Source organism: Salmo salar, chromosome 02 (genome assembly GCF_965601325.2).
Source record: "Salmo salar chromosome 02, fSalSal1, whole genome shotgun sequence".
Lineage (NCBI taxonomy): Eukaryota > Metazoa > Chordata > Actinopteri > Salmoniformes > Salmonidae > Salmo > Salmo salar.
In genome coordinates, this window is record NC_138292.1 from 26,341,776 (window position 1) to 26,413,864 (window position 72,089).

Genomic DNA, 72,089 nt, shown 5'->3' on the forward strand with positions numbered 1-72,089 from the left:
ATTGCCTTTAAATTGTTTAAAACCTGTTAGGGATAGGGGGCAGTATTTGCACGGCCGGATAAAAAACGTACCCGATTTAATCTGGTTACTACTCCTGTCCAGCAACTAGAATATGCATATAATTGTTTGATTTCGATAGAAAACACCCTAACGTTTCTAAAACTATTTGAATGGTGTCTGTGAGTATAACAGAACTCATATGGCAGTCAAAACCCTGAGACAAATCCTGACAGGAAACTGAAATCTGATGTGTGGATATCACTTCAAACATTTGCCATTGAAACACACAGGGGCTTGTGAATCATTTAGCACTTCCTATGGCTTCCACTAGATGTCCCCAGTCTTTACAAAGTGGTTTGAGTCTTCTATGGTAGTAACTGACCCAAAGAGAGGCTGTTGATATTGGTCACAGGGGATGGGCCATTACCATCGTGACGTCGGCGCCCATGGCTACTCTCCCTTTTCGAAACGTTTTGAAAAACAATGCAACCGTCCCAATGGAATATTATTGAAGCCCTGGTTGAAAAAGCCCCTAAAGATTTATGTTATAAAACGTTTGACATGTTTGAACGAACTTAAATGTATTTTTTTTGCTCATTCCTGACGACAAGTCAGACGCACACGGTACATTTTCACTAGCCTTCGGAGCGCGCTAACACTATTGGGACATAAATTATTAACTGTTTTTAAAAAAACTATATTTGTTATGGACCTGGGATTCCTAGAAGTGCCTTCTGATAAAGATAATCAAAGGTAAGGGATTATTTACAATAGTATTTTTGATGGTTGATCGTTCCAAGATGGCTCCAACATTTATAGCCTAGACTTTTTTTCTGGGCATACCATGTCGTTTATTGCAAAGTGTGATTTCCCAGTAAAGTTATTTTTAAATCTGACAAAGCGATGGCATTCAAGACATGTTAATCTATAAGTCTTTGAATGACACTATTACATTTTAACAATGTTTTCGAATAGTAATTTTGTAAAGTGTAGCGCTAATTCATCGGAAGCATTTGAGGGAAAAGATTTTCTGAACGTCATGCGCCGATGTAAAATGCTGTTTTTATATATAAATATGAACTTTATCGAACAAAAAATGCATGTGTTGTGTAACATGATGTCCTAGGAGTGTCATCTGATGAAGGTTGTCAAAGATTAGTGCTGCATTTAGCTGTGTTTTGGGTATTTGTGATGCATGCTAGTTGCTTTGAAAATGGCTGTGTGATTATTTCTGGCTGGGTACTCTGCTGACATAATCTAATGTTTTGCTTTTGCTGTAAAGCCTTTTTGAAATCGGACAACGTGGTTCGATTCAGGAGAGGTGTATCTATAAAACGGTGTAAAATAGTAATATGTTTGAGAAATTGAAGTTACAGCATTTATGAGGTTTTGTATTTAGCGCAACGCGATTCCACTGTCTGTTGATTAGGGTGGGACGCAAGCGTCCCACTGGCCCAGACAGGTTAACTTGGGTCAAATCTTTCAGGTAGCCTTCCACAAGCATCCCACAATAAGTTGGGTGAATTTTGGGCCATTCCTCCTGACAGAGCTGGTGTAACTGAGTCAGGTTTGTGGGCCTCCTTGCTCGCACACGCTTTTTCAGTTCTGCCCACAAATTTTCTACAGGATTGAGGTCAGGGCTTTGTGATGGCCACTCCAATACCTTGACTTTGTTGTCCTTAAGCCATTTTGCCACAACTTTGGAAGTATGCTTGGGGTCATTGTCCATTTCGAAGACCCATTTGTAACCAAGCTTTAACTTCCTGACTGTTGTCTTGAGATGTTGCTTCAATACATCCACATAATTTTCCTACCTCATGATACCATCTATTTTGTAAAGTAAACCAGTCCCTCCTGCAGCAAAGCACCCCCACAAAATGATGCTGCCACCCCCGTTCTTCACGGTTGGGATGGTGTTCTTCGGCTTGCAAGCCTCCCCCTTTTTCCTCCAAGCATAATGATGGTCATTATGGCCAAACAGATCTATTTTTGTTTCATCAGACCAGAGGACATTTCTCTAAAAAGTACGATCTTTGCCCCATGTGCAGTTGCAAACCGTAGTCTGGCTTTTTTATGGCGGTTTTGGAGCAGTGGCTTCTTCCTTGCTGAGCGGCCTTTCAGGTTATGTCGATATAGGACTCGTTTTACTGTGGATATAGATACTTTCGTACATGTTTCCTCCAGCATCTTCACAAGGTCCTTTGCTGTTGTTCTGGGATTGATTTACACTTTTTGCACCAAAGTACGTTCATCTCTAGGAGACAGAACGCGTCTCCTTCCTGAGGGGTATGACGGCTGCGTGGTCCCATGGTGTGTATACTTGCGTACTATTGTTTGTGCAGATGAACGTGGTACCTTCAGGCATTTGGAAATTGCTCCTAAGGATGAAACAGACTTACTTCTGAGGTCTTGGCTGATTTCTTTTGATTTTCCCATGATTTCAAGCAAAGAGGCACTGAGTTTGAAAGTAGGTCTTGAAATACATCCACAGGTACACCTCCAATTGACTCAAATGATGTCAATTGGCCTGTCAGAAGCTTCTAAAGCCATGACATCATTTTCTGGAATTTTCCAAGCTGTTTAAAGGCACTGTCAACTTAGTGTATGTAAACTTCTGACCCACTGGAATTGTGATACAGTGAATTATAAGTGAAGTAATCTGTCTGTAAACAATTGTTGGAAAAATGACTTGTACATGCACAAAGTAGATGTCCTAACCGACTTGTCAAAACCCTAGTTTGTGAACAAGAAATTTGTAGAGTGGTTGAAAAATGCGTTTTAATGACTCCAACCTAAGTGTACGTAAACTTACAACTTCAACTGTATGTATTGGGTGAAATACCACAGTGCAATCACAGCAGCAAAATGTGTGACCTGTTGCCACAAGAAAAGGGCAACCAGTGAAGAACAAACACTATTGTAAATACAACTCATATTTATGTTTATTTATTTTCCATTTTCTTCTTTAACTATTTGCACACTGTTACAACACTCTATATAATATGACATTTCAAAAGCCTTTATTCTTTTATAAGTTTTGTGACTGTTCATTTTATATTGTTTATTTCACTTTTGTTTATTATCTATTTCACTTGCTTTGGCAATGTAAACATATGTTTCCCATGCCACTAAAGCCCTTTGAATTTAGTTGAGAGAGAGAGAGTTAGCGTTAGAGCTCCTGTGTCATGCTCTGAGACCACTTCACTGTTTGGTGTTGAAATGACTTGAACTCAAACCAGCGGACTGTCTAGTCTACTCTATGTGGCTGTAAGTGATTATGAGTGGTCCCACTAACCAAACACAGAAATGTCACTCTTTCAGATACCGGGCAGAGACAGCGAGAGATGGTGTATGAGGCTGTTCTTTACTGTCTCTTATACAGTAATAGCAAGAGTCCCTCTCCCCCACATCCCACCTCCTAACACCTGCTAGTCCTCTACTGCCAGTTTAACGTTCACTACACTCACCCTGCCCCGCGTCTATGCTGACTCACTGGTATGTGTCACTGGAGTGTGTGTGTGTGTGTCTAGTCTTTATCAACCAAACCAATGTAGGTGGAACGTCTGTATGGTTGCTGACATGGTTGTCCATTCAGGACATCTGTCACTTTGCTACAGATGTTTATTCCAGTTCTCCTAGTACCACGTGGCCTGGATGACAACACTTATATTTCAGTCATCATTCAGACGAGACAAACTCACTGTTCATTCTCCCATCTTTGATCTGAGTCTCTTGACACACATTTGTTTCTGTTAGAAACAGTTTTATATTGTCTCTGAATGAATCAAAGAGTCCATGAATGAAAAGCAGGCGTAGCAGGTGAGATGTTAACAGAAGTGATAAGGTCACCACCACTGAATGTGATGCTACAATGCTGCGTTGTTACAGTACACTACAACACGGTAAACGCCTGAGTCTGAGTACTTCAGAGGAACCACTACCAAGATGACTGTGACTTACACAAAACGCATGAATGGCAAACCGTCACTGTATGGCCACAGACCCTGTTCAGAGTAATCTGTGTATACAGGTCTTACCGTCAGTAGAGAAGAGGCGCCTAAAAGTTGTGGTGTGGTAGAGATGAAGCTGCAGTGAGAAATAAAGGGGACAGGTCTGTGAAATTCTCTCTAATTTGTGGGTGATGGTGGAGATGACAATGAGAGCCTGTACACATTGACTTTCCGGTGGATCATAGCCTGGGAACTGTGTCAGAGACTGCTGAAGGTATTTGGTCTTGTGTCTAATGTATGCTAATGCAACTACTGCAATTACAGTGCATTCGGATAGTATTCAGACTCCTTGACTTTTTCCACATTTTATTACATTACAGCGTTAATCTAAAATCTATTAAATCATTTTTTCCCCTCATCAGTCTACACATAATACTCCATAATGACAGAGCACATTTTTTGGTGCAAATGTATTACAAATATAAAACATACATTATTTACTTAAGTATTCAGACCTTTTGCTATGAGACTCAAAATTGAGCTCAGGTGCATCCTATTTCCATTGATCATCCTTGAGATGTTTTTACAACTTGATTGGAGTCCACCTGTGGTAAATTCAATTGATTGGAAATGATTTGGAAAGGCACACACCTGTCTATATAAAAGGTCCCACAGTTGTCAGAGCAAAAACCAAGCCATCAGGTCAAAGAAATTGCCTGTAGAGCTCGGAGACAAGACTGTGTTGAGGCACAGATCTGGGGAAGGGTACCAAAACAACTCTGCAGCATTGAAGGTCCCCAAGAACAGTAGCCTCCATCATTCTTGAATAGAAGAAGTTTGGAACCACCTAAACTGTTCCTAGAGCTGGCCGCCCAGCCAAACTGAGCAATCGGGGGAGAAGTGCCTTGGTCAGGGAGGTGACCAAGAACCCGATGGTGACTGACAGAGCTCCAGAGTCCCTTTGTGGAGATGGGAGAACATTCCAGAAGGACAACCATCTCTGCAGCACTCCACCAATCAGGTAGGATAGAGTTGAGTGGTCAGACAGAAGCCACTCCTCAGTTAAAGGCACATGACAGCCCGCTTCGAGTTTGCCAAAAGGCACCTAAAGGACGGTCAGACCATGAGAAACAAGATTCTCTTGTCTGATGAAACAATGATTTAACTCTTTGGCCTGAATGCCAAGCGTCACGTCTGGAGGACACCTGGCACCATCCCTACAGTGAAGCATGGTGGTGGCAGCATCAGGTTGTGAGAATGTTTTTCAGCAGCAGGGACTGTGAGACAAGTCAGGATCGAGGGAAAGATGAATGGAGAAAAGTACAGAGAAATCCTTGATGAAAACCTGCACCAGAGCGCTCACGACCTCAGACTGGGTCGAAGGTTCATCTTCCAACAGGACAACGACCCTAAGCACACAGCCAAGACAACGCAGGAGTGGCTTCGGGACAAGTCTTTGAATGTCCTTGAGTGGCCCAGCCAGAATCCAGACTTGAACCGATCGAACATCTCTAGAGATCTGCAAATAGGTGTGCAGCGACGCTCCCCATCCAACCTGAAGAGCTTGAGAGGATCTGCAGAGAAGAATGGGAGAAATTCCCCAAATACAGGTCTGCCAAGCTACCCAAGAAGCCTTGAAGCTGTAATCGCTGCCAAAGGTGCTTCAACAAAGTATTGAGTAAAGGGTCTGAATACTTACGTAAATGTAATATTTCTGTTTTTTATTTTAAATAAAAAATAAACCTGTTTTTGCTTTGTCATTATGGGGTATTGTGTGTAGATTGATGAAGAAAATACTAACAATTTAATCGATTTTAGAATAAGGTCTGAATACTTTCTGAATGCACTGTAGATGTATGAAAAAATGTAATTTTGTAACTGTAGTGTTGATCATTGGGCAGGGAAAGGTGGTACAGTGATTTGATGTGCCAATGTCATTGATTGACCCATTTGCACAGGATCATTTGTATAGGGACCATACCTTGTATAGCCCTGGTCAATAAGCTCCTGCCAATAATAGCACTGGTTCAACTAAAATAAAATGTTATTTGTCAAATGCTTCGTAAACAACAGGTGTGGACTAACCGTGAAGTGCTTACTTATGGGCCCTTCCCAACAATGCAGAGAGAAAGACAATAGAGAAATAGAAGTAAAACACGTAATAATAAAAGATAGACAATGAGTAACGATATATACCATAGGTACCATTACCGAGTCGATGTGCAGGGATACGAGGTAGGTGAGGTAGATATTTACATATAACTAAGAATAAAGTGACAGATGGTAAACAGTAGCAGCAATGTGATGAGTCAAAAAAGTTAGTGCAAAAAGGGTCAATGCATTACATTTACATTTACATTTAAGTCATTTAGCAGACGCTCTTATCCAGAGCGACTTACAAATTGGTGCATTCACCTTATAATATCCAGTGGAACAACCACTTTACAATAGTGCATCTAAGTCTTTTAAGGGGGGGTTAGAAGGATTACTTTATCCTATCCCAGGTATTCCTTAAAGAGGTGGGGTTTCAGGTGTCTCCGGAAGGTGGTGATTGACTCCGCTGTCCTGGCGTCGTGAGGGAGCTTGTTCCACCATTGGGGTGCCAGAGCAGCGAACAGTTTTGACTGGGCTGAGTGGGAACTGTGCTTCCTCAGAGGTAGGGAGGCGAGCAGGCCAGAGGTGGATGAACGCAGTGCCCTTGTTTGGGTGTAGGGCCTGATCAGAGCCTGAAGGTACGGAGGTGCCGTTCCCCTCACAGCTCCATAGGCAAGCACCATGGTCTTGTAGCGGATGCGAGCTTCGACTGGAAGCCAGTGGAGAGAGCGGAGGAGCGGGGTGACGTGAGAGAACTTGGGATGCAGATAGTCCGGGTAGCTATTTGGTTAATTATTTAACTAGTTAGCAGTCTTATGGCTTGGATGTAGAAGCTGTTCAGGGTCCTGTTGGTTCCAGACTTGGTCCATCGGTACCACTTGCCGTGCGGTAGCAGAGAGAACAGTCTATGACTTGGGTGGCTGGAGTCTTCTAAAATTTTTGCAAACTAGACCCTGTCTTGGTCCAGCAGACACATAAAGCCAGTGCTTCAGGTAGTCTAGTGGTTAAAAGCATTGGGCCAGTAACCGTAAGGTCACTGGTTTGAATCCCAATGCCGACTAGGTGAAAAATATGCTAATGTAGCCTTGAGCAAGGCACTTAACCCCAATTGCTCCTTAAGTCTGGATAAGCATGTCTGCTTAATGAGAATCTCAACCAAGACAGACTGGGTGGAAGTACTGCAAGTCTGGGTGTAACTAACACCACATTAGGTTTGGGTTCAGACAGGGACAATAGCATCATGTGCAAAGGTTTCAATGGAACCAAGAGGTGGTGTGGTTCCTGACAAGGAGGTAGAGAACATTTCACCATGTAGCTGGCTAATGTGCATGTACCAAAACCACAAGCCTGAATACAGCAAACACATTTTCCATGACACCTATTTTTTTTCAGTCTAGCTGTCTGAACCCAATAGGCCAAAGATCCCCAGCCTTTGGTCAAATTTGGTGTTCAGTGAAAATCTTTACAGTGGAACCCTAGCTTGTTTCTGTAGTCAATGTTTGAGTAAGTGTGGAATCCTTGAGATAACAGGCAGCCAGTCTGAGTTAGTAGTCCTTATGGTACAAGAGAACTGATGATAATATCTACTTTCAGCTAAACTCGTCTGCTTACAGTCTTAAAGTGATTGTTCAAGATTTTAGCATGGTACTAGCATTCTAGGCTTCTATTTTTGCATTTATTTTTTACTTCAGTTTATTTACTAAATACTTTCTTAACACTTATGTTTCTTAAAAAACTGCATTGTTAGTTAAGGGCTTGTAAGGTCTACTAAGCTATGTGTAATTGTTTTAAGAAGGTCATACCAAGGATCATTTTGCTATTTGATTTGGAATTTTAAGACCCCCTTAAGTAAAAATATATATATATTTTAGGAAAAATTATTTTGGCCCTTACTGCTATTAGCCCATAGAAACACATTGAATAAGAGATTGACTACATGGAACAACAGATAGAACAACAAATAAAAAAAATGTAAAGGAAGTTTGTTCTTAAGTGTCCTATATCTGAGTGATATATCTTCTCAAGTATCTTCTCTGGTGATACTCTGCCAGGCCTGTACTGCAGCCATCTTCAGTTGTTGTTTGTTTTGATGTCTTTTTCTGTTAAGTCTCATCTTCAATAAATGAAATGCAGTTGAGAACTTTCCACTTTTTGGCCCTGAAAAACTCCCTAGTTGCTATGGCAGTATGTTGGGGTCTTGCTGTATGAAGAAGCGCCATCCAATGAGTTTGGAGGCATTTGCTTGTACTTTAGCACAGGGGTTCCCAAACGTTTTTGCCTGACCCACCAATTGGGGGGTCACGACCCACCATAAGGGTTGAGCGGTAAAAAAAAACATACACAGACCAAATATATTATCTTGGCTGCGGACAGAACATTTTGCAGTTTCAAAGCTAATCTCCTGCAATTCCACATATCCTGCCATTGAGCTGAAAGAACATTTTGCAATTTTCAATTCCATTTCCTGCAATTCTATTCATTTTACCATGGAGTTGAGATAATTGTTTTAAGTTTTTAAGCTAATGTCCTACAATTCTATGCATTTTGACATGGCTGGTGTCTAGCTTTTATTTTGTTGATTGTACATTCTGAAAGATTATAGGCTATTATTGAAAAATGTATTGGTTCATTATCTTTTCTACGTACTTTCTATTTGGTTTTAGTCATTTAAGTTTACACTGAAAATGTTTTTCTATGTCATGCCGCGACCCACAAGTGGGTCCCGACCCACAGTTTGGGAACCACTGCTTTAGCAGACAAGATGTTTCTGTACACTTCAGAATTCATTCTGCTGCTGCCGTCAGCAGTTATATCATCAATGAAGACAAGTGAGCCAGTTCCAGTGGCAGCCATACAGTACATGCCCAAGCCATAACACCCTCTCTGCCATATTTCACAGATGAGGTGGTATGCTGTGGATCTTGGGAAGTTCCTTTTTTTCTCCACTCTTTCCTCTTGCTATCACTCTGGTACATGTTGATCTTTGTCTCATCTGTCCATAAGACCCTTTTCCAGGTCATCCACTTTTGGGTCTTCCATGGCCTACCAGGCTGCTTGCGATTGCTGAGCTCACCAGTGCTTTCTTCCTTTTTAATGATGTTCCAAACTGTTGTTTTTAGTAAGCCTAAAGTTTTGGTTATGTTTCTGATATATTTTTTCAGCTGGATTTTTCAGCTTCATAATGGCTTCCCTGACTTTCATTGACACCTCTTTTGTCAGACACCAATAGCAGACTTCAAAGGCAAACTCAAAGCCTAGAATCAAGACTACACATTGACAGCTTTCTTATGCCTGCACAAATCATGTGACGGAACACTCCTGACTAACCAGAAACACCTGTCAAGCCAATTGTCCCAATACTTTTGGTGCTGTGAAATAGTATATGTATAAAAAGTATTGTCATTTCTAAATGGTACAACCTGTATGTACACAAATACCCTCAAATAAAAGCTGATAATCTATACTTTAACCTCATAGTAATTGTTTGATTTGAAATCCAAACTTTTGGAGTGTAGAGCCAAAAGAACTGTCCCAATAATTATGGAGTGCACTGTAGATAAACGGCTTCATTTCCAAAATCTCGAGCTATCCAGAGCTATCCATTTAAAGCCATATCTCCCCTGGAAGATCATACAGTATGACATAGCCTGATTCACTCAAAAAAATCTGGATTCAAATGAATGAAGCCTTAAATGTGTGTGTTTGTTGGTTGTGTGCACATGTACATTACTATTTTTCTGTATAAACTCTTGTGTAAGTTTCTATTTCCTAAGAAAAGCAATTTTTCCAACTTGAATGTGCACTGGTTTGAGTCAGAGGGCCTTCCCCCTACCCAACATGAACCATTCAATGACAACTTATACACTACACAGGTAGCACAATAACAGCTCCAATTACTTACCCCTTCTATATATAGCCTACAGATGCTTATCATGTATTGCAACATCTCTGCCATGATTAACTTTCCAAGGAAGGAAGGGAACATTCAAGATTCAAGACTTTATTGCCGTACCAACCGAAGCTGTTAGGAAATTGATTTAGTTCAGATTATTACAGCGTCAAAGGTACACATGAATATACATCTTTATACTTGCATAACCTATACATACAGTAGATACAGTGCACATAATTCATGGTATAAAAGTAAAAAACAAAGGGAATATAAAACTTTTGGCTAGTCCTGAGTAGTTCTGGGTAATTTCTAAGTTAGTGTTTCTGTTTAGTTCAAGGTTCTTGGGCTCGATTCAATCCGTAGTACTGGAGATCAGGTAATGGGGCTCCCGAGTGGCGCAGTGGTCTAAGACACTGCATCTCAGTGCAAGAGGTGTCACTGCACTACCTGGTTTGAATCCAGGCTGCACCACTTTTGGCCGTGATTGGGAGTCCCATAGGGCGGTGCGCAATTGGCCCAGCGTCGCCCGGGTTTGGCCGGGGTAGGCAGTCATTGTAAATAAGAATTTGTTCTTAACTGACTTGCCTGGTTACATTTTTAAACGTTTTTTTTTTTTTTTATGTCCAATTGAGCTAACATATGCAGTGTTTAGTCTCCACAAACGCGGGAACATTGCTTTTAAATGTATATTGCGATGTAGCAAAGGTCTTCAGCTCTATGGATTGAATCGAGCACTTAGCTACTGAGCCAGTAGCTCACTGCTATGCACTATACAGTAGTATCTTAAGATATACCATATGAAAGGGTGTGTGATTCAACCTGTACCATGCTGTGTAGGGATAGAGAACAGCGTATGGTGTAGAGTGTGGGAGGGGGGTCTTCCCCAATGTTAGAGGGGGAACCCACTCTATGTACATCAAATCAGGTCCTTCATACAGGGTGTTCCCTCTCAGTTCCCCTTTCACACTGTATTACACAGAACCATTCAACTTTCAGTGAAGTCAAATTCATATAATTCAATTATAAAGATGAGTGCAAATGTAGTGTTCATGCAATTTAATGATACTTAGATACTGGAATATTTATTAGACGTATCGGAACTGAAGACACATTTGACAAGATGCACATTCCATCAAAATAAGTAAACACAATACAATAAAATATATATATTTAAAAGCCAATAAAAGTAGGCCTTAGGGAGATGAAGGGTGGGATATTGATCATGCAAAAGAAAAACAATTGATAAGGCACTATTTTCAAACAAACATTGAGTAGGCCTACAATAGAGTACGATGGAGTGTGTGACTTTATTCTTCATTGATATTCATATCAATCAAAAGTGTAATATTTTGCCATAAAATCTATGTTGACATGCCTGATATCTACCTTAACCCCTGTCTCTGTCTCTCTCTATCGCTCTTTCTAAAGCAAGACACTGCCCTCTTGTGCCAAAAATATGGATATACTGTAAGTATATCAACAAAGCTCATTTAGGCAGAATTCAATCATTGTGGATAATGCATCATGGACAAGTCCACAAAATAGCAAACAATTCATATTGGCAACTACAGTTAGTATTCACCCAAGGAAAGTTAGGACCGGAGTGGCTTCATACTATATCAATATCCAATGACAATGTCAATAAAATGTCATTATTTGAGTCCACAGGGTTGTGATACAGCATAAACAACCAGAGAGAAGTAGCAGAAAATCTGCAATGATTGAATCCCAGCCTTATTCACATGGTTTAGTGTCTGTTAATCTCCCTGAGCATCATGGCACATGAGGTCATGTTACATCATGAACATAGTCACAGTTTAAGGGTGTTGCTACTGTAGGTATATGGCAAAATCAGGAGCCTGCACCAATATAATTCCATATACATATTAGACTATAGCTTTTTTCCCCCACAGTTTTCACATAATCGATCAAGGCTGTTATCTTAATTTAATTTTGGACATACCTGCTGTACAAGTTTATTCATCAGATAATATGTAAAACATGACTCGGGTGGAACATTCTAACATCAAGTCACCAATCTACTCCCCATGACTCAACCTTACTGTTCACTGCTGAGGTTTAAACTGGATATAGCTGTTTTAATGTTTGCAACACTACTAACTACACCTTAGAGTATTTTGATTTCCTCCTAACTTCAATCACAATTATTTTTTCAAGATAAACAAATATTATTGTATTTTGTTTTTAAGACATGATTAGCTACTCAATTTATAGGAGAGAAAATTAGTCTTTATTGTCCATGTCACGGGAATGGTAGAATGACCTTTCTATTGTCCATAAAGTGTAGTTACTGTTTTGCCTTACCATCCTCTATCTATGACTTATGGTTTACTACTGTTAAATACTAATTGTGGTTACAGGGAAAGGGAAAGGTTGTGCACTTACTCATGATTTGCTTTTCTTTTTTTCTTTTTTTATACCTCTATAGTATTTTGACTTCCTACTAACTTAAATCACAATCATTGAAAAAAAAATATATATATATAATATTTTGTTCTTAAGACATAATTAGCTACTCAATTTATAGGAGAGAAAAGGAGTCTCTATTGTCCATGTCACTAGAATGGTAGACTGATCTTTCTATTATCCATACAGTTTAGTTACTGGTCAGCATTTGCGAAACGTGGAAATTTCACATGTGAAATCATGTGATTTTCCAGATTTGAAATCATGTGTTTTTTCCCATATAGGGCAATAATGACTGACATACATTAATCCTGACTAGCCAATGTACATTCTACTGACAGCAGTATTCACACTCTATAGTTGTGGGGTGATGATGGCAGTGCTGCCAACTCTCTTCGATTGGGGGCCCATGTTCATGCACCATTGGTTTAACACATGCTACATTACTACTAGCACATTAGGAGTCATCAATTACTATTAGGGCTTTCCTCACAATTACTTTCTGTTACTACTTCCCCTAATCCTGTATACCATTCAATCATTGGCCCATTGTCTTCGTATAGGTAGCATCATTAAATGCATTATTATTTTTTTTATTTATTAAATAAAATGTATTAAGAATAGAGTGAGACGTTAAAAATAATTTGGTAATTGGACGGTAGTAAACTAAATCAGAAGGATCTAGTCCTTTATGTAGTGGGAGGGCAATTGTCAAGTAAAAAATACAGGTCAGTGGTTCTGCAATAAGTGGGTCAGAGAGCTGCAGTAAGAAAGGATCATGTGAATCAGCCCCTAGGTTTTTTTTTACATCAATCTTTCTTTTTTAACCCCCTTTTTATCCCCAATTTCGTGGTATCCAATTGGTAGAAGTTACAGTCTTGTCTCATCACTGCGACTCCCGTACGGACTCGGGAGAGGCGAAGGTTGAGAGCCGTGCGTCCTCCGAAACACAACCCAACCAAGCCGCACTGCTTCTTGACACAATGCCCATCCAACCCGGAAGCCAGCCGCACCAATGTGTCAGAGGAAACACCATACACCTAGCGACCATGTCAGCGTGCACTGCGCCCGGCCCGCCACAGGAGTCACTAGTACGCGATGAGACAAGGATATCCCTGCCGGCCACACCCTCCCCTAACCTGGACGACGCTAGGCCAATTGTGCGCCGCCCCATGGGTCTCCCGGTCGCGGCCGGCTGCTTTTACATCAATCTTTAGCAAACACTTAGTACATCACCGACATCAAAGGGTTGAAATGAAAATGAGTCTGTTAGTGCATCATTTTCTCCAATCTTTTCTGAGGTGACTAAATGACTCTCTCTGTTGTATGATATGAACTTTCAGAGATTATCCTTTCAAACAGGTAGCTAGCTGAAGCAAAATTTTTATTAAAATCATCACTAATTTCCATTTGGTCTAGAATTGGACCAGAGGCTGTCAAAACCTGCTGGGGCAATGAGGGGGTGGAGTTTTGTTTCAAATATTTGACCACTTTCCAGAAATTGGCTGGATTACCACCACTCTCTGATACACAATTCAAGAAATGTGTTGATTTTGCTTTTTTAACCAGGGAAAGACATCTATTCGTCAAATATCTGAAGGACTGCCAATTTCTGTATTTCTCAAACAATTCATTTTTTTACTAGGCAAGTCAGTTAATAACCTGTTAGGGCTAGGGGGCAGTATTGACACGGCTGGATAAAAAACATACCCGATTTAATCTGGTTACCACTCCTACCCAGTAACTAGAATATGCATATACTTATTACATATGGATAGAAAACACCCTAAAGTTTCTAAAACTGTTTGAATGGTGTCTGTGAGTATAACAGAACTCAAATGGCAGGTCAAAACCTGAGAGATTCCTTTACAGGAAGTGGCCTGTCTGACCATTTCTTGAACTTCTTTTCCATCTCTATCTTTTACTAAGGATCTCTGCTCTAACGTGACACTTCCCACGTCTTCCATAGGCTCTCAGAGCCCGGGAAAAAACAGAATGTCGTCATTCCAGCCCCAGGCTGAAACACATTATCGCCTTTCTCAAGTGGCCGATCAAGGGACTCTGGGCTTATGCGCGTGACCCGACCGCCCCCGCCTTTGCGATTTTTTCCTCTGTTTGCCGAAAAGGAGATTCCCTGTCGGAATATTATCGCTTTTCTACGAGAAAAATGGCGTAAAAATTGATTTTAAACAGCGGTTGACATGCTTCGAAGTACGGTAATGGAATATTTAGAATTTTATTGTCACGAATTGCGCCATGCGCGCGACACTTCTTTACCATTTCGGATAGTGTCTGGAACGCACGAACAAAACGCCGCTATTCGGATATAACGATGGATTATTTTGGACCAAACCAACATTTGTTATTGAAGTAGCAGTCCTGGGAGTGCATTCTGACGAAGACAACAAAAGGTAATCAAACTTTTATAATAGTAAATATGATTATGGTGAGTGCTAAACTTGCCGGGTGTCTAAATAGCGAGCCCGTGATGCCTGGGCTATGTACTTAGAATATTGCAAAATGTGCTTTCACCAAAAAGCTATTTTAAAATCGGACATATCGAGTGCATAGAGGAGGTCTGTATCTATAATTCTTAAAATAATTGTTATGCTTTTTGTGAACGTTTATCGTGAGTAATTTAGTAAAATGTTAGCGAATTCCCCGGAAGTTTGCGGGGGGTATGCTAGTTCTGAACGTCACATGCTAATGTAAAAAGCTGGTTTTTGATATAAATATGAACTTGATTGAACAAAACATGCATGTATTGTATAACATAATGTCCTAGGGTTGTCATCTGATGAAGATCATCAAAGGTGAGTGCTGCATTTAGCTGTCTTCTGGGTTTTGGTGACATATGCTGGCTTGAAAAATGGGTGTCTGATTATTTCTGGCTTGGTACTCTGCTGACATAATCTAATGTTTTGCTTTCGTTGTAAAGCCTTTTTGAAATCGGACAGTGTGGTTAGATTAACGAGAGTCTTGTCTTTAAATAGCTGTAAAATAGTCATATGTTTGAGAAATTGAAGTAATAGGATTTTTAAGGTTTTGAAAATCGCGCCACAGGCTTAAAGTGGCTGGGACGCAAGCGTCCCACCTAGCCCATAGAGGTTTTAAGAACAAATTCTTATTTTCAATGACAGCCTAGGAAGAGTGGGTTAACTGCCTTGTTCATGGGCAGAACGACAGATTTTCATCTTGTCAGCTCGGGGATTCGATCTTGCAACCTTTCATTTACTAGTCCAACGCTCTAACCACTAGGCTACCCGCCACCCCATGAATATACCAATGATAACGTCGGGCTTTTACTCTTACTTTTTTGTATGCAAATGTTTTATCTGCAACAGAGTTAAACAGGGAAAGAAAACAATTAATGGCCTGATCAGAGTTAGTGAAAGTTGACTCAACCATCCCAATCACTCAACCCCAGCTCAGACAAAAATAATGCACCCAAAATACAAAATAAATAAACAAAACAAATAGACTCTGTTAAACTCAGTTACAGTTGGCTTGTCTGCGTGCTGGATGTTACATAAGACTTTAGATTAGGCCCACTTCTACAGGTACTGCAATGTACCTTTTACCACGGCGACACCACCCTTTTCGCTCCTATAAAATATAGACAATTGAATAAGATACAGCACATCACACATATGATTTTTCAACTTCCAGTTCTATTGTTTTCATATATTTACAGCTGAAGTCAGAAGTTTACATACACTTAGGTTGGAGTCAGTAAAACTCATTTTTCAACCACTCCTCAAATGTCTTGTTAACAAACTATAGTTTTGGCAAGTCGGTAAGGAAATCTACTTTGTGCATAACACAAGTCATTTTTCCAACAATTGTTTACAGAGAGATCATTTCACTTAGAATTCACTGTATCACAATTCCAGTGGGTCAGACGTTTACATACACTAAGTTGACTGTGCCTTTAAACAGCTTGGAAAATTCCAGAAAATGACGTCATGGCTTTAGAAGCTAATTGACATCATTTTTGTCAATTGGAGGTGTACCTGTGGATGTATTTCAAGGCCTATCTTCAAATTCAGCACCGCATTGCTTGACATCATAGGAATATCAAAATAAATCAGCCAAGACCTAAAAAAAAAAAATTGTAGACCTCCGCAAGTCAGGTTCATCCTTTGGAGCAATTTCCAAACGCCTGAAGGTACCACGTTCATCTGTACAAACAATAGTACGCAAGTATAACCATGGGACCACGCAGCCGTCATACCGCTCAGGAAGGAGACGCGTTCTGTCTCCTAGAGATGAAAGTACATTTGTGCGAAAAGTGAAAATAAATTCCAGAACAGCAAAGGACCTTGTGAAGATGCTGGAGGAAACAGGTACAAAAGTATCTATATCCACAGTAAAACGAGTCCTATATCGACATAACCTGAAAGGCTGCTCAGCAAGGAAGAAGCCATTGCTCCAAAACCGCCATAAAAAAGCCAGACCACGGTTTGCAACTGCACATGGGGACAAAGATCGTACTTTCTGGAGAAATGTCCTCTGGTCTGATGAAACAAAATGTAACTGTTTGGCCATAATGACCATCGTTATGTTTGGAGGAAAAAGGGGGAGGCTTGCAAGCCGAAAAACACCATTCCAACCGTGAGGCACGGGAGTGGCAGCATCATGTTGTGGGGATGCTTTGCTGCAGGAGGGACTGGTGCACTTCACAAAATAGATAACGTCATGAGGGGGGAAAATTATGTGGATATATTGAAGCAACATCTCAAGACATCAGTCAGGAAGTTAAAGCTTGGTCGCAAATGGGTCTTCCAAATGGACAATGACCCCAAGCATACTTCCAAAGTTGTGGCAAAATGGCTTAAGGACAACAAAGTCAAGGTATTGGAGTGGCCATCACAAAGCCCTGACCTCAAACCTATAGAAAATCTGTGGGCAGAACTGAAAAAGCGTGCGCGAGCAAGGAGGCCTACAAACCTTACTCAGTTACACTAGCTCTGTCAAGAGGAATGGACCAAAATTCACCCAATTTATTGTGGGAAGCTTGTGGAAGGCCACCCAAAACATTTCACCCAAGTTAAACAATTTAAAGGCAATGCTACCAAATACTAATTGAGTGTATGTAAACTTCTGACCCACTGGGAATGTGATGAAAGAAATAAAAGCTGAAATAAACAATTCCCTCTACTATTATTCTGACACTTCACATTATTAAAATAAAGTGGTGATCCTAACTGACCTAAAACGGGGAATTCTTACTGGGATTAAATGTCAGAAATTGTGAAAAACTGAGTTTAAATGTATTTGGCTAAGGTGTATGTAAACTTCTGACTTCAACTGTACATTCACAGAAATGTTGAGAATCCTGAAAATATACTGTATCTCTGACAAAGTACAAAGAACACATACCAGACAAGTACAATCAATACAAAATCCAATGTAAAATCCAATGAAAAATCCAATGATAATAATGGCAATGCAAATGCAAGGGAAAATCCACGACCAGTTGGAAATTGCGTCGTTTCCAGATGTTTCTGTGCATGAAAAATATATTAAATCAATAGAACATGCCAAATCCTCATACAATAGTAAAAGGAACACATACAAATATTGACAATTAACGGGAAAAAAGAGCTTTGGAACTAGGCTATATGTGTTCAGTACAGAGGACGCCATGTTTTTTAAATGTATAGCTGTATATGCATCCATCTTAACACTACCCTAAAGCTTCCATCTCTTATACTTTATGATGTATTGAGTTTATAATTACCATTTCTGGGTTCATCCACTTTCACTGCTGACACATTTGATTGTACTGTGCGCTGTGTCGACACTGCTGAAAATATGGCAAAAAAAAACAATTTAAAAATATCTAAAGGGACAGCATTAAAACATGCACATTGACTTAAACCTGCAATAATGTATTTCAGGACATAAATCAGTTTTGTTGAAAATATATAAATGTTACTATAACTAAATTAATAGTGACACAGGTACACCCCAAATGCTACCCCATAATTGTAATTTTAATAACTATAGTACCAAAGTTAAAACAGAGCATTACATAGTATAAAATGTGTGTATGAGTGACCTTGTTTAATCTTTATGGTGCATTTTAAAGCACTGTTATTAATAGCAGAGGCCCTGAATCCACATTCGAGGTTGTTTTTGCAAAAATTATCCATGAGTTTTTCATATGATTCTTGCTTCGAAGGTTCCGTTACGTCATGCATGCATTGGAACTCACCTAGAAGAATATCACATTCTATTAGGCAACACACATAAAGACTACATCTAGAATGCCTTATGAATTACACACTTATACCCATACAGAAAAATAATATATTGGAATATATTTAAATCAATTGGAAATATATTACAATATATTGGGAAAATGTATTTATCAAATATATAAATAAATAAAATATGTCAAATACACACTCACACCTCACAACCTTCTCTACACCGATGATAATATTGAGTCTTTATTGACCTCTGGTACCTTAGCATTAGGTTCCCAAAGAGGTGTTTTGCATGCAAAAGTTGGATCATTGAGTTGTTGTTGAAAAAAATTCTGCAGCTATTGAGGTAAAGCCTACTGCCACTTATGAAACAGTAAAAATAAATGAGGTGTTTATTTCGAAAAGACACTTGAACGTAGAACATACCTGTAAATATATATTCAAATATATTTTTCCAGAGTTGTCAATCACAATTTTAAATGTTGCAGAGCACCGCCTCAAACTGACAGAGCAGCCTTCACAATTTAGTAATGTATTCCGAAGGAGAAGAGCAGCTGTCACTACCAAAAAGCTTTCTCGTGGATAATGGCAATTTATTTTATTATAGATTAATAACATTGAATTAAAATATGTTTTTAACCTGGTGGGTGACAGAGGAAGAAGATCATTTCTTCAACTGCAAGCAAGAATTTTCAGCAAGCTTGTTAACACAGCTAGCTGGCTAGCTAGATCCTGCTTTAGCTTGCCACCAACATGCAGTGTGACTGGCCAAGGTAAGAATTGTTTTGAAAATGAAAGTTGAGTAGAGTTCAGTACAGTACAGTTAATGTCATGCATGGATTAGCCTACCTGGTCATGCATCTATTAGCCTACCTGGTGTGTGAACTGCTGACTGCTAATAACTTGCAGATAGTTGTTGACACATCAACCAGGATTAAGGGGTAATTTGTGACTTGTTTTGGTAATCAGTGGCTGTATTGGAAGGGGAATGGTTTCCCAGGCAATCAGCAATTAGTGTAAGTACTTGAGTCTCCCTTGGTTTCTCAGCGGTAGCTGTAAGCGGCATTCGTGTCAGTGGCAGTCTCGTCACCCAAAAAAAAGACGGTTCTGAGAGGAAGGCTCCACACCACTGTTACGTTCCCCAGTTTTTGTGTTGTGGTTTTGTTTGTATGTGTGTTTCAGGATGGATTCCTGAAATTTCCCCCAAGCAGCTGATTGGTCCGCCACATCCATGATTGGAGATCTGACCCCGCCCTCTCATCAGGGGATACAGCTGTATCCCATTACAGACTCCTTCTCCAGCTATATAAACCAGTGTTCTGTTGCTCAGAAGAAGAGATGATTAGTGTGTCCTGTGTTGGTTGTTTCTTCGATAGAGCTAATGGTTATGTTCTGTATTGGTTGTTGCTCAGAGAGAGCTTCTTTGGTGTCTTGTGTTGGTTGTTGCTCAAATAGTTTGTGTATAGTATTTTTGTAGCCGGTCCTGCAAAGTTGTATATGTCAAAAGGACTGTGTTCGTGATTAGTAATTATTCTGTCTTTTGTTCCCAGGGGGGAAGGGAAAGGCACCTAGAGTGTTTCGGCAAGAGGCCTGCGGGCATACATATACCCGTAGTCTGTACTATGTCTATACACACTAGGTAAGACCTGGGTGGACCATCCCCTGTATTTTGGTTGGCGCACCAGGTGGCACTAAGTTAGGTAAGTAGTAGATGGGTAGAAGGGGCTTTGAAATGTACTTTTTTGCTTTGGTTCCATCCAGCCCCTTTTGCCCATATTACTGTGTGAAGGAATAAATTGTCTGCTTTTGTCATCCTTACTCGCACCTACAAACCCTCTCACCCTCTCAGGGCTGGGTGTCTCTTTCGCTCCACAGGGAGTTGCATTGTAGAAGGGTGTTGCGTTCCCTCTTCCTAGAGGTGTACATAACAGCCACTCTCCCACTTAATATCTTACTGAGTTATTTTCTCATTTTTGCCAACTGTTTTCTACTGTCTCTGTAGGCCTAACAGAAGCTCCCCACCCCTTGGCTGCAACTCTTCTAATTTAGTGCACCATGCACAACCAACCCATGTGGAATTCAGGGTCTCTGGCAGCATTTGGAACTGCCAATCTGCGGTCAAGAAGAGCGAGTTCATCTCAGGTATGCTGCCCTTCAGTCCCTCAAATTTATAGCCCTGACGGAGACATGGATCAGCCCAGAGAACACTGCTACTCCAGCTGATCTCTCTTGATCTGACTACATTTTTCTCTCATAGTCCAAGAGCATCTAGTTGTTGCAATGATTGCACAGGGCTACTAGTTTCTCCTAAGTGGAGATTTTCTTTTCTCCCTCTCACCTGTCCATATCCTCATTTGAATTCCATGCTGTTACTGTCACTTGTCCACTCTAGCTTAACATTGATCTATCACCCACCAGGTGCCCTTGGAGAGCTCCTCAACAATTTTCTCTCTCGCTCTTATTACTCTCTCCTATCCAATAACCTCTCCCTTCTGCCAACCCCCCTTTCTTCCCGGCCGGTGCGGCCCTCCCCTCCTACTCCATGGCTTATTGACATTTTTACATTTACATTTTAGTCATTTAGCAGACGCTCTTATCCAGAGCAACTTACAGTAGTGAATGCATACATTTCATACTTTCTTTTTTTGTACTGGCCCCCTGTGGGAATCAAACCCACAACCCTGGCCTTGCACACACCATGCTGGCGTTGCAAACACCATGCTCTACCAACTGAGCTACAGGGAAGCTCACTCATTGTGAGCTTACAGAACAGGGCTGTGGGCAGCTGAGAGAAGGAAAACCAACACTCAACTCCTGTGATGTCAACCTGTATCCCTTTTTTCTTTCCAAAACAATTTTGCGTGCAGTATCTGATCAACACTTGTTATTTCTCAGAACGATCTTCTTGACCCTAACCAGTCAGTCTTCAAGATGGGTCACTCAACTGAGACTGCTCTTCTGTGTCACATAGGCTTTCCGCACTGCCAAAGCTGACTCTCTCTCTCCTCTGTTCTCATTCTCCTAGATCTATCTGCTGCCTTCAACACCATGAACCATCAAATCCTCTTCTCCACCCTCTCAGGGCTGGGTGTCTCAGGCTCTACACACTCTTGGATTGCAGCCTACCTGGCAGGCCGCTCCTACCAGGTGACATGGAGACGTTCTGTGTCTGCACTACATACACTCACTACACATGTCCCCCAGGGCTCGGTTCTAGGCTCTCTATACACCAAGTCACTTGGCTCCATCATATCCTCACAGGTCTCGCCTATCAGGTGACAGATGTCTCAGCTCTGTCGGCCCACCACCTCAAGATCTATCTCAACAAGATGGAGCTGCTCTTCCTCCCGGGGAAGGCCTACCCGCTCAAAGACCTCTCTATCACGGTTAACAACTCCAGTGACTTGCTTCTGCAGGTTCATGCTCTATAACCTCCGTAGTGTACTACCCTTCTTCACACAGGAAGCGGCGCAGGTCCTAATCCATGAACTCGCCTGGACTAGTGCAACTTGCTGTTGGCTGGGCTCCCCGCTTGTGCCATAAAACCCCTGCAACTTATCCAGAATGCTGTAGCCTGCCTTGTTTTCAACCTTCCAAGTTCTCCCATGTCACCCTGCTCCTCTACACAATTCACTGGCTCCCAGTTGAGGCTTGCATCCACTACAAGACCATGGTGCTTGCCTACTGAACAGGAAATGCCCATCCCTACCTTCAGGCTATGCTCAAACCCTACACCCAACCTGAGTTCTCTGTTCTGACACCTATGATCTCTTGGACCACCCACCCCTATGGGAGGGCAGCTCCCACACAGCCCAGTCCAAGCACTTTTCTGTTCTGGCACCGCAATGTTGGAACCAGCTTCCCCCTGAAGCTAGGATGGCAGAGGCCCTGCCCATCTTGTGAAAGCATCTGAAACCCTAACTTTTCAAAGAATATCTTAAATAATCCCTGTTCTAAAATAAAACTTGCACTTGATTCTTCCCCCCCCCCCCTTCTAGCTCTGACTATGCTGATAACTACTTTATTAAGGGAAAATGGACTTACTATGTTTGTGATATGTGGTTGTCCCACCTAGCTACTGTAAGATGAGTGCACTAAATGTGAGTCGCTCTGGATAAGAGCGTTTGCTAAAAAAACAAGTCAAATATTTTTTTTACTTGTAGTCCGCAATGGACACTGGAGGTGACATAATCTGCATTGTAAGTAACAATTTGATGTTCAAATGTTAAGTGCAAAGAGGTAATTTGAACATTTATTTTTGTGTGTAAGATGGGACGTTCCATTGACTACCATGACACAATATTATTGGCGAGATATTTTGGAAGTATTGTCATGAGTCATTCAAAGTATACCACAGAATGCTATTGTGATTTAGTGCAGATTATTTTATGTAGCCCAGTAAGGTAAACATTTACCCATCAAAATATATGGCAACATAGATTTATGAAATATATTTTACTAGCTACAACAGCATGCTGTCAAAATGAATTTCCACACCATAAATTTAAACAAATACAGTTGAAATCGGAAGTTTACATGCACTTAGGTTGGAGTCATTAACTTTTTATTTATTTTTTTCAGCCACTCCACACATTTCTTGTTAACCAACTTGCCAAAACTATAGTTCGTTATCTACTTTGTGCATGACTGATAAGATAATTATCTAATAAAGGTAAATTAATCAATAAACCATGATGAATTATTAGTCATACAGCATGGTTAATGAATAATCAATGTAGTGATCGAATGGTCTGATTAGTTCCAGAAAGTCCAGGAACCACTGGAGAGGGAAAGAAATGTGTGTATGCAATTAGTATTAGAGAGCATTGGACAGATGGTAAAGGGAGTAAAACTTCAAAGGGTTCCTAACCTTGAGGGAAAGGAACAGGCTGAGCTAGAATGTGATAAACAGCGTGAGAAGTCAAGGGGGGTTGCAGGTCACCAACAGTTTGTGTGTAAATGCATGTGCATAAGTAAGCAAGAACTATAAAATGACTGTTTTGTTATCCTGACGCCAGAACGTTCTCATGAATAAAGCTACAGAAACCTTTTGCAGAAAGCTGAGTCCTTGCCTAATTATTTAACCCATTGTCTTACAAACCTTGGGCATTAGTCAAGGCGAATTGATTATTGATTATCATCGAGATATAAAATTCCTTTAACAATGACACAAGTCATTTTTCCAACAATTGTTTAGACAGATTATTTCACTTATAATTCACTGTATCATAATTCCCGTGGGTCAGATTACATACACTGAGTTGACTGTGCCTTTAACCTGTTGTGGTATAGGGGGCAGCATTTTCACGGCCGGATGAAAAAACGTACCCGATTTTAAACTGGTTACTACTCTTGCCCAGAAATGAAAATATGCATATGGCAGGCAAAAACCTGAGAAAATTCCAAGCAGGAAGTGGCCTGTCTGAGAACTGTAGTTCTACTTTTGAATCCCTAGAGAAACTACAAATACTTATGAGTCACGTTGCACTTCCTAAGGCTTCCATTGGCTGTCTAAAGCCTTCAGAACGTGGATTGAGCCGTCTCTGGGCAGAGTATAGTGGCTCAGTTTCTCAGTGGTCTGCCTGGGGACAAAGAGATTGGATATGCACGTTCACGTGAGCATGCTGTATTTTCTATTCCTCTTTGAATGAATACACTATTGTCTGGTTGGAATATTATCGCTATTTTATGTGAAAAATACCATAAAATTTGATTTTAAACAGCATTTGACATGCTTCTAAGTACGGTAATGGAACATTTAGAATTTTTTTGTCTCAATGCGCTCGCGCGTTACCCTTTGGATAGTGACCTGAACGCACGAACAAAACGGAGGTATTTGGACATAACTATGGATTATTTCGAACAAAAACATTTGTTGTGGAAGTAGCAGTCCTGGGAGTGCATTCTGACGAAGATCAGCAAAGGTAATACAATATTTCTAATATTAATTCTGAGTTTAGGTGATCCCGAAGTTGGCGGGTGTCTGAATAGCTAGCCGTGATGTCTGAGCTATGTACTCAGAATATTGAAAAATGTGCTTTCTCCGTAAAGCTATTTTAAAATCTGACACCGCGGTTGCGTAAAGAAGTTCTGTATCTATAATTCTTAAAATAATTGTTATGTATTTTGTCAAGGTTTATGATGAGTATTTTTGTAAATTCACCGGTGGAAAATACATTTTCTCAACAACCTACGCCAATGTAAAATGCTGTTTTTGGATATAAATATGAACTTTATCGAACAAAACATACATATAATGTGTAACACAATGTCCTAGGAGTGTCATCTGATGAAGATCGTCAAAGGTTAGTGCATAATTTAGCTGTGTTTTCGGTTTCTGTGACATATTTCCCTGCTTGGAAAATGGCTGTGTGATTATTTGTCTATGTATTCTCCTAACATAATCTAATGTTTTGCTTTTGCTGTAAAGCCTTTTTGAAATCGGACAATGTGGTTAGATTAACGAGAGTCTTATCTTTAAAATGGTGTAAAATAGTTGAATGTTTGAGAAAATTGAATTATGGTATTTTAGTAGTTTTTGTATTTCGCACCATGCAATCCCATTGGCTGTTGGCTAGGGGTCCCGTCTAGATGAAAGAAGTTAAACAGCTTGGAAAATTCCAGAAAATTATGTCATGGCTTTAGAAGCTTCTGATAGGCTAATTGACATCATTTTAGTCAATTGGAGGTGTACCTGTGGATGTATTTCAAGGCCTACCTTCAAACTCAGTGCCTCTTTGCTTGACATCTTGGGAAAATCAAAAGAAATCAGCCAAGACCTCAGGAAAAAAAAAATTGTAGACCTCCAGAAATCTGGTTCATCCTTGGGAGCAATTTCAAAACGCCTGAAGGTATCACGTTCATCTATACAAACAATAGCACGCAAGTATAAATATTATGGGACCACGCAGCCGTCATATTGTTCAGGAAGGAGACGCATTCTGTCTCCTAGAGATTAACGTACTTTGGTGTGAAAAGTGTAAATCAATCCCAGAACAACAGCAAAGGACCTTGTGAAGATGCTGGAGGAAACAGGTACAAAAGTATCTATATCCACAGTAAAGCGAGTCCTATATCGACATAACCTGAAAAGCCGCTCAGCAAGGAAGAAGCCACTGCTCCAAAACTGCCATAAAAAAGCCAGACTACGGTTTGCAACTGCACATGGGGACAAAGATCGTACTTTTTGGAGAAATGTCCTCTGGTCTGATGAAACAAAAATAGAACTGTTTGGCCATAATGACATTATGTTTGGAGGAAAAAGGGGGAGGCTTGTAAGCCAAAGAACACCATCCCAACCGTGAAGCACATGGGTGGCAGCATCATGTTGTGGGGGTGGTTTGCTGCAGGAGGGACTGGTGCACTTCGCAAAATAGATGGCATCATGAGGAGGGGAATTTATGTGGATATATTGAAGCAACATCTCAAGACATCATTTTTTTTTTACATTTTAGTCATTTAGCAGACGCTCTTATCCAGAGCGACTTACAGTAGTGAATGCATACATTTCATACAATTTCATACATTTTTTTTTCTGTGCTGGCCCACCATGGGAATCGAACCCACAACCCTGGCGTTGCAAACACCATGCTCTACCAACTGAGCTACAGGGAAGTTAAAGCTTGGTTGCAAATGGGGTGGCATTTCTTTGGGGTGCCGCACAGCCCTCCATGTGCTCGCCAGAGGTAGCCTGACTGCCATTAAGTACCGAGATGAGATCCTCAGACCCCTTGTGAGACCATCTGCTGGTGCGGTTGGCCCTGGGTTCCTCCTAATGCAAGACAATGCTAGACCTCATGTGGCTGGAGTGTGTCAGCAGTTCCTGCAAGAGGAAGGCATTGATGCTATGGACTGGCCCGCCCGTTCCCCAGACCTGAATCCAATTGAGCACATCTTGGACATCATGTCTCGCTCCATCCACCAACGCCACGTTGCACCACAGACTGTCCAGGAGTTGGCGGATGCTTTAGTCCAGGTCTGGGAGGAGATCCCTCAGGAGACCATCCGCCACCTCATCAGGAGCATGCCCAGGCGTTGTAGGGAGGTCATACAGGCACGTGGAGGCCACACACACTACTGAGCCTCATTTTGACTTGTTTTAAGGACATTACATCAAAGTTGGATCAGCCTGTAGTGTGGTGTTCCACTTTAATTTATTTTTGTGTGATTTTGTTGTCAGCACATTCAACTATGTAAAGAAAAAAGTATTTAATAAGATTATTTCATTAATTCAGATCTAGGATGTGTTATTTTAGTGTTCCCTTTATTTTTTTGAGCAGTGTATATTTGGCCTTTGTTGTTGTGCTGAAAGGTGAATTTGTCTCCCAGTGTCTGTTGGAAAGCAGACTGAACAAGGTTTTCCTTGAGGATTTTTCCTGTGCTTAGCACTATTCTGTTTATTTTTATCCTAAAAAACTCTGTAGTCCTTGCCGATGACAAGCATATCCATAACATGATACAGCCACCACCATGCTTGAAAATATGAAGAGTGGTGTTGTGTTCGATTTGCCCCAAACATAACGCTGTGTATTCAGGACATAAATTTAATTTCTTTGCCACATTTTTTGCATTTTTACTTTAGTGCCTTGTTGCAAACAGGATGCATGTTTTGGAATATTATTATTCTGTACAGGCCTTCTTTTCACTCCGTCATTTAGGTTAACATGATCTTTGAATGAATACCTCATCTCTGTACCCCACACATATATGTCACGTCCTGGCCAGTATATAAGGTTAATTGTTTTGTAGTTTGGTCAGGGCGTGGCAGGGGGTATTTGTTTTCTGTGGTTCGGGGTGGTGTGTTTTGTGTAAAGGGTGTTTGATTTAGTAATTCCGGGTTTTGGTTTATGTTTAGTAATTCTATGGTTAGTCTAGGTTGTGTGTTTCTATGTTTGGTTGATTGGGGTTGGGACTCTCAGTTGAAGGCAGGTGTTGTCTATCTGCCTTTGATTGAGAGTTCCATATATTAGGGTGTGTTTGTATGTGTGATTTGTGGGTGATTGTTCTGTGTTTCGCCTTGTGCCTTACCAGACTGTTTTTGTTGATCGTTCGTGTTTTTGTTATTTTGTATGTTCGTTTTGAAAGATAATTAAAAATCAAGATGAGCATTCACGTACCTGCTGCGTTTTGGTCCTCATTCACCGACAACAGCCGTGACAGAATCACCCACCACCAAAGGACCAAGCAGCAGAGGATGGAGCAGACGGAGTTCGAGTTGGACTGGCGGGAGAAGTGGACTTGGGAGGAAGTTCTGGACGGGGCCGGACCTTGGCACCAGGCTGGGGATTATCGACGCCCGCAGTGGGAGATTGAGGCAGCCAAGGCAGAGAGGCGGTGGTACGAGGCCAAGTACGCGCTGAAGGAGAAGCACGAGAGGCACCCCCAAGAAAATTTTGGGGGGGGGCACACGGGTAGTTTGGCTAGGCGTAAGAAGAGCCGGAAGCCAGCTACTCGTGGTTATATGGAGGAGCGTATGGGGTGGAGAGCGCTATGTTTCGCTGAGGAGCGCACTATCTCACCCATACGCACGCACAGTCCGGTGCGCGTTATTCCAGCCCCTCGCAGGTGCCGTGCTAGAGCGGGCATCCAGCCTGGTAGGAGGATGCCTGCGCAGCGCATCTGGTCGCCGGTACGCCTCCGAGGACCAGGCTACCCAACTCCCGCTCTACGCACGGCTACCATCAGGCCCCTGCACAGCCCAGTCTGCCCTGTACGAGCACTCCGCTCGTACAGGGCTACTAGTTCCATCCAGCCAAGGCGGGTTGTGCAGGAGGTAAGATCTAGACCGGCTGTGCGCCTCCATAGCCCTGGGTTTCCAGCTCCTGTCTCTCGTGCGGACCCGGAAGTGCGTCAACCCAGTCCGACTCGTCCTGTTCCCGCTCCCCGCACTAGCCTGGAGGTGCGTGTACATAATCTGGTAATCCCAGTACCAGCACCACGCACCAGGCTACAAGTGCGTCAACCCAGCCTCGCCAGTCAACAGTCTTCATCAGAGCTGCCCGCCAGTCAACAGTCATCATCAGAGCTGCCCGCCAGTCAACAGTCATCATCAGAGCTGCCCGCCAGTCAACAGTCATCGTCAGAGCTGCCCGCCAGTCAACAGTCATCATCAGAGCTGCCCGCCAGTCAACAGTCATCGTCAGAGCTGCCCGCCAGTCAACAGTCATCGTCAGAGCTGCCCGCCAGTCAACAGTCATCGTCAGAGCTGCCCGCCAGTCAACAGTCATCGTCAGAGCTGCCCGCCAGTCAACAGTCATCGTCAGAGCTGCCCGCCAGTCAACAGTCATCGTCAGAGCTGCCCGCCAGTCAACAGTCATCGTCAGAGCTGCCCGCCAGTCAACAGTCGTCAGAGCTGCCCGCCAGTCAACAGTCGCCAGAGAGGTCAGACTGCGCTGAACTGCCGGAGTGGCCAGACTGCGCTGAACTGCCGGAGTGGCCAGACTGCGCTGAACTGCCGGAGTGGCCAGACTGCGCTGAACTGCCGGAGTGGCCAGACTGCGCTGAACTGCCGGAGTGGCCAGACTGCGCTGAACTGCCGGAGTGGCCAGACTGCGCTGAACTGCCGGAGTGGCCAGACTGCCCTGAACTGCCGGAGTGGCCAGACTGCCCTGAACTGCCGGAGTGGCCAGACTGCCCTGAACTGCCGGAGTGGCCAGACTGCCCTGAACTGCCGGAGTGGCCAGACTGCCCTGAACTGCCGGAGTGGCCAGACTGCCCTGAACTGCCGGAGTGGCCAGACTGCCCAGACTGTCCCGAATTGCCAGACTGCCCAGACTGTCCCGAATTGCCAGACTGCCCAGACTGTCCCGAATTGCCAGACTGCCCAGACTGTCCCGAATTGCCAGACTGCCCAGACTGTCCCGAATTGCCAGACTGCCCAGACTGTCCCGAATTGCCAGACTGTCCCGAATTGCCAGACTGTCCCGAATTGCCAGACTGCCCAGACTGTCCCGAATTGCCAGACTGCCCAGACTGTCCCGAATTGCCAGACTGCCCAGACTCTCCCGAATTGCCAGACTGCCCCGACTGCCCCCCGGCGAAGCCAGAGTGGCCCGACAGCCTGGAACGGCCGGAGCCAGAGCCACCTCCAGAAATAGGTGGGTTGGGGAGGGGGGGTGTAGCACAGTGCCGTCGTTGACGGCAGCCACCCTCCCTTCCCTCCCTTTAGAAAAGGGGACTTTTTGTTGGTGTTGCTTGGGGTTATTTTTTGTTAAGGTGCTTCTGGGGTAGCACCTTTAAGGGGGGGGTACTGTCACGTCCTGGCCAGTATATAAGGTTAATTGTTTTGTAGTTTGGTCAGGGCGTGGCAGGGGGTATTTGTTTTCTGTGGTTCGGGGTGGTGTGTTTTGTGTAAAGGGTGTTTGATTTAGTAATTCCGGGTTTTGGTTTATGTTTAGTAATTCTATGGTTAGTCTAGGTTGTGTGTTTCTATGTTTGGTTGATTGGGGTTGGGACTCTCAGTTGAAGGCAGGTGTTGTCTATCTGCCTTTGATTGAGAGTTCCATATATTAGGGTGTGTTTGTATGTGTGATTTGTGGGTGATTGTTCTGTGTTTCGCCTTGTGCCTTACCAGACTGTTTTTGTTGATCGTTCGTGTTTTTGTTATTTTGTATGTTCGTTTTGAAAGATAATTAAAAATCAAGATGAGCATTCACGTACCTGCTGCGTTTTGGTCCTCATTCACGGACAACAGCCGTGACAATATCATTATCTGTAAGGTCCTTCAGTCGAGCAGTAAACTTCCAACACAGATACAACCACGAAGACCAGGGAGGTTTTCCAATGTCTCAAAAAGAAGGGCACCTATTGGTAGATGGATAAAATAAAAAAAGCAGACATTGAATATCCCTTTGAGCATAGTGAAGTTTTTAATTACACTTTGGAAGGGTTATCAATACACCCAGTCACTACAAAGATACAGGTGTCCTTTCTAACTCAGTTGCTGGAGAGGAAGGAAACCGCTCAGGGATTTCGCCATGAGGCTAATGGTGACAGTTACATAGTTTAATGGCTGTGATAGGAGACAACTGAGAATGGATCAACAACATTGTAGTTACTCCACAACACTAACCTAATTGACTGAAAAGAAGAACGCCTGTACAAAATAATAATATACCAAAACATGCATCCTGTTTGCAACAAGGTAACAAAAAAATCCAATCTAACACTCTCAATATTTTCAAGCATAGTAGTGGCTTTTATTTTTATTTATTTTTTATTTCACCTTTATTTAACCAGGTAAGCTAGTTGAGAACAAGTTCTCATTTACAACTGCGACCTGGCCAAGATAAAGCAAAGCAGTGCGACACAAACAACAACACAGAGTTACACATGGAATAACCAGCGTACAGTCAATAACACAATAGAAAAAAAGAAGTCTATATACAGTGTGTGCAAATGGTGTGAGGAGGTAAGGCAATAAATAGGCCATAGTAGCAAAGTAATTACAATTTAGCAGATTAACACTGGAGTGATAGATGAGCAGATGATGATGTTCAAGTAGTGGTGTGCAAAAGAGCAGGAAAGTAAATAAAAACTATGGGGATGAGGTAGGTAGATTGGGTGGGCTATTTACAGATGGACTATGTATAGCTGCAGCGATCGGTTAGCTGCTCAGATGGCTGATGTTTTAAAGTTAGTGAGGGAAATCTAAGTCTTCAGCTTCAGCAACTTTTTGCAATTCGTTCCAGTCACTGGCAGCAGAGAACTGGAAGGAAAGGGGGCCAAATGAGGTGTTGGCTTTGGGGATGACCAGTGAGATATACCTGCTGGAGCGCATGCTATGGGTGGGTGGGTGCTATGGCTGCATCATAGCTGCATCATGTTATGGCTGCATCATGTTATGGGTATGCTTGTAATTATTAAGAACTGGGGAGTTTAGCACAGGCAAAACCTAGAAAGTCTGGTTTCCACCAGACACTGGGAGATTAATTGACCTTTCAGCAGGAGAATAACCTAAAACACAAGGCCAAATCTATGCTGGAGTTGCTTACCAAGAAAACAGTTAGTTTTGACTTAAATCTACTTGAAAATGTATGGCAAGACCTGAAAATGGTTGTCTAACAATGATCAACAACCAACTTGAAGAATTTTGAAATTAATAATGGGCAAATGTTGCACAATCCAGGTGTGGAAAGCTCTTAGAGACTTACATTGAACGACTCACAGTTGTAATCACTGCCAAAAGTGCTTCTACAAAGTATTGACTCAGGTGTGTGAATAATTATGTAAATTAGGTATTTCTGTATTTCGTTTTCAATACATTAGCAAAAAAAATCGAAAAATATGTGTTCACTTTGTCATTATGGTGTATTGTGTGTAGACAGGTAAGAAAAAAAGTCTAATTAATCCATTTTGAATTCAGGCTGTAACACCATGAAATGTGAATGAAGTCAAGAGTATGAATAGTTTCTGAAGGCATTGTACATGTAAATATTTTTCAGTATGGGTAGTGCATATATCACTTCATATAACCTGGCATGACAACTCATAACAAACTCTACACAAGTAGTTATAACACCCTATGATGCATTTTAAGACCATAATGCACAATCCTACTTATTTGAAAAAAAAGTATGTCCCAGGTGAGACAATGCATTATAAGTAATCTACAGATGGGACAGGTAGTAGATTAGTTTCTTACCGTTCTCAACTTTAGAGCAAATAATTTGCACTTGTTTCAGGAAACCATTCCATCCACAGGATGTGATGGAATTGCAGATGTCTTCTTTTTCATTTCTGCAAGATACTTCAAAAGATGGCATAGCCAAATGCATGTCAAGGCCTTGAAATCAAATAAAACATAATTGAGATTTCAGTTAGTTTTACATGTAACATGAAAAAGTATTGACTAATGTTTCCCACTATATGTTTTTCTAAGTGTATGTCTACATTTCTTACAGTAAGAAGTATCACAGTATCATATCAATAACACACAATGTTGGGAATAACAATTAATTGTACTGTAATTTAGGTTAGGGATTAAAGGTACAATCAGCAAGATAAAATCATCATACATAATGGGCTGACTTCCTGCTTCCAAAACATCAATTCAAATCTGCCAGGAATGCCATTATTGATTCTTTGCAATGTGAGCGTGCCTCAAGGGAGGGCGTTGTTAGTGAGCGGGTCCCTTATCCGGACGCTTATAAGAAATCCCGCAACAACATCTGACAAGCCCTCAAACAGGCAAAGTGCCAATACAGGACTAAGATCGAATCCTACTACTCTGGCTCTGACGCTCGTTGGATGTGACAGCGGGCAAACTATCACAGATTACAAAGGAAACCTAGCCGCGAGCTACCCAGTGACGCAAGCCTACCAGATAAACTAAATGCCTTCTATGCTCGCTTCGAGGCAAGAAACACTGAACCATGCATGACAGCACCAGCTGTTCCGCGCAACTGTGTGGTCTCGCTCATCGTAGCCAATGTGAATAAGATCTTTCAACAGGTTAACAATCACAAGGCTGCAGGACCAGACAGATTACCAGGATGAGTACTCAGAGCATGTGCTGACTGGCTGGCAAGTGTCTTCACTGACATTTTCAACCTCCCCCTGACCCAGTCAATAATACCTACATGTTTCAAGCAGACCACCATTGTGCCTGTGCCCAAGAACGTTAAAGTAACCTGTCTAAATGAGTATCGCCCCGTAGCACTCACATCTGTAGCCATGAAATGCTTTGAAAGGCCGGTCATGGCTCACATCAACACCATCAACCACTCCAATTCACATACTGCCCCTACAGATCCACAGATGATGCAATCTCTATTGCACTCCACACTGCACTCTCCCACTTGGACAAGAGGAACACCTACAGAATGTTGTTCATTGACAAGAGCTCAGAATTCAACACTATTGTGCCCTCCAAGCTCATCACTAAGCTAAGGACACTGGGACTGCACACCTCCTTCTGCAACTGGATCCTGGACTTCCTGACGGGCCGCTTCCTGGTGGTGAGGGTAGGCAACAACACATCCGCCACGCTGACCCTCAACACGGTGGCCCCTCAGGGATGCATGCTACGTCCCCTCCTTTACTCCCTATTCACTCACGACTCCATGGTCGCACACGATTCCAAAACCATCATTAAGTTTGCTGACGACACAATGGTGTTAGGCCTAATCACTGGAGACGATGAGTCAGCCCACAGGGAGGAGGTCAGAGGCCTGTCAGTGTGGTCCCAGAACAACAACCTCTCCCTCAATGTCAGCAAGTCAAAGGAGCTGATTGTGGCGTACAGGAAACAGAGGGCTGAGCAGACCCCATTCACATCGATGGGGCTGTAGCGGAGCAGGTCAAGAGCTTCAAGTTCCTCGGAGTCCACATCACAAAGGATCTATCATGGTCCACACACACCAACACATTCATGACGAGGGCACGATAACGCCTCTTCCCTCTCAGGAGGCTGAACAAATTTGGCATGGGCCTTCAGATCATCTAAATATTCTACAGCTGTACCATTGACAGCATCTTGACTGGCTGCATCACCGCTTGGTATGGCAATTGCTTGGCATCCGACCGCAAGGCACTACAGCGGATAGTGCGTACAGCCCAGTACATCACTGGGGCCGAGCACCCTGCCATTCAGGACCTCTACACCAAGCTGTATCAGAGGAAGGCCATAAAAATGGTCAAAGACTCCAGCCACCCAAGTTATAGACTGTTCTCTCTGCTACCGCAAGGCAAGCGCTACCAATGCAACAAGTCTGGAACCAGCGGGACCCTGAACAGCTTATACCCCCAAGCCATAAGACTGCTAAATAGTTAGTCCGTGTAGCTCGTTAAATATTTAACTATCTGCATTGACCCTTTTTGCACTTTCTTTTGACTAATAACATACGCTGCGGCTACTGTTGATTGTTTTGCCTAGTCGCTTTATTCTTAGTTATATGTACTGTGCCTTCAGAAAGTATTTACACCCCTTGACCTCTTCCAAATTTTGTTGTGTTACAAAGTGGTATTAAAATGTATTTATCATTTTTTGGTCAACGATCTACACAATACTCTAATTTCAAAGTGGAAGAAAAATGTGCACATTTGCAAAATAATTATGAAAAATAAAACAATAATACATCTCAATAAGATAAGTATTTAACCCCCTGATTCAATAAATATTTGTCAACCATTACAACTGCGAGTCTTTCTGGGTAAGTTTCTAAGCACTTCGCACACCTGGATTGTATAATATTTGCACATTAATCTTTTTAAAATTCTTCTACTTATTGACTCAAAAACATTTCAGCTTTTCATTATTTATTTCATTATTTAAAATTTCAAAAAACATCATTCCACTTTGAGATTATGGGGTATTGTTTGTAGGCCAGACACAAAATCTCAATTAAATTCAGGTTGTAACACAACAAAATGTGGAAAAGGTCAAGGGGTGTGAATACTTTCTGAAGGCACTATACATATCTACCACAAATACCACGTATCTCTGCACATCGACTGGGTACTGGTACCCCGTGTATAGCCGCATTATCATTACTTTGTATTTATTATTTAAGTGTTATTACTTTTCTATTATTTCTTAATTTTCTTTCTCTCTGCGTTGTTGGGAAGGACCTTAAGTAACCATTAGTCTACACAGCATATGACGAATAACATTTTATTTGAATTGGGAAGACTCAATAACGGCAGTCTTGGCAAATAGTGTTGATTATGATGTCAGTAGGCAGGAAGCCAGCCTGTTGTGTATGTTAATGTAATCAGTGTATATTTAAGTGCCTTGCTCAAGGCCATAACTTCCAATAGGTAGCACCTGTGATATTGATGCCTGCAACCTTCTGGTTACCGGCTCACTCCAGTCAGAATTCCGCATCAGCTGTGAGATTCAAACCAGCCCAGCACTCTAATCTTGATGTCACCACAGCCCAACTGCACAGTAGCCTAATTACAATGCACTATGATGTGACATTTATGATGTGCTAACAGATGTGTAATATACACTACATATACAAAAATATGCAAACACAAATTAGTGGATTTGGCTATTTCAGCCACACCCTTTACTAACAGGTGTATAAAATCGAGCACACAGCCATGCAAACTCTATAGACATACGCTGGCAGTAGAATGGCCTTACTGAAGAGCTCAGGGACTTTCAACGTGGCACCATCATAGGATGCCACCTTTCCAACGAGTCAGTTCGTCAAATTTCTGCTAGAGCTGCCCCTGTCAACTGTAAGTAGTGGAAACGTCTAAGGAGCAACAACAGCTCTGAGCAGCCGTACACAAACCTAAGATCACCATGCGCAATGCCAAGCATTGGCTGGAGTGGTAAAAAGCTTGTCGCCATTGGAAACACATTCTCTGGAGTGATGAATCACGCTTTACCATCTGGCAGTCTGACAGACTAATCTGGGTGTGGCTGATGCCAGGAGAACACCTCCTGCCCGAATGCATAGTGTCAACTTAAAGTTTGGTGGATGAGGAATAATGGCCTGGGGCTGTTGTTCATGGTTTGGGCTAGGCCCCTTAGTTCCAGTGAAGGGAAATCTTAACGCTACAGTATACAATGCCATTCCAGATGATTCTGTGCTTCCAACTTTGTGGCAACAGTTTGGGGAAGGCCCTTTCTTGTTTCAGCATGACAATGCCCCCAGCACAAAGCTAAGTCCATACGGAAATGGTTTGTTGAGATAGGTGTGGAAGAACCTGACTGGCCTGCACATAGCCCTGACCTCAACCCCATCAAACACCTTTGGGATGAATTGGAACACCGACTGCGAGCCAAGCCTAATCATCCAACATCAGTGCCCGACCTCACTAATGCTCTGGCTGAATGGAATCAAGTCCCCGCAGAAATGTTCCAACATTTAGTGGAAAGCCTTCCCAGAAGAGTGGAAGCTGTTATAGCAGTAAAAGGGGGGACCAACTCCATATTAATGGCCATGATTTTCGAATGAGATGTTCGACGAGCACTTTTGGTCATGTAGTGTATGTTAATACCATCAGACCATTTTCTAAGAACATAGTGAACAAAATAGATTGGGTGCCTTACCTTGTAAGATGCAGGGAATTTGTGTTAACAGTATCAACAATATGATACAAAAGTTATTTGAAGATGTACTCTGAAAAGAAGAAAAATAAAAAATATATATATATATATATATGAACATTAAAGCCTTTTATAGCTGCATATGTCCCTTAACTGGCATCAGTGGGACAGATTGAATTGGTACAAACCCCAAACTGTCTTCAAATGTTTAAAAGCAAGTTCTTTAATTTCCGGTCATTGCACCCTCTACATTTTAAACAGCAAATTTGGCAAATGAAGGGGTAATAGACCTCCACCAAACATTCGACCAACCAACAGTTAGGTCCCACATTGAGACAGGATACTAAGAGTCTGTTACTTGTGTAAATATACTAACCATAAATAATAATTTAATATTGCTAACAATGAGGTTATTAAGGACTGGTGGTCAGTTACTTGTAATGTGTGAATGAGAAAAAACGTAAATATGGACTATTAAATGGCTAATAATACATAATAAAAGCATTCACATACTCCTAAATAGACCACTTAACTTGAAACTAGTACCTAATATGTTTTATCTCAAACAAAGTGTTACCATTTGGGGGGGTGTGCCCTGAACTTGATTATCTAGCTCCCCTTCTTTTGTCATCTTCCTGTGTTCATTTTTTTTTTAACTGATCTACATTGTAAAGTGAAGTTACAGGAAATAGGTTGTTCATTTTCAAGTTGGCCGGGACTAGAACGATCTACAGCATCATGTGCAAACTTATTTTTTTTATCTTGTTGTTAATCCAAGGTAAAATACTTTAAAATTATATCTTAAATCAACTGTTGTCCATCACAAGGATAAATTGCTATGGTTGAGAGAATGGAAGTTATTTCTAAATGAAGATTATTTATGAATGTCCTACTTTTTAACATAAATACTTGAGGTTTAAAGAAAACTCCCTCATTATCTATGCATTATGTGTTCTCTCCTAGTTCCTGCATCTGCTAGGGTGTGGGTGAACCAGTGGTCCTTGAAAAATGCTTACATAGTAGGTGAAACAGCAACTCTTTATTGCAACATTACCTCAGATCAAGAGGAGATAAAATTTTGTGGAATGAAATGGGTCATCAAAGATCAAGGTGATCTGCTAGAAGCAAAATCCTATAAGCATCGTGTCAACATGAGCTCCACCAACACTTTTGCTTCCATAACATTGAGAAACCTGACCTTAAAAGACACCATGCCAACCTGCATCGCACAGTGCCACATTGACGGTGACTTTCAAAATACTTTCGGGAAGGGTGGCATACTTCACATTTTTGATGGTATGTGTCATACACCACCACTGCATTTTTGTATTATCATGTTCATTTAAATTAGGTTATTTTGTGGTGAAAGAGTAATCTTCATTGACTGCAAGTTTCAAAGCCTTCCAAGTTTTTTAACAGGCATCATGTCAGCATGATGTACAGTATATATTTGATTTATTTTAAACATGCTGCATCAGATTCTCTAGTGATCCAGTTTGAAATGGCAAAAAATGTAGTACAGAAAATGTATTGTCAAGGCTATAGATCTTGACCATGTAGCATCTACAATATCCTATAGATGAAATAAATAAAACCATATAACTTAATTCTATAACATAGCCATCTCTCCTTTTCCTTATTTAAGACATCAGCCAGATGACAACACTGGTCCCAACGGGTAAGTATTGATACAACAGGACTTGTTTGCTCTGTTTACAAGATAACGCACTGTAGGCCTACATAGCATTCCAGCTATAACATAACTTCCCAACTCGACATGACAGTGACAAACACTTTCCTCTTGTTTTTAGAAATGAAGAAAGACTATTCTCTCCCTTGGCTCAATTACATTTTTCTGAGCATAAACATCTTGATTTTCTTTGTGGCCACAGTTATTTGTGTGTCATACTACCGAACCCAAATGAAGAGGAATTAAGAAAAGGAAATGTATAGTATTAGCAGCCCTGTTCCAGTGTGCCCTGTCCCGGTGAATTGATGATCGACATTCAGTTTTTTAAATCAGTGTTGACTGTATAAGGTATGTTTGTCTGCTGGTTAATTTAAGATAACTTTTTCTGGGCTAGAATTCTAAGTATTTATGTCCAGTCACTATCTGAACAGATAGGTTTACGTTTTTGTATTAAATACAGTGTTTTGATCTATACATTAAGGCATATTATATTGATCTTTGTATTGAATTTGTTTGTTTGTTGCTGTTTTTTCTTAATATGAAACAAAAGTATGCATTATGGCTAAAATCAGTTCTGTCACTTTCCACGCAGTAAAAGTTGGTTGATAATGAAATGTTGATTGAAGTTGAAAGGGAATTTATAAAGTATGCTATCGCGGCCATAAACTATAGTATGCTATGTTCAAGTCGACTGACCTTTTAATTTGTCTACATATATTGTTTAAATGTTTTCTGACATGGGTTTCACCAGAGGCTTGCTTTTACTTTCATTTACAGAAGTTAAAGTAACAATCGAACTCTGATTCGAACTATCTTATAACTATATATGAAAAGGCAACATATCATACCTTGGACATCGCACCTGGAGACACCTGTTGACGCTGCAAATAAATGGCAAATTAATTCACGTTATCTCGCCGTGGCAATCTCGAGTTTTCCATAGGCACGAATGTCCACTTTACTGCATGCGGTCGCCACTAGTTACCACAGCTACAATGTCATACACCCAGTTTATTTCTAACCTTAACCCTAATCTTAACCCTGCTACTAACCTTATGCGTAACCCTAACATTAAATTAAGACCATAAAGCGATTTATTCCCCACGTAAATTTGTGTTTGCTTGTTGCTGTTTTTCTTAATATAAAATAAAAGTATGCATTATGGCTAAAGGCCATGCCCTATTCAGTCATTAGGCAAAGCGCTAAAATCAGTTCTGTCACTTTCCACGGAGTAAAAGTTTGTTCATAATGAAATCTTGATTGAAGTTGAAAGGTAATTTAAAAAGTATGCTATGCTAAAGTCGACTGTCCTTTTAATTTGTCTACATATATTGTTTAGTAAATGTTTTCTGACATGGGTTTCACCAGAGGCTTGCTTTTACTTTCATTTACAGAAGTTGAAGTAACAATCGAACTCTGATTCGAACTATCTTATAACTATATATGAAAAGGCAACATATCATACCTTGGACATCGCACCTGGAGACACCTGTTGACGCTGCAAATAAATAGCAAATTAATCCACTTTATCTCGCCGTGGCAATCTCGAGTTTTCCATAGGCACGAATGTCCACTTTACTGCATGCGGTCGCCACTAGTTACAAGTCACACCATAAAGATACATCGAGGACTCATCATGGATATAACCCATTTTAGCATGACCATTGCTATTGGACATTGCCATCATCCACCATTTTAAAGTAGGAAACTGGGTGGGAATTCCTATGGGTTGTACCCTCAATGGCGCTGCCCATGTTGTCACAGCCACTATAATGCATAGTTATAAAGATGTGTCCTCCATCTCTATGTGGCACACAAAGTGCGTGTTTTCTGTAATACCACAAGTGAGAGAAATAGTAATGGCGTCTTTTTGTAGGCACTAACTCCACCAAAATAAGGCCTTTGGTAAACACATGCTTAGGAGATCTGATACATTTTGTTTTATGAGATAATCTTCATCAGCTAACATCCCTTTTTGTGAATTTTTTAAGAATTTATGTTACAAAACACAGCACATAAAGGCTTCAGAATTCATAAAGGTCATGTGCACTGACTGCTATTATGTCATAGTACAAAACATATACGATCTCCTAAACCTGTGTTAACCTCAGACATTATTTTTCTGCATTTATTCCAAAACCCTATTCTTTCTCCATTCATTTTTCCCATAGGGATGGCTGAACGAACCAGAGGTAACTAATTTCCGGGTTTTAGTGCTACAAAGCTGGCGAGTTCTATACAACACATCCAGTAGATGGCATATATTAAGGATGCCCATTGGTGCCATACCAAGTACATGACAGCACTGACAGATCAACTTCACCCTAATCCTGATGGCTAAGAAATCATGAGGGAAAAGGTGAATGACAGAACCAGCTTTTTTACTGATTGAACAACAGGTCTACATTTATGAGGATGTCATACTGAGAGTTGATACATATATTGGACTAAAAGCAATTTCAATGGACATTTTCTATTGAGTTTGCTTTTTCATCCAAGACTAGAACTAAAATATGTGTCCAGGAAACCACCCCCAAAGACTGACCATCTAATTACTGCCAATTACAGCAGTTTTCAGGTTAAAAGGCTACAAACAAATAGCATGGAAAAATAGGCTGCGTTTACACAGGCAGCCCTATTCTGATCTTTTGCCCAATTATTGGCAGAGAACTGACCTGATGGGTCAAAATACCAATTAGTGGGAAAATATCACAATTGGGCAGCCTGTGTAAATGCAGCCATTGAGGTTTGATTTAGGCCTACAGAATAGGATGTGGAACAGAGGTATGGTACTACTTTGCTGCATGCTTGAGTTCATTTGAGGGGGTTATTTGTTATTATGTGGTGTATTACTACCAACCTACACAACCTTCATGAAAGTCAATTTGTTTTGCATGTCGTGTAGCTCAATAGAGACATAATCATATCCTTAAACTATCTATTTTAGAGTTTTTCCACCATGATCAAAGTTTTCCTTATTATTGATTTAAAATATAGGTACATTTAAGTGTTAAATGAATGAAGTTAAATGAAAATGACTAAACCGAGTTAGACAGCAATGCTGCTGAGAGTTGGCCTGTAATAAACCATAAAACCGTAACCCAGTCAACTTCCTGTCATTGCAGACACTGAGTTAATGGGTTTGAAAAGTCTGATTGTTTCAGCTCTAAAGGCGAACAGCTGGAATGGAAACTTTGAGGTGTAAGAACAGGATGTGATGTCTTTGTGCTTCATGTTCTATTTCATTTAAATAGAGGTTTGGTTGATGTGTGGTTCTGTTCAACTCCCCACTCTGACGTCCATAACAGTTGAGGTTTTATTCCCTTAACTATCTATGTTTTCCACAAATATGAAGGTGAGTTTCAAGACCTCAAACCCCAAATATGTATAAACAAACTGTTTGTGTTACACAGTATAGATACTCCAATCTAGATACTTTTTAAAATTTAACCTTTATTTAACCAGGAAAGCCCATTGAGACAGTCTCTTTTTCAAGGGAGACCTGGCCAAGAAGGCAGCAACAATCAGTACATTACAGAATTAAAACATACAACAATACAATACAACATCATGATCCAGCCTAAAAAAAGCATTTACACTCTTCTGTAACAGAGTCCCCCATCAATATTTTAAATTCATTCAGCGGCACTAACATATCTAGATGAAGCATGAATTGTAGATTATTCCATGCCTCTGGTGCATAAGACAAGAAGGCAGTCTTGCCTAATACTGTACATGTCCTGGGGACTTTAAGTAGCAACCACCTAGCAGACGGTCTTTGCTTACTGCTGGTGGTGAAGGAGACCAGACTGCAGAGGTAAATAGGGAGTTTACCCAAAAGGGCTGTGTAGATGAACACATACAAATGTAGCTTTCTGCGCATATAAAGTGAAGTCCAATCTACAATTTGGTATAAGGCGCAATGGTGGGTGAGTGACTTGGCATTTGTTAGAAAGTGCAAGGATGCATGATAAACAGAGTCCAATCTCTGTAAGACAGAGGAGGCTGCATGCATGTATAACAAGTCACCATAATCAATTAAAGAGATAAAAGTGGCCTGAACAAGCTGCTTTCTAGCCATAAGTGGGAAGCAAGCCTTATTATGAAAATAAAAACCCAATTTCAATTTAAGCTTCCTCACAAAATTATCCATATGAACTTTAAAGAAGAACTTGTCATCCAACCATATACCTAGGTATTTGTAGGATGACACTTTTTCAATGGATAAGCCACCAGATGTGACAATGCTAACCTTCTCTGGCTGAGTGCGACCTCTGGTAAAGTTCATGAATATTGTTTTATTGTACATTCAAGACCAGTTTTAGACCATAAAGGGAGGCCTGCAGCGACTGAAAAGCAGTCTGGAGCTCTTCAAAAGCCTCAACCAGAGAAGGAGCACATGAATATATGACTGTATCATCTGCATATACAGTTGAAGTCGGAAGTTTACATACACCTTAGCCAAATACATTTAAACTCCGTTTTTCACAATTGCTGACATTTAATCATAGTAAAAATTCCCTGTCTTAGGTCAGTTAGGATCACCACTTTAATTTAAGAATGGGAAATGTCAGAATAATAGTAGAGAGAATGATTTATTTCAGCTTTTATTTCTTTCATCACATTCCCAGTGGGTCAGAAGTTTACATACACTCAGGTGGTATTTAGTAGCATTGCCTTTAAATTGTTTACCTTGGGTCAAACGTTTTGCGTAGCCTTCCACAAGCTTCCCACAATAAGTTGGGTGAATTTTTGCCCATTCCTCCTGACAGAGCTGGTGTAACTGAGTCAGGTTTGTAGGCCTCCTTCCTCACACACGCCTTTTCAGTTCTGCCCACAAATCTTCTATGGGATTGAGGTTAGGGCTTTGTGATGGCCACTCCAAACCTTGACTTTGTTGTCCTTCAGCTATTTTGCCACAACTTTGGAAGTATGCTTGGGGTCATTGTTCGGATTTTTCATTATTTAGCCCTCCGAAAAGGCTCACCAGGAAGCACACAATGTCATGACTCGTGTTTTGTCCTTAATTTTATTTTAAATCAAATGACCACAGGTCATAAACCTGAAATACAACAAACAAATAATGACAATATATTATTAAGATATAATATATAATATATTATTCAAGTAATATAATAATAATGTAAATAATGAAAATCAAATAATCCTGCAACACCATCAAAGATGTGGCAAATCTGCCTTAAATCAGCACCGACTACATCACCCAGAATGCCCAGCGCCAGAGGAGCATGCGCACAGTGACTCTGCCGTCACAGGTTGTTATGGACGCTGTCACAGGACACAGAACCCATGCCACCACATGCCTCGTCCAAAGGATTTACACACGCACAAACGCAACATAATGCGGCACTCCACCATGGATCACCGAACCAAACCACCCCTATCACCACCGCCACCAGAAACCAGCAGAGTGCTCCGAACAATCAGCACAATGCAAATGGCTGATAATAATAGCCTAATGCTATATAGCATCTGGGTCGCTGAGCTACTGCACCCAGCGAGCTACAAGTTACTCCCGGCCAACTAACACCGACACAGTGAGGTAAACGTTCAGTGCACAAACATATAAGTGACTTAAACATTAATGCTAGACTGAGTAGTTCGCAGTTACATACCAACGGGCTGTGTGCCCCTGATGATTGTCTGCGGTGAAGTGATTACCAGGTGCTGTAATTTAAGTCTCTAGTGAAGCTGCGCATGCGCACATAACGTAACATATCTGAGCATCTAAGAAACTTAAAGAAATCACTCGTTCCCCATTTAATTGAACACATCAGACCAATTTGCTACTCTTTTATCTATTTATATATATATTTTTTTTTCTCTTTTCCTGAGTGAGCTAGAAGTCTCAACACCTCCCACTTGGCCGACTGATCGAAGATCCAAGGAGGGCACAGTCTCTTGAGTCTCTCAGTGAGAATTTCAAACTAAAGTCCAGTCTTTGTAGGCATTTACAAACAAACATGTATTAACTAAGGAGGTAGGCTCCACCACCTTTCCTCCTACTGAGTGTAGGTTTGCCCTCGAAGCACTCAGTTGCCTCACAGGGTTACCCGCTAGCTAATCAAATAACACAGAGTCACAGTCTTTGGGTACCCATGGCGAGGACTTATCTTACCTCCTCTTGGTCTTCAGCAGGAATCAAGATCACCAACCTCCGCACATCCCTGAGAATGACGATTTTCGTGTGCATGATAGAGTCCTTTCTCCGGGCCCTGGGAACCATGGGAGCAGGAAGACCCATGCAGGTTGTTATGTCCGCATCCCGGACAACCCCCTTCTCGTCTGGATATGTTGTAGCAACCCGGCCGAGCCGGAACTGCCCCCTCAGAGCGTTCTGGTCCGCAATCCAGACTATGTCTCCAACCTTGATACTTCTCTCTGCTCGGTGCCACTTGTGTCGTATGAACAAGTTTGGTCCTGCCAGTTCCCTCCATTTCTTCCAGAACCTGTCAACTCCAGCCTGGACAGCCCTCAGCCTGCGCCAAGAGCGGGTTTCCATGTCGATTCCGTGTATGTCACCTCCCTGTCCGGTGCGCCCCAGGATAAGGCAGTTGGGGGTCAAGTACTCCACTGAGTCCTCTTGTTCCTGTGCCCTGGCGTCGATGGGTCGCTCATTAGTCAAGTTGGCTGCAGAGTAGAGAAGGGTCTGGAACTCCCCCCAGGTGTAGCAGCCAGTTGTTCCGCCAAGACTGTTAAGATCTCTTTTAAGGAGCTTGACAGCTGCCTCTGCTGCTCCATTCCTGTGTGGCGAGTCTGCAGGATGAAAGTCCCATTGACACTCTGTGCTATTTCTGGCAGCCTTGTCTTCAACGGATGCCTTCTGCAAACAGGCCAGTTGCTTGTGTAGCTCTCTCAGAGCAGGCCTGGCTCCCAAGAAGTTTGTGCCTCTGTCTGACCATAGCTTTTTGGGATGCCCCCTCATAGCAGTGAACCGGGAGTAGGCCTGAAGAAAGCTCTCAGAAGACTGGTCGTCGATGAGATCAGCATGGACGGCTCTGGAAGTCATGCAGCAATACACGACTCCCCAGACCTTTTTCTTGTTTCTTTTCTTAACAGCATCCCTCACTTCAAAGGGTCCAAAGAGGTCTAGTGTAGTATACTCGAATGGGTTCGCTCTACTGGTATGTTCCTGAGGAAGAGCGCTCATCACTTGCTGGCACAGCCGGGCTCTTTGCTTCTTGCAAGTGATGCACCTGTTGACCACCTTCTTCACTGTCCTCCGACATTGCACAACCCAGGCCTTTCTTTTAGTGTGCAGCAGTGTGGCAGCCACCCCTTCATGATTCGCTTCGTGAGCTTCCCTCGCAAGCAAGGCCCCCAGCCACGACCGGAATGGGATTAAAGGTACAGCGGTTCCGTCTTCATTCCAAGACTGGACTCTACCACCACAAAGTAAGAGTCCATTGTTGTCATCTTTCATCACAACAAGGCGGTTTAAGGTCGTATCCTGAAAGTTCACGCCGTCTTGGGCTGCAAGGGCTAGTTCTTGGAAAGCCGCTGTTCTCTCTCCCACAGACAGCCTGGGGCCCCTCACCTCCCGGTTTGCTGAGCTCGAGGCTTGGTAGCTTGTCCTCAGCCAGGATTCTGCCGCTCTTCGAACCCAGGCGATTGTTCCACACAATTTAGACAAGCTACTGAATCGTTCGGGCCCGACAAGGCGCACTAGAGCTACACCCCAGGGCTTCCTCCTTGGCCTCTTTACTGCTGGAGTTGGACCTTGGTCTTTCATCTGCGGTCGCGGTGCGGAGTCTTGCAAGTCTGCCCCAACATCAGTATTGCTGCGGCCTGAGAATTTTTCTGCCTGAGACCTGGTGACTCGAGCTGAGAACGCTCTTCTCTGCAACCTTTTAACGTCATCAGCCACGCTGGTCACTATCTCACTGGCCGTCTTCACAGGCCACTCAGCCTCAGGCCAACTCAGGAACTCTGGGCCTTGTTGCCACTCTGACCCTTCATCGAGTTCCTCAGGAGTTGCTCCCCTTGTGATGATGTTTGCTATGTTCAGGTTGCCCTCAATCCACCTCCAGTCTTCCACTGGTCCAGCCTTCTGAATCTCTCCGGTGCGGTTAGTGAAGAAAGTTTAGTAGCCATAGCTATCCTTGTGAATTGCTCCCAGGATTGTTTGGTTATCCACGAAGTGGAGCCAGCGTGCGACCTTGATGCGGCAGTGCTTTACAAGGTATTTTCTCAGGCGGATCGAAAAGACAGCACCACATACCTCTGCCTTAATCACGTCTCCTTTCTGGTTGAGAGGGGTAAGCTTTGCTTTTGACTCAACCAGCCTCACTACGACCCCATTCTGCGTCTCCCAACGGAGATAGAGCACCACGCCGTAGGAAGCCTCACTCCCATCTGAAAACGTGACTCCCATTGGATGGTCTATGGCTCCAGTTGGTGTGAGGCTTCTTTCGAACCTGATCTGGGCAAGTCTCACATATTCTTCGAGGAGTCTTATGGAAGCCTCCCGTAGTTTTGGTGAGAGTGGGTCATCCCAAGTGTCCTTAACTGGACTGCTTATACTCGCTTCTTGGTAAGCTTCTCTCACAAGCATAACCCCTTTCTGCTTTGCGGGTGTGGCAAGACCAATGGGGTCGTAGAATCCAGCGATCTGGCTTAGCAGCATCCGACGGGTCAATGGGTTTGGAGTTTTACCTCTGACTTCCTCTTCGCGCAAATCGACTCCTGTTCTCATCTTTCCTCTCTTCTTTGAGAAATTTACAGAGGTCATCACACGAAGTTTGTCGGTCTCTGGTTCATAGCCGACTCCAAGTGCTTTGCTCTCTTCGTCCCGCATCTGGTTGGGTAACACCAGCGTTTTGGGCACACTCACAGTTGTCTTACTGATACTGGCATCAGTTGTGGTTGCGGACCTCCCACTTTGGCCTGATAAGACCCATGGCTTAAGGGAGAAGCCTCCAGCCTTTAAGATCTTTTCCACTCCTTTGGTGATTTTCTCCAGTATCTGCGAGTCATTGTGGGATGTCAAGATGTCATCCACATAACTATCTTCTACCACAACTCTGCGCTCCTCAACCATGGCTGCAAACTGGGGCAGGTTGGCTGTTTCTCTCATTGCCACCTGGGCGATCCAACCAGCAGGTTTATCGCCAATGTTGACCATGACGACAGCAAAGACTTCGATCACCTCCTCAGGATTGTCTTTCCAGAGGAATCGATGGAGGTGTACTTCTTTGTCTTCTAGCCAGACAGAGTTGTACATTTTTTCCACATCGCCCAGGGCGGCGTACAACCCAGTCCTGAATCTCAGAAGCACGCCCCTTATCTGATTTAGGACATGAGGACCCTTGTACGGTCATTTAAACGTATTCCCATGAATTCTTGGCTACTGTTCCAGACAATTCTTACAGGGGTAGTGGTTGAGTGAGGATTAGGAGCAACTAAATGACTGATATACCACTTAGGTCCCTTCCAGCTATCGATTTCCTCCTGGGTGACTTTAACGGCAGCCCCTCTTGAGACCATATCGTGGATTTGCTCTCTGTACGCAGCCTTCCATTCCGGCTCCCTCTCCAGTCGTTTCTCAGTGTTTAAAAAGGTCGCTTCCACTGCACGTTGATTGTCAGGCAGCGTTGTGGGGTCTCCTTTCCACGGGTAAGCTGCGTCCCAGTGAGGGGATTCGCTGTGCTTGTCAGCTTGCACGTAGGTGAGACATTCCTTTATTTTCTCCAAGTCTCTTTCCTCTCCTAGGGTCATTTCCTTGCCTCCAGGGGGGCACCTACCGCATCTGCAGCCACCACACTGAGGATCACAGGCGGCGCCAATACTGTCCCACTTGAACCATTCAAAAACGTATTTGTTGGTAGTTGCAGTGTTTCGGAAGATTGCGTCTTCTTCTTCCACCGAAACTCCACTGGGTCCTCCCGTCTTCACAAGAATCTCTTTGTACGCCCTTGAAGCTGTTCTCATTGACCTAGCGAAATGTGTTTCAGACCTGTGCACTGTTAGGTCTATCACTTCAAAGAGGTCAGGATGCGTTCCACCAACATTCTTCCCAAGGGGACCATCCCAGAGGACGAGGTCTCCAACTACTCGGACTGGCTGTGGGACCAGGCGACCCTCCCTGTGGCTAATCAACTGGTCAATCAATTTGGGCCGGACCAAGTCCTTGAGTTGAACATTTGGAAAGAACTTCTGCAGTTGCTGTGGCGTGACAGCTTGGTTCACCTTCGCAACATCTTCCAAGCCGTAACAGAGGAGTTTGTGCTCTACTATTGTACCTCTGGGAGTTTTTACTCTCAGCCTCAGGGTATACTTCATGGTAGTAATGGTTTTCTCCATCCCTCCAACACCTTGGACAATCAACTTAATGTTCTCACCATTTAGCTTGAGACGCTCTGCTGCTTTATTAGAGATATAATTAGTATCTGAAGCGAGATCAATCAACGTACCGACTAGCTGGCCAGAGTTTGTCGTCACATCCAACAGCATCATTTTGACAGGGCACTCTTTTGGCTCACAACCAGTGCTAGCACACACTTTTGTCGTGATCGTATTTGAAAAGGCTTCTTTGAACTCTGCTCGCAGCTCTGGAGAAAGTTTGGCAAGGAGCTCCTCCTGTTTGTTGGTTAATCCAAGCCCCCTTTTCCCCAATTTTGCATCGCTCTGCTCTCCGCTCTTTTCCTCTTTCTTCTTGATCTGTGACTTTGGACAGAGCAAGTAATTGTGGTCTGAAGAGCCCTCTTTCTGACAGTCATCCTTTGAGCATAGATACTTTTGTGTGCAGCAGCCATCGTCACCATGAAGGCGCAAGCACTTAAAGCATGCTCCTGCTCTCCTAAGCTGAGCCTTCTTGCCTGTCAGATTGAGCTTCTTGAAGACCTTGCAGGCGAACAGCCTACCTCCGTGCTCGTTGTCTCCACATGTGATGCATGAGCTTGGTTGAGCGCCCTTTAGGGTGTTTCCTGATGTGGCTCTGGTGAATGCCCTCCTTTCTTTTTTCTTCTCGCTCGACCTCTCAGTATTGTCCGCCGGGCTAGGCGGTAGCTGGTCTAGCTCCTCGAGAATGTCCTCCTGATTCTTCAAGTATTGCAGTAGACAGTCAAAGTGGTTGCGTGGTGAAAACCCGCTTCCAGGGTCATTTTTGTGTGTTAACCTCTTGGCGTTCCCCTAGGATAGGGGGCGCTAAAGCGATTTTTGAAAGAAATTCGTGCCCATTTTAAACGGCCTCCTACTCAAACTCAGAAGCTAGGATATGCATATAATTAATACTTGTGGATAGAAAACACCCTAAAGTTTCTAAAATTGTTTGAATGGTGTCTGTGAGTATAACAGAACTCATATGGCAGTCAAAACCCCGAGACCGATCGTAACAGGATGTGGAATTCTGAATTGTGGACTCAACTTCACATCTTTGCCTATTAATCACACCGTGAGCTATGGTTCATTGAGCACTTCCTATTGCTTCCACTAGATGTCCCCAGTCTTTACAAAGTGGTTTGAGTCTCCTACTGTTAAAACTGAATGAATGAGACGCTGTTGAAATTGGTCACATGAGGAGGGCCATCACCATTATGACGCCGGCGGCCCTGTCTACCCTCCCCTTTCGAAACGTTTTGAAACACAATGCAATCGTCCCCCTCGAATCTTATTGGCTCTCTTGTTGAAACAGGCCCTGAAGATTTATGTTATACAACGTTTGACATGTTTGAATGAACCTAAATGGAAAAAAAATGCTTTTTCTCAAAATAGCTGTCCCGTGGCCGACGGAAGTTTTGGAGCAGCCTTCAGACGCGCTAACAAGAACAAGCTCTTGGAACATAAAGGAGTAATTTTTTCGAACGAAAATACATTTGTTGTGGACCTGGGATTCCTGGAAGTGCTTTCTGATGAAGACAACCAAAGGTAAGGGATTATTGACAATAGTATACAAGACTAGATGTGATATGCGATTGTTCCAAGATGGCGCAGACCTGTATTTACTAGGTAATTTTCTGAGTATCGCATCCCCTTTTATCGCAAAGTGTGATTACCCAGTAAAGTTATTTTTAAATCTGGTATTACAGGTGCTTTCAAGAGATATTCATCTATAAATCTTAGAATGACAATATTACATTTTTAAAATGTTTTCGAATAGTAATTTAGTAAATTGTAGCACTGTTTCACCGGATACATCTGAGGGAAAATAGTTAGTCAACGTTACGCACCGATGTAAAATGCTGTTTTTATATATAAATATGAACTTTATCGAACAAAATAATGCATGTATTGTGTAACATGATGTCCTAGGTGTGTCATCTGATGAAGATTGTCAAAGGTTAGTGCTGCATTTAGCTGTTTTTTGGTTATTTGTGATGCATGTGGTTGGTCGGAAAATGGCTATGTGGCTACTTTTACGATATACTCCTCTAACATAATCTAATGTTTTGCTTTTGCTGTAAAGCCTTTTTGAAATCGGACAACGTGGTTCGATTCAGGAGAGGTGTATCTATAAAACGATATAATTTGATTATTATTATATATTTTTTAATTATTACATTTTGTTATGCTTATGGCGATATGATTTTTCGCTGGATGTCCGTCCCGAGGCCGCACAGGGGTTAACCACTTTTCTTTCAGGGAGTCAGGAAGCTTACTTTCAATCGACTGCACAACCACTCGGTTCTTCACAGCATCTTCCTCCCCTAAGACTTGTAGGTCACGAAGAGCTCTCTCCACGGCTTGAATCAGTTTGATTGTCTTCCTCGGATGGTTCCCTTTGATGGGGCAAAGTCCTTGCACTTCTTGTGCAATCAGCAGCACTATTTTTGGCTTATTTCCGTACTTGTTGTCCAGGAGCCTGAAAATGTCGTTGACGGATCCACAGCTGGACAATACGAGGTCCCTCTTGACTTTTTTATCTAGGCTTCCCAAGAGATGGAATTTTCTCACATTTTCCAATCCATGAGGGTTTCCCAGACATTGCAAGTCCTCCCATTCAGCTTTCCAGCGGTAGTAATCCCTCATATTACCAGCAGACATGGGCAAGCGTGCACGTTCTAGGCTGATCTGGGGCCTGTAGTTGTAAGTCCCAACTGGCTCCTCCTGCTCCACAATTTTCACTTTTCCCAGATTCTCTTCGTCGTCGGATTGAGAACCGCCTTTCCATGCCCACTCATCCCACAGTTTTTCACACCTTTTCTTCAACTTCCGGATCTGGTCCTTTGACTCTGTTGCCTTGGACCGAGGGATCAAATCTTTCCACTCATCCAATCCTCGTTCGAAGTTGTTGACCTCCCGTTCCAGGTTCCTATGAATCAATTCACATTCCCTCCTGGTCATATGGTGGTGATCGGTGTCCTCGGCCTGGTCCATGGCTTTTTCATTATTTAGCCCTCCGAAAAGGCTCACCAGGAAGCACACAATGTCATGACTCGTGTTTTGTCCTTAATTTTATTTTAAATCAAATGACCACAGGTCATAAACCTGAAATACAACAAACAAATAATGACAATATATTATTAAGATATAATATATAATATATTATTCAAGTAATATAATAATAATGTAAATAATGAAAATCAAATAATCCTGCAACACCATCAAAGATGTGGCAAATCTGCCTTAAAACAGCACCGACTACGTCACCCAGAATGCCCAGCTCCAGAGGAGCATGCGCACAGTGACTCTGCCGTCACAGGTTGTTATGGACGCTGTCACAGGACACAGAACCCATGCCACCACATGCCTCGTCCAAAGGATTTACACACGCACAAACGCAACATAATGCGGCACTCCACCATGGATCACCGAACCAAACCACCCCTATCACCACCGCCACCAGAAACCAGCAGAGTGCTCCGAACAATCAGCACAATGCAAATGGCTGATAATAATAGCCTAATGCTATATAGCATCTGGGTCGCTGAGCTACCGCACCCAGCGAGCTACAAGTTACTCCCGGCCAACTAACACCGACACAGTGAGGTAAACGTTCAGTGCACAAACATATAAGTGACTTAAACATTAATGCTAGACTGAGTAGTTCGCAGTTACATACCAACGGGCTGTGTGCTCCTGATGATTGTCTGCGGTGAAGTGATTACCAGGTGCTGTAATTTAAGTCTCTAATGAAGCTGCGCATGCGCACATAACGTAACATATCTGAGCATCTAAGAAACTTAAAGAAATCACTCGTTCCCCATTTAATTGAACACATCAGACCCATTTGCTTCTCTTTTATCTATTTATATATATATATATATATATTTTGTTTTTTCTCTTTTCCTGAGTGAGATAGAAGTCTCAACAGTCATTGTCCATTTGGAAGACCCATTGTCCATCAGGAAGCTTTAACTTCCTGACTGATGTCTTGAGATGTTGCTTCAATATATCCATATAATTTTCCCCCCTCATGATGACATCTATTTTGTGAAGTGCACCAGTCCCTCCTGCAGCAAAGCACCCCCACAACATGATGCTGCCACCCCCGTGCTTCACGGTTGGGATGGTGTTCTTCTGCTTGCAAGCCTCCCCCTTTGTCCTCCAAACATAACGATGGTCATTATGGCCAAACAGTTAAATGTTTGTTTCATCAGACCAGAGGATATTCTCCAAAAAGTGCGATCTTTGTCCCCATGTGCAGTTGCAAACCGTAGTCTGGCTATTTTATGTCGGTTTTGGAGCAGTGGCTTCTTCCTTGCTGAGCGGCCTTTCAGGTTATGTCGATATAGGACTCGTTTTACTGTGGATGTAGATACTTTTGTACCTGTTTCCTCCAGCATCTTCACAAGGTCCTTTGCTGTTGTTCTGGGATTGATTTGCACTTTTCCCACCAAAGTACGTTCATCTCTAGGAGACGAACACATCTCCTTCTTCTGCGGTATGACGGCTGCGTGGTCCCATGGTGTATATACTTGCGTTCTATTGTTTGTACAGATGAACGTGGTACCTTCAGGCGTTTGGAAATTGCTCCCAAGGATGAACCAGACTTGTGGAGGTCTACAATTTTCTTTCTAAGGTCTTGGCTGATTTATTTAGATTTTCCCATGATGTCAAGCAAAGAGGCAATGAGTTTGAAAGTAGACCTTGAAATACACCCACAGGTACACCTCTAATTGACTCAAATTATGTCAATTAGCCTATCAGAAGCTTCTAAAGCCATGACATAATTTTCTGGAATTTTTCAAGCTGTTTAAAGGCACAGTCAACTTAGTGTATGTAAACTTCTGACCCACTGGAATTGTGATACAGTGAATTGTAAGTAAAATAATCTGTCTGTAGACAATTGTCCATGAATTGTCCATGAATGTCCATGAATGTTTCACGTGTTTCAACCTGTCCCCAAAATAATATAGTTGGTTCAGAGTTCATTTTGATATTTAAACATGCGTGTCCGGTTTGCGTCTGTTATGGATGGACAAAATCAACATGCTTGCGATGGCGCACACGGACGCACACGCATGCTCAATGTAGTCAGCATGTTAGTGACCCCATAGAGGATATTATACATCCACAAATACTCTCTCATTCAGAGGTGAAGAACAGCGATTAAAGAAACAGAGCCAGTGTTTCGTAGGTCATTTGTCATTTTATTACAGTTTAATTAGCTTAATCAGATCTCCATTGCTCAGATTTCTTGCACATGAATTACACTCAACATAGCTCAGGGACAATTGGTCTAATTATTCAGTTGTCTGACCTCTTCTAGAGCAGAGCATGTGTTTGGTCAAGTTCTAAATGGATTTGAAGATCAGCTCCCTCAGTGATGTCATCAGTATCATTCCAATCAGAGCATAGTCAAAATGGTGGGAGTTCAAATCATATACTGTACAGTCAGTAACAGTGTCTGACAGAGCAATAATTTGTTCATAGTTGTGCTTGGCTCCACACCATGGACAATTTAGTTATAGACTTACTAACAGAGTATATCTACTGTATCTGAACTGTTAGACATCACTTAACCTCTTTAGGGTGCCTATAGGTATTCTTATACAAGCTACTACATTTTTCATACAGTGAGAAAACATGACCCTCAATCCAGTTGATTATTACTTAGAAATAAAAATACATAATTACATCCAAAACACAGCATTGTAAAAGGCAATAATGTGGCAATTAAAATCTCCATATAATTGTTTACATTTTCATTGGCTGGGGCCAACATAGAAGTATCTTAATCAAGAGAGGACATACAAATGTGTGTTCAGTCACTACAGTATACACCATTCTACTTCTGCTAAATGCTGGTAGGAAAACCTTGAGTCTTTGGGGAAACATAGGAAAGCTTATTCTCTTCTATAGTTTCAGCAGTATCGATACAATGTTCATCTGACTTAAACTGTGAACGTAACACGTTTTCATTCACTAAACAGAGCTGTACAAATTATAGTACTATCACGGCTCTCTACTTATCTTGATGCAGTAACCACAACCTGTGATTCCTACAATCCAAAAGCAATACATGGAAAATTCAAATCTCTAAGCTCAAGTATTTGAACTCATCTTCCCCATATTCAAAGCAGTGTTTGAATAAAGAAACAGAACGGTTTGAGATGTTCTCTCCTCTGATGTGATCAATAATTTACTCCCTTGTGTCACCAGTGGTTTCATGGAGTACACAACAGCAGAACAACCTAGCCATGAGTTATAAATAAATGATGAACCTCTAAGGATGTTTCAGGACTGGTGGTGTTTTAAAATGTGCTATTTTCAGAATTCTGAGAGTAGTGAAAGATGATTGGTTTTGGTTAGGATCATCTGTAGTACAGTAGGCCAACAGTAGTTGCAGTTGACACTGGATTACGAAGAAATCTCCTACTGTGTATGTGACCATCCAACACAGTGTCACGTCTACTCCTACTCGTCCCCTCCAGCGTTCGCCGTCGCCGGTATACTAACTACCGGTCCTGGGATCCATCATTACGCACACCTGGTATTAATCATTACGCACACCTGCACGTCATCATGAGGCACACCTGGACTCCATTACCTCACTTATTACCTCCCCTATATCTGACACTCCTTTAGGTTCCTTCCCCAGTCAGTATTGATCCTGTGTTTATGCAAAGACTCTACTGTTGTTGTCTCGGTCCATGTTTGTTGTTTTATTAAACGTTGCACCTGCTTTTTGACTCACAGCATCTTTGTTACACACAGAGAACTCTCTCTGGTACCAAAGTCATGTCGTGGAAAATAAATTCAACATGAAACCCATCCAAGAGGTCAACAATCAGCCATTGAAAAGGGGACAATCCCTCCTTATCTATATACAGTGAATGATGCTTCAGTGAGATGCAACACATCTCCCTAGTGGACTAACATTCAACTGGTGTTTATACAGCGTCTATATGTTCTGTATTGTATGTTCATCCTGCCATGTCCCTAATAAAGACTAAACTTGAATTTGAAGGTGAGGTGTGCTAGAGCAAATATTGTGGTCCCACCCAATCTGAGCAATAGTCCAGTCTTCGGCGTACGTCCCTTACGTGCAACTGTTACCCAATATCACCATGTTTGCCAACATCACTATGTTCCATAATGCTAACGTCCATTGCACCACAATAATGATTGACATCCCACTGTTCTCATTCAAACCTGCAAATAGTGAAAAGATACATCCAGTGTTAAACTACAGTGAGATGAGGAAGGTTTTGGACATGCAGCTTGTCTACTGATTACAGGTTAGTCCTTGGGGCTCTACTAGGGGAGTGATGCACTATCGAAGAGGAAATGGAGTCCAACACCTACCTAAAATACATTCAGCCAGAAGTGAATTGTGTCATCTTGTGCTGGTTTTTACAACAGTCCGTTTTCAATCAGCTAGGAAAATGTTCTCTCTCTCTGAACAGCACAAGGTATTCTTATTTTTTGTTATTATTCCATTACACTGATGCAAATTCATTCTAGAAATGTCTATTTTGAAGTCATGTTTTTTCTAAAGATATTTACTGTCCATTTTAATCTGTAACATTTCCATCTTATCAAAAGCAAAGAACAGGAACAACACAAAGACGGTAGCATCATACACCAAATCTGCATGCTTTCATTAAAATAATGGACTTCTCATTACTTTGTTACAATTTTTTTGGTAGCAGTCATTCACTTAACTTAAATGGTACATTTGGTACATTAGTTCAATTATATAGTTCACATCACATGGAATAGGCTCTGGGTGCCGGTTATGTCAGATGCCACAGACTGAAGGAGATGAGGTTGGGCTGAATATCAAAAGACCACCAACCCATTTTACTATGGATTGATGATATATGTTGGTGTAAGTAATAACTAAGTAACAACTAAGTCAATCAAGCTTCAACACCTCACATTCCCAACCCAACCTCCTCATCTCTGCTTAACCTTTATAACTGTGCCTGGCTTTGAAAGATGATGTCCTTCATTGACTCATGGAGGTGGGGTTGGCTTGGTGGTCATCATGTCAGAGTCATTGCAGCTTTAGATAGAGAACCAGTTTGTGTGGAGTTTTAGATCAGTTATACTATATTGTTTGTTCACATTTATCTGAACTGGAATATAATGAATCAGAGCTGTAACACAACCCAACAAAGAATAAACAGATGACATACACAACAAAGCAAAATGCAGTGTTCAACATTGAGTCAGTTTCTGACAAATACCAATCAATTTGATTAAGAATAAGGGGGTCAACTCAAGCCATTCCAATGGCATTCCTATCCAAGTAGACAGGAGTGAATCTCTCCAAAGGAGATGATTGTTATACTGTGGCATTAATGTCCACCCCTTTATTCTAGACCAGAAGAGTAAGAGGATGGGTCAGTTGGTAATACGTCTCTGTTACTGGTTTACGTTCCAAAAACTGATGTGGGGACATGGTTGGTCAGAGGTTTGGGGCATATACCCCCTATTTGCTTGTCAAGTTACATTAAAGTGTTGGTTGTAATGATACATCTTAATACATCATAGGGGGTGTGACTAAGACCGAAAGGGAGCACAACATGTGATTGGGCATGACCGGGAAGCCACACCCACCGCCTCAGTTTATTTGTTCAAAGAATTTGTTGGTGGGGTTTTCGTAGCGGAGGTTCGGCATCGTTGAGTTGGCGCTCCTCTGGGGTCAGCATGGGGTCAACCTGCTGTGAGACACGGAGGGTCAAAGGTCATACAGATGCAGATACAGTAGGTGCTACGCTATAAGGAAGTTCTATAAGCAGGAAGTAGGGGACACTAATGTGCTATATGCCGCTGCAGGGAGAGACACTTTGAATACCTACCTATGAAAAGCCAACTGACATTTACTCCTGAGGTGTTGAACTGTTTGGCACCCTCTATAGCCACCATGGTTATGATTTGACCCTGCTGGTTATTTCTGAACATTTAAACGTCTTGAAAAATGATCTAGCAATGGCCACATGTACATTTTGTAAATAGAATTTTCAGAAGAACAACATTGGCAGGGCAATTCAATGATCACACCGGTAATATATAACTTGTTGTATTACTTCTGAAGCACAGCTGAGTGAACATAACATAATAGACTATATATACAAAAGTGTGTGGACACCCCTTTGTCATGACGTTGGCCTGTGGGTAAGGTTTATGACCCCCCCCCCCCCATAAATACCTTTCTCCCTCCCCCTCTCTGAGTCTACTGAAGGACTTGAATAGCCTGTGTTAAATATAGAGAGTCTGGGAACATCAAACAAATGGGGAAAAGGAACCATATTTTGTTAATAAAACCAGTTGGAAATATGCTTGATAACGTAATGAGTATGGATTTCATTTCAGTTGTCATCTGAGACATTATGATTGATGACAGGACGACATAAACTGTACCTGGGAAAGTATCCACCCTCTAGTTATCAGAGTCACATGGAATTGTTATGCAATTGAAATGTTTGATATTGAAAATGTTTGTTAGGAGATTAAATGTAATTTTAGCTTCCAAATGAGAGATTTGGGTTTTCATAAGGAAAGTGCCCTGCTCGATCAGTGGCCCAACCCTGTGAAGAGACAGGGGTTATAAACGATGAAACACCTCCCTCCCCCTCTCCACTATATAATCCTTTGACGAAAAGATAACCAGGTCGTTCCAGTACGGGAGGTCTGCAGCCTCTACGTTAGAAGGACACACATGTCAAGTACAGAACTAAGCCAACCTCGGCGTGAGCTTTGGTGGCGAATGGTATGAACTTTGAGCTTATTCACTACAGAAGTGCTACTTCCTAGCCGTTGAGTTAGCAGCGGCCGCTGCTTACGTGGGCTAGGAAAGAACGGACGACGGATCCAGTCTAACAGACGGACGAAGATACCACCACTTATCCAATTTACCACCAGAGACATTCTTAAGAGTTTACAGGAATATCTGTTGGCCAACCCGGCCAGCATCTACGACCAATCTACCGAAGCGCAGCTCAGAGTAAATATTTATTGCATTTTCCTTTTCCAAATGGGCGGTAATTTAGAATGCATAAGATAATGTATTTACGATAGCATAGCTGCTGTTTCTCTGTTCCTAAATCTTCCCGCTCTTTCATTCAAGCCCAACCCCCTTTCCTTTGTGTAACCAGCTTTCATACAGGTTCCGTTCACCAGGGACGTTTTCTGTATGACATCATTGTATTCTGTGTATTTGTAATTCTGTGTGATTAGTTAGGTATTTAGTAAATAAATAATTAAACCCAATTTTGTATTGCTGATTCAACTTGTTAGCCAGGGTTCGTGAAGATAACCAAGAATTTACAACTTTCATTATGAGACTGAAAATAAGACAAGGGTTAAGATTGACTGCTATCGTTGTAAAATATTACAAAGTATTTTAAGAGTTTATTCGGAAGATAACAGCTCTATAAACGTTCTTCCGTGGTGCCCCGACTTTCTAGTTAATTACATTTACATGATTAGCTTAATCAGGTAATATTAATTACAGAGAAATAATTTTATAAGTTAGCATGTCATATCACTTAATCCGGCATAGCCAAAGACACGACACCTTCAAATGAATGGATTTGGCCATTTCAGCCACACCAGTTGCAGACAGGTGTATAAAATCGAGCACACAGCCATGCAATCTCCATAGACAAACATGGGCAGTAGAATGAACTTACTGAAGAGCTCAGTGACTTTCAAAAGTGGCACCGACCTAGGATGCCACCTTTCCAACAAGTCAGTTCTTCAAATTTCTGCCCTGCTAGAGCTGCCCGTGTCAACTGTAAGTGCTGTTATTGTGTCAACCTAAATCCATGGATAATCGAACATTTCAATAAGCATTTCTCAATGGCTGGCCATGCCTTCCTCCTGGCTACTCCAATCCCGGCCAACAGCCCCCCCCCCCCCACAGCTACTCGCCCAAGCCTCCCCAGCTTCTCCTTCACCCAAATCCAGATAGCAGATGTTCTGAAAGAGCTGCAAAACCTGGACCTGTACAAATCAGCTGGGCTAGACAATCTGGACCCTCTCTTTTTACAGACCTATTTCCATCCTGCCATGCCTATCTAAAGTCTTCGAAAGCCAAGTTAATAAACAGATCACTGACCATTTTGAATCCCACCGTACCTTCTCCGCTGTGCAATCCGGTTTCCGAGCCGGTCACGGGTGCACCTCTGCCACGCTCAAGGTACTAAACGATATCATAACCGCCATCGATAAAAGACAGTACTGTGCAGCCGTCTTCATCGACCTGGCCAAGGCTTTCGACTCTGTCAATCACCATATTCTTATCGGCAGACTCAATAGCCTTGGTTTTTCTAATGACTGCCTCACCTGGTTCACCAACTACTTTGCAGACAGAGTTCAATGTGTCAAATCGGAGGGCATGTTGTCCGGACCTCTGGCAGTCTCTATGGGGGTACCACAAGGTTCAATTCTCGGGCCAACTCTTTTCTCTGTATACATCAATGATGTCGCTCTTGCTGCGGGCGATTCCCTGATCCACCTCTACGCAGACGACACCATTCTGTATACTTCTGGCCCTTCCTTGGACACTGTGTTAACTAACCTCCAAACGAGCTTCAATGCCATACAACACTCCTTCCGTGGCCTCCAACTGCTCTTAAACGCTAGTAAAACCAAATGCATGCTTTTCAACCGTTCGCTGCCCGCACCTGCCCGCCCGGCTAGCATCACCACCCTGGACGGTTCCGACCTAGAGTATGTGGACAACTATAAATACCTAGGTGTCTGGTTAGACTGTAAACTCTCCTTCCAGACTCATATTAAACATCTCCAACCCAAAATCAAATCTAGAATCGGATTTCTATTTCGCAACAAAGCCTCCTTCACTCACGCCGCAAACTTACCCTAGTAAAACTGACTATCCTACCGATACTCGACTTCGGCGATGTCATCTACAAAATAGCTTCCATTACTCTACTCAGTAAACTGGATGCAGTCTATCACAGTGCCAGCCGTTTTGTTACCAAATCACCTTATACCACCCACCACTGCGACCTGTATGCTCTAGTCGGCTGGCCCTCGCTACATATTCGTCGCCAGACCCACTGGCTCCAGGTCATCTATAAGTCTTTGCTAGGTAAAGCTCCGCCTTATCTCAGTTCACTGGTCACGATAACACCCACCCGTAGCACACGTTCCAGAAGGTATATATCACTGATCATCCCCAAAGCCAACACCTCATTTGGCCGCCTTTCCTTCCAGTTCTCTGCTGCCAGTGGCTGGAACGAATTGCAAAAATCGCTGAAGTTAGACTTTTATTTCCCTCACCAACTTTAAACATCAGTTACCTGAGCAGCTAACCGATCGCTGCAGCTGTACATAGTCCATCTGTAAATTGCCCACCCAATCTACCTACCTCATCCCCATACTGTTTTTATTTTATTTACTTTTCTGCTCTTTTGCACACCAGTATTTCTACTTGCACATCATCATATGCTCATTTATCAACCCAGTGTTAATCTGATAAATTGAAATTATTCGCTCCTATGGCCTATTTATTGCCTACCTCCTCATGCCTTTTGCACACACTGTATATAGACTTTCTTTTTTTTCTACCGTGTCATTGACTTGTTTATTGTGTTATTGGCTTGTTTATTGTTTACTCCATATGTAACTCTGTGTTGTTGTATGTGTCACACTGCTTTGCTTTATCTTGGCCAGGTCGCAGTTGTAAATGAGAACTTGTTCTCAACTAGCCTACCTGGTTAAATAAAGGTGAAATAAAATAATAAATAAAATAGGAGCAACAACTGCTCAGCTGTGAAGTGGTGTGCCACACAAGAACAGTACCGCTGCGTGCTGAGGTTGCAACACTTACTACCGAGTTCCAAAATAACTGTTTGTTGAGAGTTCCATGAAATGGGTTCGCTTGGCCGAGCAGCCGCACACAAGCCTAAGATCACCATGTGCAATGCCAAGCGTTGGCTGGAGTGGTGTAACGCTCGCCGCCATTGGACTCAGGAGCAGTGGAAATGAGTTCTCTGGAGTGATGAATCACGGTCCATTTTAGTGAACGGGTGGTGTATCTAATAAACTGGCCATTGAGTGTATATGATATGAATAGTGATAGGTGAGTTAATGAAATAGGCTACCAATGCCACATAGGTTAGCCTAGTCTACTGTAGGCTGCAGAGTTTTGTAGTTCATGGTTCGCCTTGCAAAACCGGTCAGATAAAATCTTGTGGCTTCATGGGGGATCAAAATCGAATGTAAAATGTTTCTTTAGTTCTTATTTTATTTTCAACTTTACATTGTTCATTCTATAGCTACTGTAGGCCACTATGCTATTGATTAATATACAATTTATCATGATTAAGTTGACTATTCACTTTGATCCTGGCTTAAAAGATACATCCTGTGAAACCAAATGCAAAAAAACAAAAACAAATGGAAAGTAGGCTATTTCAAAAATGAATTGGCCATGTTACTGCTGTAGGCTACACGTCTCTTGCCCAGCACCAGTTCAAATGCCACCTGTGTGAAGCAAATTACTATGAAATTGATTTGGTTAGTGCATCGATTATTGGACTTTTAAATGAACTAGATAGCCATTGATCATTGTTAGGTTCAACTGTCTGACCCCATAAGAACCCAAAATAAGAGCTTGTTTTACTCCATTGTTTGTAAACAATGTACTGTAATTATAAACAAACACTGTACAGCTTTAAAACATCCAATGGTTGATCAGTCTTTCCATTCATAGCTCAGTCTATAAACGAGAGTGGTTACATTTCAGCCCCATACCTCAGGTGTTAGCTAAAATCCTAGACTGTATTAAAATGAAAGCTTTAACAGCCTCTGCTGTTTTTCAAATCCCAGGCTGCAGCTTTAACACAAAATGATCAATATGACAGAAGAACATGTGATCTTTTTTTTATTATAATTAGCTATTTTACAAGGCCTACTTTCTACATGTATCTTTATGGGTGTATGATATGAATAGTGATAGATGAGGTAATGCAATCGGCTACCTACAGTATGACACAAAGCCTATATCTATCTATAGGCCTAGGCTGTTCATTCTAATGCTACTGTATGCTATGCTAATATTTCATAAATAATTTATCCCAATCAAGTTTAATATTCACTTTAATCCTGGTTAAATCTGAAGTGTAAAACATACATTCGTACAGAGTGCAGCAGACTGGCTTTCAAATCACTGCACAGGTATTGCCTTGGAACACTTCATGGACAGGTAAAACAGGCGACTGACTAGCGTGACCATTAGTGTAGCCTAGGCCTAGAAACATACAGTAAATTCAGGGAATACTTGTAAAGCTGTGGGAGGAGTGCTATGATCAAAAGGCCATTCAGCTCCTGAAATTAATCTGCTTGAAATCAAGCATAATGTCTAATCCTTCGAGAGGGATACAATTCACCTACAATGACACAAGCAGGGAAAGGAATTATGTTTCTGTATCTAGAATCCACTCCAGGAAGATGTCCAGGTTGTCTGTAAGACAATCTAAGATAGATGTCCTCAATCTCACAAATGATCAAGGAACCCACCAGGTACAACCCTAAATCCATAAACATGGGCACCCTCATAGATATTATCCTGACCAACTTGTCCTCTAAATACACCTCTGCTGTTTTCAATCAGGATCTCAGCAATCACTGCCTCATTGCCTGCATCCGTTATGGGTCCGCGGTCAAACAACCACCACTCATCACTGTCAAACGCTCCCTAAAACACTTCTGCGAGCAGGCCTTTCTAATCGACCTGGCCCGGGTATCCTGGAAGGATATTGACCTCCTCCCGTCAGTAGAGGATGCCTGGATGTTCTTTAAAAGTAATTTCCTCACCATCTTAAATAAGCATGCATTTTCATAAAATGTAGAACTAAGAACAGATATAGCCCTTGGTTCACTCCAGACCTGACTGCCCTCGACCAGCACAAAAACATCCTGTGGCATACTGAACTAGCATCGAATAGTCCCCGCGATATGCAACTTTTCAGGGAAGTCAGAAACCAATACACACAGTCAGTTAGGAAAGCAAAGGCTAGCTTTTTGAAACAGAAATTTGCATCCTGTAGCTCTAACTCAAAAAAGTTCTGGGACACTGTAAAGTCCATGGAGATTAAGAGCACCTCCTCCCAGCTGCCCACTGCACTGAGGCTAGGAAACACTGTCACCACTGATAAATCCACGATAATCGAGAACTTCAATAAGCATTTCTCTACGGCTGGCCAAGCTTTCCTCCTGGCTACCCCAACCCCAGCTCTCCACCCCCCGCAGCTACTCGCCCAAGCCTCCCCAGCTTCTCCTTCACCCAAATCCAGATAGCAGATGTTCTGAAAGAGCTGCAAAACCTGGACACATACAAATCAGCTGGGCTAGACAATCTGGACCTTCTCTCTTTCTAAAATTATCCGCCACCATTGTTGCAACCCATATTACTAGTCTGTTCAACCTCTCTTTCGTATTGCCCGAGATTCCTAAAGATTGGAAAGCTGCCGCGGTCATCCCCCTCTTCAAAGGGGGTGACACTCTAGACCGAAACTGTTACAGACCTATATCCATCCTGCCCTCCCTTTCTAAAGTCTTCGAAAATCAAGTTAAAAAACAGATCACTGACCATTTGGAATCCCACCGTACCTTCTCCGCTGTGCAATCCGGTTTCCGAGCTGGTCACGGGTGCACCTCAGCCACGCTCAAGGTACTAAATGATATCATAACCGCCATTGATAAAAGGCAGTACTGTGTGGCCATCTTCATCGACCTGGCCAAGGCTTTCGACTCTGTCAATCACCGTATTCTTATCGGCAGACTCAACAGCCTTGGTTTCTCAAATGACTGCCTCGCGTGGTTCACCAACTACTTCTCAGATAAAGTTCAGTGTGCCAAATGGGAGGGCCTGTTGTCAGGACCTCTGGCAGTCTCTATGGGGGTACCACAGGGTTCAAACACTTGAAACATGACCAAAAGCTTTACAATGATCACACTGCATTGGTCTTAGGATAAATGCTCTGACTCTGTAGTTAATATACCCTAACTGCACTTGAGTAGGGATAGACTCCATATTAAAAAAGAACAGATACTCTTCACTTTTTCTTCATTCACCTCACGATTCATCCGATGTGCATCAATCACTCCAGGCAAATGTTTAATCTCTTCAACATCTACTTCATACGAGACTCCAGCTATAACCTCCTTGAGGGGTGCCCTGTTCCTAAGAGACACACACGACACTTCAAACTTATCAAATCAGGTGAGATGCAACACACATTTCTTCTGATCCTCAGAAGCACAAAAAATCTAAACCAACCTGTCTCTCGTGATCCTCACAGCCTTCACTCTTCCCAGCACTCTCTCCACCAGTTTGGATATCTCAAATGGATTCTTCAAGATTGGTAATTCGATCAACTGCTCCTCATTTATAAACCGTACTCCTACAAGATACGAAGTGACATTCTCGTCACTGTACTCTACTTTGCTTCGTTTTCCTTTCTTTTGGACAATATTCCAATTCTCCTTGATTCTACCACTGTTAGAGAATCTACTTCAACATCTGCTTCCGCCATCTTTCCAGAAAATCGCTGTTTTTTCAATCCCTGAGAACTCCAGTGTCATGACGTTGGCCTGTGGGTAAGGTTTATGACCCCCCCATAAATACCTTTCTCCCTTCCCCTCTCTCTCTGACCCTACTGAAAGACTTGAATAGCCTGTGTTAAATATAGAGAGTCTGGGAACATCAAACAAATGGGGAAAGGAACCATATTTTGGTAATAAAACCAGTTGGAAATATGCTTTGGAACGTAATGAGTATGTATGTCAGGTTCGGTTGTCATCTGAGACATTATGACTGATGACAGGACAACATAAACTGTACCTGGGAAAGTATACACCCTCTAGTTATCAGAGTCACATGGAATTGTTATGCAATTGAAATGTTTGATATTGAAATTGTTTGTTAGGAGATTAAATGTCATTTTAGCTTCCAAATGAGAGATTTGGGTTTTCATAAGGAAAGTGCCCTGCTTGATCAGTGGCCCACCCCTGTGAAGAGGAGGGGTTATAAACGATGAAACACATCCTTCCCCCCTCTCCACTATATAAGCCTTTGACGAAAAGATAACCAGGTTGTTCCAGCACGTGAGGTCTGCAGCCTCTACGTTAGAAGGACACACATGTCAAGTACAGAACTAAGCCAACCTCGGCGTGAGCTTTGGTGGCGAATGGTATGAACTTTGAGCTTATTCACTACAGAAGTGATACTTCCTAGCCGTTGAGTTAGCAGCGGCCGCTGTAGACGTGGGCTAGGAAAGGACGGACGACGGACCCAGTCTAACAAACAGACGAAGATACCACCACGTATCCAATTTACCACCAGAGACATTCTTCCGAGGCCAGGAAGATCTGTTGGCCAACCCGGCCAGCATCTACGACCAATCTACCGAAGCGCAGCTCAGAGTAAATATTTATTGCATTTTCCTTTTCCAAATGGGCGGTAATTTAGAATGCATAAGATAATGTATTTACGATAGCATAGCTGCTGTTTCTTTATTCCTAAGTCTTCCCACTCTTTCATTCAAGCCTAACCCCCTTTCCTTTGTGTAACCAGCCATCATATCTGTTCCGTCTACCGGGACGTTTTCTGTTTAACATAATTTGTATTCTGTGTATATGTAATTCTGTGTGATTAGGTATTTAGTAAATAAATAATTAAACCCAATTTTGTATTGCTGGTTCAACTTGTTAGCCAGGGTTTGTGAAGATAGCCAAGAATTTACAACTTTCATTATGAGACTGAAAATAAGATAAGGGTTAATATTGACTGCTACCGATGTAAAGTATTACTAAGTATTTTAAGAGTTTATTCGGAAGATAACGGCTCTATAAACGTTCTTCCGTGGTGCCCCGACTTTCTAGTTAATTACATTTACATGATTAGCTTAACCTCTTATGGCTAGGGGGCAGTATTTTCACGGCTGGATAAAAAACGTACCCGATTTAATCTGGTTACTAATCCTACCCAGTAACTAGAATATGCATATACTTATTATATATGGATAGAAAACACCCTAAAGTTTCTAAAACTGTTTGAATGGTGTCTGTGAGTATAACAGAACTCAAATGGCAGGTCAAAACCTGAGAGATTCCTTTACAGGAAGTGGCCTGTCTGACCATTTCTGGAACTTCTTTGCCATCTCTATCTTTTACAAAGGATCTCTGCTCTAACGTGACACTTCCTACGTCGTCCATAGGCGCTCAGAGCCCGGGAAAAAACAGAATGTCGTCATCCCAGCCCCAGGCTGAAACACATTATCGCCTTTCTCAAGTGGCCGATCAAGGGACTGTGGGCTTAGGCGCGTGACCTGGCCGCCCGTCTTTGTGATTTTTTCCTCTGTTTGCCGAAAAGGAGATTCCCGGTCGGAATATTATCGCTTTTCTACGAGAAAAATTGCATAAAAATTTATTTTAAACAGCGGTTGACATGCTTCGAAGTACGGTAATGGAATATTTAGATTTTTTTTGTCACGAATTGCGCCATGCGCACGACCCTTCTTTACCATTCGGATAGTGTCTGGGACGCACGAACAAAACGTCGCTATTCGGATATAACGATGGATTATTTTGGACCAACCCAACATTTGTTATTGAAGTGGCAGTCCTGGGAGTGCATTCTGACGAAGACAACAAAAGGTAATCAAACTTTTATAATAGTAAATCTGATATTGGTGAGTGCTAAACTTGCCGGGTGTCTAAATAGCTAGCCCGTGATGCCTGGGCTATGTACTTAGAATAATGCAAAATGTGCTTTCACCAAAAAGCCATTTTAAAATCGGACATATCGAGTGCATAGAGGAGTTCTGTATCTATAATTCTTAAAATAATTGTTATGCTTTTTGTGAACGTTTATCGTGAGTAATTTAGTAAATTGTTAGCAAATTCCTCCGGAACGTATGCTAGTTCTGAACGTCACATGCTAATGTAAAAAGCTGTTTTTTGATATAAATATGAACTTGATTGAACAAAACATGCATGTATTGTATAACATAATGTCCTAGGTGTGTCATCTGATGAAGATCATCAAAGGTTAGTGCTGCATTTAGCTGTCTTCTGGGTTTTTGTGACATTATATGCTAGCTTGAAAAATGGGTGTCTGATTATTTCTGGCTTGGTACTCTGCTGACAATCTAATGTTTTGCTTTCGCTGTAAAGCCTTTTTGAAATCGGACAGTGTGGTTAGATAAAGGAGAGTCTTGTCTTTAAAATGCTGTGAAATAGTCATATGTTTGAAAAATTGAAGTTTTTGTATTTTTGAGGAATTTGTCATTCGCGCCACGCCTATCATTGGATATTGGAGCAGGTGTTCCGCTAGCGGAACGTCTAGATGTAAGAGGTTAATCAGGTAATATTAATTACAGAGAAAGGATTTTATAGGTTAGCATGTCATATCACTTAATCCGGCATAGCCAAAGACATGACACCAGTCGTGCTAACGTCTGCCAGTAAACCTAGCTTTAGTTGGCTGGTTGTAGCTTGCTGTTTAGTAGCTAGCCATATCTACAACCAAAAAGAGAAGATGTTTTACAATCGCAATACAAAATATATTCTATTTTTAGTAATTGCTAGTTAGCAAACAGAAAAATAATTGTATTTCCTCCCACTGTAACACAGTAGTATGTCAGCCAGTAATACAAAATATGGGTTTCAGTAGATTAACTAAAGTTAGCTAGGTGGCTTGATGGAAAAATAACTTAGCTAGGCACCGTATTTGTCATTTGCCTTCTTGGTGCTGGCATCACTGGCTAAAGCTGAGATTCTAACGTTAGATAAATCCAACTCTTTGTTTCAAATAGTCTTCGCTATATTCCGGTTGAAACCTGTATGGTTGAATGTTACCATCATGGCCAGCATGCTCAGTGGCGACCTGTCAATCAGGGCAGGTGGGGCAGAGCCTGTTTTGAGCCCCACATTTTTAGCTAAAACATCTAAGGGTAGACCTCAAATTCAAACCCCTTGGTTGCTGCCATAGAGTTACATTAGAAGTGCCCATACAAGAAGGCTCAAGGTCATTGGCCACAGATAAAATGATGTCAAATCACATATCTACAGTAGCTTTGATTGGACTGATAATGTCAACAGAATATTTTCAAAATCTTAGCTAGCAGTCATCATCATGGACCAAGTCGACAATCTACCGGCAAGTCGACAATCTACCGGCAAATCCTTTTTAATCCTTGTCAAATGAAGATAAATTATAGATAAAACGTATCAATGCTCATTGGCCATAAGCATTACACAAGTTGGAAATAGCAAATTCAACAATGAGTGGTTTGGAAGGAATCAGTGACAGTGGCTAACTGCAAGCATTGCAAAGCAATCACTAGCCTGCTATTCAGTGGAGTGGGTGTGTGTGGTCCCAAATCTGGGATTAAGTGTCTCTTTTCCAAGTTTAAAATGATAAACATTCAACATTAGCCATGCTGTCAATGAAGCATGATTTGTGCCGCGCTCAAAACAACTGTTAACTCGGAACTGCGAAAACTTGACTTCAGTGAGTTCAAGACAACTGGGATTTCTGGAAAAAATTAGCTACAACTGGGAATACATTTTGAACGGTCATCCAACTCGGAATTGTAAGTCGGGAACTCAGGCCTCTTTCAAGATCTACAACCTGAAGATCAATGACATCATCATGATTCAACCTTGTTTTCCCCCCCCCAGAGTTCCCAGTTGTCTTGAATGCACCAAAAATCCAGAAAATGCCAGACTTTGATGACAAAATTTGCCCACGAAGGACCGTCGTGCCACCTTCCTGTTCAAGTGAGCACAGCACAACAAAGTGAGTCCAAAAATGTCTTGTATGCTGCTACATAAATTATGTAATATGCCAGGGAGACATGTATACTGTAGCTAAAAAAGTAATACTAAGTGTATGTTGTGTAGTAAGCTGTTAGTAGCCCATGTGCCTCACCCTAAAAATTTGGTATATTTAACCGTCTTAATTTAGCTTTCATTGTCTGCTTATATGCCCTCTTTATTTATCCTATGGTTCTGACTTGGTGTACAGGGAGAACACTGTAAGAACAGCCCATGTTCTGAATTCTGTCGCTGTACATTTCAAAAGTGCTAAACAAATAGTTATATTGACTACGTCTGTCCTAGCTCGCTCATTAATGTCTTAATCAAAATTACGGATTGCCTCTTATACGCTTGTCGTCCCCTTATGCCATAGTTTGTACATCTCAATTGTCATTAGAAACCACATATGAGCTATGTTTTTTTTTAAAGGCAGTAAATGAGGCTGAATGAACTGTTTCACTGCCAGACAAGGCTCAGCTGATAGCCAGGTGTAACAGTGGTTAGATGTTGGGACTGCTGTTGGGACAGCTTTATGTAGGCCCTAACAGTTTGAGGGCACAGTTATTCACCTAGTGCAATTAATGTATTGTTTAGTGTTGTGTTGTGGCTTTGCTGACATGCATCCCACTTGTTACTTTTTGCCCCACCAAGATTTACATGCTAAAAATCGCAACTGGGCACGCTCATTTGGCAGGATTAGGCAGTCGCCTTTCTGAGATAAACTGACCAAGACGCACCTCCAACAACAACACATAAAACCTCACACAATTCTGCTCCAAAACAATGACAATTTCAGTCAACCATTGGCATAAGGGCATTTTAGGTGAGTGTTGATGCCGCCCCCTGATAAGCCAACGGCAGGGGCGCAAAATATTTAGCTTGCCCATGCCCAGCGCGCCTCTCCAGGGTGCGGTTGGGGAGACGCAGCGCTGCGGCGCTCCACCAACGGGCCATCAAATTAATTTAACATGAAGGATGTAGGCTACGGTAGAAAGAGTAGTAGCCTATGAGGTTGTTCTGTAGCCCATAGACTGGAGACCAAATGTATTACAATGTTATGAGGCAGACACTTTTTCAATCATTAAGTTATGAGGAGAGAGTGCAGGAGAAAGTCAACTAAAAAGGCAACAGGGCAGACATCAGCTTTGGAGCGGCATAATCAAACAGAGGTGGACAGCAAATGGCGCTGCAAGTAATTCATTTCAACAATTGTCTTAATTTTAATTCAACTTCGCTAATAACAAGAGGGCTTGGTTTGACAGACGCAATTATGATATCCATACATTTGTCGTTATAGCCAAATCCTCCAATACTGTCATCATGCACTCCTTAAATACCTCTGTGTCTGGGAAGGGCTTGGTGTGTTAGGTTAAAACCAGGGTTCAAATTGAGTGAGGGTATGCCATACCCTTTGTTAAAGAAAAGTGCAAAAAGGATACCTATTGTTAGCTTTATATTTTGAAAAAAAAAAGTATCCAGATAATATAAAGTGTTCTATAACAACGCTTAACTCCATGCTGCCTTATGCTAGAAACAAGCTTTAAAATGTACACCGAAGATGTGACTGATGCATATCTGGATGTATTGATTTCTCGCTATGACATTCTGAAGCTGAGCTGCAGCCTTCAATATTGGAGGAGAGAAAAACATTGACTTGGCCATCCCTATTAATTGAGCTTTTCATTTTCTGAAAAGAGAAGATGTTTGTGTTTTGTCCTATATTTTTATTTAATTTTTAATCCCAGTCCCTGGTGGAGGCCTTTTGCCTTTTGGTAGGCCGTCACTGTAAATAAGAATTTGTTCTTAAACTGACCTGCCTAGTTAAATAAAGGTTAAATAAATAAATTAAACACAGGCAGCTTTTAGGGAAGCACTTCTGTTGTTGGGTTAAGCAACAGACGAGTAGCCAGCAGTTGAAGCTTAAGTTGTTCTGCGTCGGTCAAGCCTCTGTCTGGGTGGAAAGGTAACTTTTGAAAGTGCCATGCTTAGATTTATAAGGATGTCTAATATTAAATTATTTGCAAACAGCAACAGTTTGGTTGCGAACAAAACACTCTGGTTTGACAGTGGAGAAAGATGGTAAGAATGCCCATTTATTTCTCTGTCCATTCTTCCCCGAAACTTCTATTTTCATTATGCACCTTTCTTTTGAGACTTTTTCAGAGGATCTCTCTTGATTGCAAGACCTTTTTCCCAAATAAATGCACAAAGAAATATAACTAATTTAATAGAGACATTGGTGATTTTATCAGTGTAATCAGAACAAACATATTAGAACATGTTATTGACATTGAACTGTTTATATAGCATACTAATCTGATGAAAATGAGCTGGCAATTTTAGTCTAATAAAAAATATCAAAAAGGAAAATGTGGCATGGGGAGCATTGTAATTCTACCTCGTTTATTTGCTGAAAATGATTTTAGAATACAGAGACAAAAAAGGTCAGTGACATGGAGTATTTCAGAGGTGTTAATGATGGGTAAAGAGAGATTTGCACATACATTTTTTGCAAGTCAAAGGCACAATTCCCTTTACCCAAAGTAAAGGGAATTGTGCGTTCGAGGCTCCTTTTTACAGTGAGTCGAAGTCAAACAAGGCGATTATGTGA

General features: G+C 42.0%; 3 long non-coding RNA genes across 5 annotated transcripts in view; 1 reads left to right on the forward strand and 2 right to left on the reverse strand.

Annotated features, from left to right (window-relative positions):
• Positions 1-10,028: 10,028 nt before the first annotated feature.
• On the reverse strand, positions 10,029-40,044 carry LOC106577871 (uncharacterized). Of its 3 annotated transcripts, none has more exons than XR_014380522.1 (8): positions 39,738-40,044; positions 39,121-39,153; positions 36,586-36,655; positions 32,221-32,361; positions 18,428-18,583; positions 18,107-18,172; positions 17,746-17,870; positions 10,029-15,969 (listed from the first exon to the last, which is right to left on the reverse strand). It is a non-coding gene; the product is annotated as an uncharacterized LOC106577871 (long non-coding RNA). The 3 variants fall into 3 exon arrangements; XR_014380521.1 differs by having other exon boundaries at positions 18,107-18,169; positions 39,738-40,040; XR_014380523.1 differs by lacking the exon at positions 39,121-39,153 and having other exon boundaries at positions 18,107-18,169; positions 39,738-40,040.
• Positions 37,239-39,024, forward strand: LOC106577885 (uncharacterized). Its single transcript, XR_001322222.2, has 4 exons — positions 37,239-37,360; positions 37,546-37,878; positions 38,228-38,260; positions 38,394-39,024. It is a non-coding gene; the product is annotated as an uncharacterized LOC106577885 (long non-coding RNA).
• Positions 40,045-56,243: 16,199 nt separating the features above from the next.
• LOC145860568 (uncharacterized) overlaps positions 56,244-72,089 on the reverse strand; it is a 17,014-nt gene continuing 1,168 nt past the window's right edge. The window contains exon 3 of the long non-coding RNA XR_014380524.1: positions 56,244-57,345. This is a non-coding gene — a long non-coding RNA (uncharacterized LOC145860568). The remainder of the gene's footprint in view (positions 57,346-72,089) is intronic.